The 60,948-nt window shown below is 43.2% G+C and overlaps 2 protein-coding genes across 2 annotated transcripts; one reads left to right on the top strand and one right to left on the bottom strand.

Annotated features, from left to right (window-relative positions):
- Window positions 1–421: 421 nt before the first annotated feature.
- On the bottom strand, window positions 422–28,710 carry kifap3a (kinesin-associated protein 3a; the record flags this gene model as incomplete). The annotated part of the gene is made up of 20 exons (XM_079221275.1): window positions 422–836; window positions 7,191–7,281; window positions 7,389–7,575; window positions 9,607–9,692; window positions 10,324–10,422; window positions 11,011–11,136; window positions 12,542–12,713; window positions 13,253–13,365; window positions 13,471–13,579; window positions 16,011–16,111; window positions 20,127–20,289; window positions 23,049–23,227; window positions 24,026–24,118; window positions 24,223–24,365; window positions 25,209–25,308; window positions 27,126–27,264; window positions 27,433–27,503; window positions 27,615–27,760; window positions 27,932–28,063; window positions 28,670–28,710. 20 exons carry the CDS (start codon window positions 28,708–28,710, stop codon window positions 737–739), a joined length of 2,391 nt encoding a protein of 796 aa, XP_079077401.1. The 3' UTR covers window positions 422–736.
- A 4,381-nt stretch (window positions 28,711–33,091) lies between these two features.
- ntmt2 (N-terminal Xaa-Pro-Lys N-methyltransferase) lies at window positions 33,092–43,913 on the top strand (the record flags this gene model as incomplete). Its single annotated transcript, XM_079221317.1, has 4 exons — window positions 33,092–33,290; window positions 36,744–36,916; window positions 39,342–39,594; window positions 41,663–43,913. 4 exons carry the CDS (start codon window positions 33,092–33,094, stop codon window positions 41,917–41,919), a joined length of 882 nt encoding a protein of 293 aa, XP_079077443.1. The 3' UTR covers window positions 41,920–43,913.
- Window positions 43,914–60,948: the final 17,035 nt, after the last annotated feature.

The raw sequence follows: 60,948 nt of genomic DNA, 5'->3' as shown, positions 1-60,948 counted from the left end.
CGCCGCTGAATATAGTCCCCAACAAATGCACTATTTCCTCCTGTTTGATAAAAATTACAGTGACCAGCTGTTACAGATTACTGAGCTTTTTTAAAACAGTTTTTTTAAAGGTGCAAGTCAGAACGTATTGCGACGACCAACACATTGTTAGTTTGAGTCTGCGCATTAGAGATGAGAAAGAAATATAGAATAACACCAGATTTATCTTTCAAAACACACTTATTTCTTTTTTATGTTTTTTTTGTTCATGAGCGATCACATTCGGCAGGCGGTGGCTACAAATGAAACATTCGGCGTTGTCCAGTGTTAAGTCAACAGCTGCCTAGTTTATCACGAGTCACAGCACGTGTTCTTGAATCACAGAAGCAATATTAAAATTCATCAGAATAAAAGTCAAATGAAATTCAAGACCGACCTTAATACATAGGTTTGTTAGTTTTTAAGTGTGTCACATTCATATAATATTAATAAATCTCATGCTTTCATATGGAGTCTTGAGGATTTTATGGGTGGGGTAATTCAGCTTATTTCCTGTGCAGTTGCTTGTTTCAGCAGTTTTCCCTGAATGAGTGTCGGTGTATTAAAATATTCAAATTGGTGCTCCAACATGTGCCTCATTAACAGAACTGATCGTTGTTAACACAGAGCGCCGAATCAAGAAAAGAAGCGCGTCGATGCTGTTCCTCCACAATCAAGATGCAGCTCGTGCGGTGTCTTTGTGCGAGAGCTTCCAGGTTTACCGGGAGGCGGTGTTGCAGTTGGAGAAAAACTGCTCGTCGGAGTGGAAGCCGTAGGCGCTGACTGGTCGACCTGCGGGGACAAACTGCTCCGGCAAACTGAAGGGACGAACAAAAGAAGGCAGATATGGGATAAATTAATACAATCTGATGCAACATTACAAATTATTATCTTTTACAGGGTTATGACAGAGATGAACACAATTCTTAAACCTGTGACTTGACTATGAAACGTACTCGCAAAGTTGGACACAAGCATGAAATTGTGTGTTTAAAGCTTACATGTCTCAATTAGTGAGGCAATTCAGAGGTCAGAGGCTGTGGTGTCATCAGAGAGCAGAGAAGGGAGGGACAGAAACATGCTGCGTGGTGCTTTGGAGAACCGGGAGTGAGCGTCAAAGGCCCAGATATGACCCAAAATAAGCAGAGATAAGAGCGCAGAATTTACCCTTTTGAAAGAAACTAAGTAGATAAACAACTGGGGATTTTGTAACAAAGACAAAAACAAACAAAAATAAAAAAAAAACTAAAATGCATAATTGTAATGGGGCTGATGCAAAGCTTTGCATTTTTTTTTTGCAGAGATCCTGATACTTTCTTATCCACAGCCACATTTTATGAGCGAGTTTAAAATCCAAGTTTGTAGCAACCCCAAGTGTCAGATGATGTAGTGGAGTAAATAAGAATACCACAATAAAGTGATGGTGCATAACTGTATTTCACTGATTTACAGGTGTTTTTTAGCGTGAACACCACTGTCCACATCTCCTATAATAGTGAGTCTAGTTTGTCTCCTTCCTGTTTCAACATGACAAAGCCCCGAGGACAACGCAGCTGCATCAAGAAACAGTTTCCCCAGTTCGATGTGGAAGAACTTGAGTGGTCTGCACCAGAGTCCTGGACTCAACCCCGTCCAGCACCTTTGGGATGAACTGGAACATCAACTGAGAGTGCGACCTGATCCCCCGACATCCGTGTTGGACCTCACTACCGCTCTGGTGTCTGAATGGGAGCGAAGCTTCCAAACATCTGGAGGAAAGACTGAAACCAGAATGTAGCACCACCACCAGGTGGCACTCTGACACCAGACATCTCTATGGAACCCCCCAACCCACTCCCACCACCAGGGCCGGACCAATCCCTCAAGGTAAAGAAAAAGGAGGAAAAAAAAAACACTCATAAAAAGTTAATGTAATATTCATCTGTCCTGATGCAGGTGTTGGACATCCACAATGAGTGTGTGAGTTACAGACTGCTAATGGCTGGAGGGGTAAACAGCAGAGCAGCCAAGCCGTAAAAAAAAAAAAAATTACGGAGTGATGTCGAAACACAGCGCCGTGACGAGGGCGGAGGCCGGCGGCCAAACCTGGAGGACCTGGCTGCCCTCCGCTTGGCAACAGAGGCCTGTTGAGGGGGATGATAAAAGGCCTGTATCTGCACCGTATAAATCAGTTACCACGGGGATGTGGATAAGGAGGGTGGGGGCCGATTTCACGCTCCATCTTCTGACCAGCTGCTGGGAGTTTGTGTCTGGTGGTGGTGGTGGTGGTTGGTGGGGGTCACCTCCAACAGGTCCCGGCCGCCTCGTCAGGATGCAGCGGTCGATGGATAAACTGGGCTCTGATGGATGACACCACATCTCACACGTATCCCCGTCTTTCTCCTCGCCGGCCGGCCGGCCGGGCTGCCGCCGCCTTCCTCAGCCTCCTAAAATACGAGCTGTTTGCTTTGCCCCTGCAAGCGCCTATAATGACGTGTTGTTTTTAGCCAAATCACTTCCAGCGATCAGTTACACAGCTTGCAGCATATCCTCACTCTCCCTCCTCCTCCACCTCCTCTTCCTCCTCCTCCTCTCCGTTTTGCCTTCACCCCCTGCCGCCCCCCCACCCCTCCACATCCCACACAACCACCATCTCCTCTCCCTCCTCTCTGGGCAGAAATATGTCTTTTTCCTCTCCGCACGCTACGGCTGTCAGGGGGGATTTGAGAGCCCGGCTAAAGGAGGCTGGAGGAACACTGGAGCTCTGAGTCACACCATCCGCCCGCCTGCCTGCCTGCGTGTCTGCCTGTGTCTCTGGCTGCCGGACCGGTCACGCCCCGGCCCGGACTTCTAGGATCTGTTCACGACCCGCACGAGTCCTGAAGTTCAGACAGGACAGTTTTGATGGTGACAAAAAAAACATTATACGAGATGTTGATCGGAGGCTGATCGAAATACGTATTAACCTCCACTGCGACTGCTAATCAGGATTTCATTTCATGAAATTGAATTTGAAGATGTGACCTCAGGCCCTGGGAGCTTATGGCCAGGCTTCTGATCTCTTGTCACAGGTTGTGTAAGTCGACCAGTTGAAGCACATCGTGGCGCTTCCTCCTCAGATGGTTTTAGTTGAATATTTTAAGAATTATCCAAATACTCACATGCAAAAGGAGAGAATACACTGGAAAAAATATGATGTGCAATTTAAGTGTGTTTTCTTTACAATCTGTCAGATTTATCTTGCAACCCTTAACGAACAGATGACAAATGTCTGATTGACTAATAATTTATACAACTTAAACTGCAAACATTGACTCAAGACCGGAAGATACACTGACTTTGTTTCATTGTAGAAATGTAGTTAAAGTAAAAAAATAAAAGTAACAGATGTTTTTATTGGACCAAGATTTATAGACATAAACTTCAGCTGCCAATAAATTACAGGAATGACATGTTTTAGATAGCGTACACGTGAGTGCTGAGTCTCCTCAAAACTACATTAATAATACGTTGTTAACAGAGTCAGGCAGAGTTTTTCCTTTGATAGAAAAAAAATATTTTAACATTTCTATTATTCTATGTATTTTGAATATTCTTCAGTTGAAGCTTGCGGTTCCAAAGCGCTAATGATTTATTACAGATTACACAAGTAATGAAACTTAACAAATATAATAAAACCCTGCATTTCATTTTTTGAAAAGGAAGGCTCAAGAACTGAGTGGCACTGAGAAGGGGAAGTGCTTGTGGAATGATTTAAACCGTTCTATAGAAACACGGGCTCTCATCTAGAGCTGCATATCAAACCGAAAAGCTCCCGTCACAGCCAGAAGTTAAACGCTGTCGCTGAGGAAATCTAATTCATCCAGCCAGGTGAGTGATGCTTTTTTATCCCGCTTTGAATACGGGTTTTCTGAAGCCCGGCAGGTCTGGACGCCAGAAGCGACGGCCGACACCGCTGCTGATATGTCTCATTATGAAACATGCAAATCAACCTGTCTGCCCCCTCATTCCCGTCATGTGTGTTGTGACACGCCGGCAAAATGAGGCGAGGGTGGTTGGGGGTCGTCGAGACAAGGGGCCCGGTGTTCCCACAAATGCCAGTTTGGCCCCAGAGGAGCGGCTGCAGGAGGCGGCGGGGACACGTCCCATCCCGCAGAGAGCATTCCTTGGTAGTGAACAGGAAAGGGAATCAGGCCTTTTTCCTCCTTTGGCGTGACCCTTTGCCCCCCCCTTACGTCTGTCTCTTCCAGGGCCCCCGCTTTGATCTCACCCCGCTGTCACTGCTCAGGTTACAGCTAACCAACGCGCCGGTGGAGAAGCAGGTCTCGCCCCCCCGCCACCTCCATCCTCCCCGCGTATCTCCATGTCTCACCTGATCGCGGCGTTCGGCCTCTCCGTTTCCCTTCATGTATTTCGTACCTCGCTTCTCTTCCCGGCGCCCCGCCACATCCTGACGGCCTCTCAAAGTGCTCAATGAGCCTCCTGTTGGCGTGTGCACAGTCGCACACTGTCTGTCTTCCACGACTCTCCCTCTCTATTGGACACCGCTCTTTACCCGACTGAAGACAATTAACACTTGTGGGAAATCTGTCCGTCTGTCCGTACAGTGAAAACAATGTACATTTAATCAGAGCGGATGGATAACATTCAACCAAAACGTCCCTGTGTTCATGTCATCCCGTCTGTCTCCCGTCATTTCCTGTGTTGTCTCTATATTATCAACCGTCCAATAAAAAGGCAAAACAGATCTTTGAAAATAAAACAAAAAAATCTGCAATTATAACAAATCTTTAAAAGTAAACTGCACTGCGTCAATAAAAATAACACAAATATAAGACTGAATATATATATATATATATATATATATATATATATATATATATATATATATATATATATATATATATATATATAGTATGAGTCTTATATATACGAGTATGAGTCTTATAAATATTAAATGAAATAGTGTGCAGATAATCATGGACATTAAATACATTTTTGATAGTTAAAAGCTTGTCACCAATATATCCAGACTGATATTTGAGCGTTAGAAAAAATCGGATTACAATGTATTGAAAAATATAGATTTTAAATAAAACATGTGAACATTTCATTAAGTTTCTTGGACAGGAAGAGCAGAGCGAACTGCTCTGACTACTGAGCGGCAGCTTCCCCCTTTCTATACGGACGACGTATTGCAGCGATGGATCCCTCTGGTCACAAATTAATAATCAGTCTTGAGGTATTCATGTAAAACCCATTTTACGATTTGCTTTGGAAAACTGCAGTTACTTCACATATCAGCACACATACTGATAATCCTCATTGCATATCGATGGTATAAAAGCTCATTCTGATATTCATACAAATAACATTTATAAAAAAGGCCCCATTCACACCATGTTTCACACATAGTTTAAAATAAGCGGCGGAGCTGGCTTTGATTATTATGTTAACCTGGATCACTCAAGAGTACAGCGGCCAAATTAAAACAGTCTCACAGACGCCGATTCCCCCGCCGCGTTCAGTATATTTAAAAGGTATCGGTTACAAAGCTGAGAGAGAGAGAGAGTGACAGAAGGAGAGAAGAAACAGACAATAAAGAAACGAGTGAAGGGAAGTCAGGTTGGGATTTCTCGGACTGACTGACTGTCGTGGATTGCGCCGCTCACAGTCGGCCTCTCAACAACAGCCAAATTAAACATTCCTGCCGGCGAGGGGGGGGGAGAAAATACACAAGCTCTATCGCACGCGAGGAGAAGTTTGATAATAAATAAGACAACTTACTCACAATAAACTCTCTATTTCCTCAACTATTCATCATCTCGGTGGCGTATCGAATTAGCTGCCGCTCGATATTGGGACCAAAAACGGACTCGCAGTCCATCTAAGGGATAAGGGCTGATTTTTAATTCCCAGGCTTCAGAGTTATGTTTCGCTGTGGAATGTCAGCGGCGTATTGGGACTAAAGTAGCTGATATATTGGAGCCACAGAGGAATGAGAGAGAGAGAGAGAGAGACGGCCGGAGAGTGTTTGTTCTCAAAGCTGGAGCACTGCTGTTCAGGGTGGAGCGATGCCTTCTGGGATTGGAGAGGCCTGTTGACTCAGGCCCGGCCTGGTTCAATAACACAGATCAGCGAATAGTGATTCAGAAAAACAATACGAGAGGGCAGAGCGCTGGCTGGCGGACGAGCCGCCTGAAGGTAAACACTCGCAGTTTAGTGTTTCCTCTCTGACACAGCCGGCGTTACTGGACAAAGACAACCTGCCCTGCTGACACACTTTTTTTTTGTTGCAGGGCTGGGGTCCGATAGCTGGGCTCAGTACTGCGTCCAGTGCTAGGTTCGCTAAATATCCATATTTCCATATTCTGAGGCTCACAAATGTCTTTTTTCTTTTTCATGAGCAAAGAGCAACAAAACATTCAGGGAGCCGGATTCTCCTCTTTTTATTTTGTTGGCCGTTGCATTCACCAATTAATGAAACTCATCTGTGTTCTGGTTAAGGTGCTCCATGTAAAAGCTGGTGTGCTGACTCAGCCACAGATTATGTATTAGAAAAAGAAGAAAGCAGCACTCACACACAACTTGTTTTTGGCATTGCATATGTTTTGAATTGGCCTTTTATTGTTATTTTGATTTTTATATTCAAACTCTTTCCTACTTTGTTTCGCAACTGATGCACAGCGATTTCCTTCCGGATAATTGAAGTTGTGATTTGTGATAATTGGGCAATACAAATGAATTGAATCGTGACCACACACCAGTTTAAACTCCTGTTCTCTTTCTGATTGGTCGGGAGAAATCTCTGTACTGGCATGCTGCCGTGTTTACACGTCAACATGGTTACTCTACTGAACCATCTTGCCCCATCAATCTGGATATTGCTTTCTTGACAGGCTCCATGACCAGCAGATGGATTTAATAATAGTTTAAGGGATAGAATTCATGCTAAAACCACAAGTCTACTAATCACACAGTACTGGTCCTTTTTTCAGACTAACAGACAAAGACTGCTTGACATGACGGGTGCTGTTTGGCCCAGAACCAAACTGGTACACACAGTTAATGTAAACTAAACTTAACGGGTGTAAAAGCAGAATTTGTTATATTTCAATTTATTCACTTAAAAATGTTGACGCTAGACGATTTGAAATGATCACGATTCACTAACTCGAGTCAGAGCTCCATACCTGCTCATGTATCCAGTCTCTCCCAGCTCTCCGTCCTGGAAGTCGCTGTAGAAGTCGGGACTGATGGCACTGTCTGCTGACATGATCCCATCTGGATGAAACAACACAAACAACAACTCGTTATTAACGGAGCTCAGCGTCGACATCGGTCCTCTCATCCCACCCTCCAGATGCGAAAAGGCCGATGGCCGTCCGTACCGGCGCTGTAGAACAGATCGGCTCTCTCCAGGATGTCTCCGTCCCCGATGAAGGGTTCTCCGTCCCCGTACAGGAAGGACTCTCCCGCCTCATCCATTGGACGGTTCTCCACCATATCCAGCCACTGACAATTGTACACGCGGAACTTCTCATTCTGGATCTTCTTTCCCCACTCCTCGTCATATTCCTGAAGCCATGTTGGAGAGAGACAAAACAAAAAAAAGACAGAGAAATATGTCCATTAATCTTTGTTAGAAATGTTGCCAATTCATTTGTATTTTGAGCACTCAACACTATTTTAGAATTGTTGTTCAATGACGCACGACTGCTGACTGAAGGATTGTTCTGTTCTGGAAATAAACTTCACATATTTATGCCTTTTTCTTTTGCAGTCGTTACTGATTTACTGGAACGAGAGCCTCCGTCTTGAATCAAACTAACTTTCTCGCTCTTTCGACTCATTATTTCTGGTAACGGGGAGTGGCAGCAGGGCGTGAACGCATTGCCTACGCATAGAGCGAGTTATTGCCATGCCAAGGCGTGTTTGGAAAATACGTTTCCATCAGTCTTTAATTGCATTTTGTCATATTCAACGCCACAACTTTTACACCTCAGCCAAGCATAACAACGTTTGTTACAACCCCCATTTCTTGCATTTCCACAAAGGTTTTTTAATGCACAATTTAGAAAATTATTGGAATGTCAGAGACAGACGACTTATCAGCGTTGATCTCGGTGGAGAGGGTTCACTTTATTGGCACACATTTTAAATGCTACACTGACTGATACTCGCCACATGACTCTTATTCACAACAGACCAGACAAGTGGGATCAACAGCTCCATGTCATGTCTTCTCCTCCCGCCGTCCTTATGAAAACCTCTGTTTGCGTGCGCAGCTCGGGCGGATGACGACCTCAGAGCTCTGTTTTCTTTTTCTCTGCGGGGGCTGAAGGGGCAGCGATAAAGGCGGCCTTTGAGACCGCGGCGCCGCGGCCCGAAAGATTAATCACTCAGACGCAAAGCAGAGGGCCGAGAGCACTGACAGCCGGGCCCGAGACCCCGGACTCAAACGGGCCTATTGACCGTCATCCAAAACCCCCACCCGGAGGTGACAGTGACACATTTTGTCGGCGTGCCGATACACCACAGGCTGAACTAGCACTTTGACTCAGGTTTTCAGACCAAATATGCTCTTTTATTTGCTTAATATGACATATATAATCCGTTATTGGCATGAGCTCATCACAGCAGGGGTGAGGAAATGCATCAAAGTTTTGCGAGCTTTTCAACTTATTCCTCTGGAAACGTGGCCGGGCTCTGAATATATCACTGTGAATTAAGCCTCTCTCCCACTTCCCGCATCTACAAAGTTCCTTGTGAAGCTCCGCGTGTGTGTGTGTGTGTGTGTGTGTGTGTGTGTGTGTGTGTGTGTGTGTGTGTGTGTGTGTGCGCTTGTACATGAGCAGGGCCACAATGATCAAAGGCGATTATCTCAGGACTGCACAGTTATGGCGTGTGCTGCCAAAAGGAACCCGCACAGCCGAGCAGTAATGATTGTGTGTGTGTGTGTGTGTGTGTGTGTGTGTGTGTGTGTGCGTGCGTGTTTGTGTCCACAGCTCTGCTTTCTCTCTCACCTCTGCTGTCCAGCGAGCTGACACACTCCAGAGCCCACCGGCTGCCTTTCATGTGGTTCCCAACTTAATAGGTCTCACTGATAATTTCAATGAAACACTTCCTCTGCCCCGCTACACTGGCTGGCTGTAATCTACAGCTAATTACGCTGATCTGAGGTCTGGCAGCGATCACGCACTGACTGGGAGCTGACCACACCTGTCAGTCACGAGGTGATTCGGGAGTTCATCGGTTTGTTAATCGCTGATGTCAAATGTGGCACATCAGGAGAAGGTGAGAGAGTTTGACTGTTTGACTGGAAAAGGTCGAAACGTTTCATGTTGGTATGGAAAAGAGCTGTAGAAGATAACATACTGGAGGACCTGTTTTAATCTCAATAAAATGGAAAATCGTGATTTGTATCTTACATTTCAGTCCATGCCTCCCATCTTGTCTTCTTTTCCCTCTGTATATATTCTACATCTATTAAAAGAACTTTGCGGAACATTCTAATGTATTTAAAAAAAAAAAAAAAAAAAAAAAAAACTTGCAACCTTATACTGACTTTGTTGACTTTGCATTCATGAGACATCGTCAGTTACTCACAGTGATGATATCCAGCGTGTTGTTGCAGACTTTGCGGATCTCGCCGTTGTTGTCGTGCATCAAGTCCATGAGGTACGCGGGCGCTTCTGAGATCAGGACTCAAGGAAAAAATATTTCATCCTCTTTGGGACGTTTCGACGCTGAATCAATTACTTTGTCTGTCCCTAATCAATCGCAGGGGGAACGATGGGGATGCGGTGGACTGTGGGAAGGAACAACCGCTACCACTCAGTCATTTGAAGACAAAAGAGACCGGAGACAGGTGCCCTGCGGCTGAAGGAACCACTGTCTACATTGCCTGTGATGAAGTGAATGCTTTCCTCCCACAGCAGTGCCTAAATCAGATATTCCCGTTATAATCTTCGCACAGAAAAAAGAAAGAAAACATCAATCAGACCGTGCTGACAGAGAGCATATTTGTAATTTGACACAAGCCGCCACCGACCACAACTGTGTACAATTACAGGCAGCTTAAAATACCCAGAGGGTTAAAAAAAAGAAGAGAGGTTAAAAGAGGTGGCTATGGAGATACAGATGGGACCCAACAGTTTAGATACAGGGCAGTACAAGGAGTATTTCTGGAGAGCACCAGAGAATAACATACAGCCAGTGTACATGATGTGCTGGAAGCTACTGATAACAGTCTTGTAGATAGGTCGGGTCTCTAAACATGTATTTCATCTAACGGGATAAAAATGTCTCCGATACAAAGGATACGAGTGTCTTTGACGATGACGTCTCTGGTGGCTTCGTGAAAGACCATCTGGTAGAAGACGTAGACAATCTGACACACAAACTCATCATCCTCCTGTTGGGCTGAGATGGAAACGAGGATAAAGAGCAACTTAACACCCGTATGACATGACATGTCAATAGAAGTGTCTATGTGCCTTGTACACTGTGGCACAGCCCAGGTTAGAGTCACTGTGACGAAAACTTTCATTTCAGGGTCGTGGAAAATGAAGCAATGTCACAGATTATATTCGCAAAATTACAAAAATGGCTACTGCTGTAATTAACATGATTTAATCAATATACATATTGTAAACCTATTTTGGAGATGTGGAGTTCAACGAGGCAGCAATATGATCACGTGATTGTTCACATTTCTTCTTAATATTCAAAACTGGTTTAATTAGGACCAGTTATGGTGGTTTACTTAAGTAAGGTATGCTTTTTTAGGCGGAGAGAAGACCACAGCTTTTAAAAGAGCACGCCAGCAATTTAGTATTGTACTTCCTGACTTGGAAGACAAAGATTAAAAAAAGAAGCTGAATATCTGTGTTGAAGGAGGCAAAATATTCAGACTTTTAGTCCCTAGAATAAAAAAATATGGAAATAAAAGAATACGACACGGCACATTTCATAATGCTTTGGAAGGCTGTAGTAGGATTTGGTTCTCACCGTTAAGCAAATCAATAAGAGCAGGAATGATCCCGGACTTTGCCAACATGGCTGCACACGAGTCGTCCATGGACACGGTGCCGAGCATGATCACCACCTCCAGAATGAGGTCATCCTCAGCAGAACCTGACATCAGGGAAAAGTGCAAGTTAAATGTGGATGACCGGCCAAGGAACCTCATTGATCCTCTGAAACATCTGGCCTCCGATGTGCAGAACAGAGTGCTGAGCCCGGGGAAACACAGAGGACCTCTGCGTCTTAATACCAACGCAGTCTAGAAAACTTTGCCTGGGGAATAAAAGGTTATAAATAAAATGTCTGTTTTCCATTTGTGTCTGAGGACATGTATTTACTTTTAAAGGATCCCAAGAGGCTCATTTTCAGATCAATAAATAACTCATGGGCTCAGTGGTGGATGTTAGCGAGCTGGAAGTTTCTGACGATCACTCAGATCTTTGTGAAATCATTCAATTCTCAGACTGTTGGAAATATGACATGTGGCCATAACATCCAATTATCAAAACCAATTCATGAAAGCCAGTAAATAAAAAATAAATAAATAATTGAATTAGATTAAAACTAATGTTATCATAAAACAATGAAATACATTTGTTTTTGTTTGGCTTCTTTTGTTAAATGTGTCAGGTATTCTTCTTAAAGTCAGGGATCAAAAAACTTGTTCTGGTATCGGAGGTGAAACTCTGGTACTCTGGTATCAAAAACATAAAATGACACCAAAAGAAGCGGCACTGGGTCTAAAATAAATCAGGACAAACATCAAACTTCTAAATAAGCCAGGGTTGTTGTTATAGATTTGTTAGATAGGTCTTCTCTGGTCCAACATTTGAACTTCATGTGAAAGGAAACCCATAGAACCTCTCCAAATCTAGTGTGTATCAATTAAACTTAAAAAAGAGTCCCAGTTAAAGAAGGGCCCAACAATAATGCAATTTAAATAATGACAAAGCCCGGAGACGTGCAGCAACATCTCTCGACCCAACCCGTGTCCCAGATCAAGTCTTCATCATGATGTTCATGGTTAGATAATAATAATATTTTATACATTAATGTTACGTTCCAACCTTCCTGTCGTTCTTTATTATTTTCTATCCTACAATGCAACTAATATAAACTTCAACATCTAGCACTAGACTGAGGTGAGGAGGTCACTGGTCATCAAAGGTAAAGATTAGGCCCAGACCCTAACGAGGGTCCTCTGTCCTCATATCATCCATGACCAGTGACACTTCCCTGATAGTGTGATGCAGGAGGAGTCGGCAGAGGTTAAGAGGGCATGGGAGAGACCTGGCTTCTGGCTTTAAAGGGAGATAGATGAGAGAACTGGGGCAGCCATTACTGCACGTCCTGCAAGAGTGGGTTTAAAAGATATCACAAAAACCCTCTCAGGCAGTGCAGCTGATGCAGACCACAGAGGCCCAAGTAGTCTTCACACACGCACGCACACACACGTACACATGCACACGTACACATGCACACACACACACACACACACACACACACACACACACACCTGGTTTGAGTCTGTCTTTCAGGTAGGGCACCAGGTTGTACTCCTCGAGGACCAGCGCCCAGTCCAGGTCGGCGATGGTCAGATTGGCCAGCGTGCCCAGACATTCGATCACAAACTCCTCCGCCTCCGCCTCCTTCTCACTGATCTGAGCTGCCAGGTCGCCGACGTAGTCCTACCAGCAGACAGACAAACCCAGATCGGAGAGAGTTTTTAAACGAGGGCTGATATGGACTTGACTTGTGTGCTCTGTTCCTTCATCGAGAGGCGTTGTCGCTACATGGTGTCTTTATATGAATGGATAGAGGAGAGTGTCAGTGAGATGGAAGAACCAGGGTGATTGGACACCCCCAGCTTTGGTACAATACATACAAAGTACTGGAAAAGTCAAACCAAAAGTATGGCAGATTGTCATGGATCTTGTTACTCTATTATTTTTCTTCTCAAATTAAAAACATTTATAGATTTTGTGAGTTAGCCATGGGGGCGCCTGCATGTCGTTATACTTACTACGTTATATATATATATATGCATTGTGGCCCTATACTATATAAAGTAATTCACTAAGATGTGATGCTTTTGATCAAAACATTCATTGCTTTGAGGTCATGATTTAACTTATGAATACCTTCGCTCCACCTTCAGCCTTCAAGACTTAACTGATTTGATTTTCCTTTTAGAACACAGGATGAGTTCAAAGGACAAAGTACTGACCAGGAAGAGGCTCTTGGAGGGTCCGCTGTGCTGAGAAAGGTTCCTGATCATCTTCATCACCAGAACATCCTTCACCTTCACAGCACGCTTCATCAGCATCTTCAGACCGTTGCCTAGGACAACGAGGAAGAAAAGATCCTTTTAGAACGTAACGGCATAACGTGGGATGAAATGCCCTTTTCCATCTGTTACGTTTATCCATTCTTTGGAGCTCCGACCTTCACAGATGACCTTGGCGTTACTCTTGTTGGCAGCCAGGTTGATGCAGAGCGAGATGAGCTCAACGTCCATCTCTTCCTCCCCACAGTCAAACACCATCTTCATCAGCTGTCAATCACAGGTTCCAAATGTCGGTTAAACTCTTAAGTGATTCATCACTGACATTCAAGACAAACTAACACACAAAAGGAGTCGCGTGTTCGCGGCTATATATCATTGTTTCAGTGCGTTTATGAAATTAGCTGAAAGTATTTCTTTTCTGATGTGAGCTAAAATAAAAAGGAGCAGAGGGTAGACGATGGGTGACATGACTTCATGTTGTGTGTGCGTTTTGTGTCATTTTGTTAATTTAATGTCGGGTTTGAGCCATGGAGAAGGAAGGAGGGCGAAGAAACTAAATCAGATCACACATTTTGTTTTGTTTGTCTATACGTTTTTGAGTTCGAGAGAGAAAGACAGTGATTCGAGATAAAGGTAAGCGACATTCATAACTTCTCAAACACCCACCACCTCCTTCCCTCTGTCTGTCTGTCTGTCTGTCTGTCTGTCTGTCTGTCTCTCCTGCACTGATTTAACATTAAACAGGAAAAGCTTTGAGCAGAGGAGGGGTGGGGAATGGGGGCAGAGGTGCACTGCTTCCCTGTGAGGAGTCAGGAGTCAAAGAAAGGCTGGGTTAGGTATCACATACCAGGGGCCCCGGACCCCAAATCAGCCCCGTCTAGACTCTCTGGCACCTGCCTCTGCTTATTTACCACAGACAGCCACCGGAGGCCCAGTCAGGGCCCAACGCCACGCTGCAGTCCTACCAACGCAGCCACCTCCCCCCTCCAACCTCCACCTCCATTCCTCTCCTCCCTCACCCCTGGCATCCCTGCTCTGGAAACCCCACATCCAGCACCAAACGGTGACCCCATTAAAAGCTGGAGAAGGGGAAAGGGGCAGGTCAGCTACTAGCCTGGGAAAGTGATAAAAGAGAGGGGTCTTAGAAGTACAAACTAGGTAGAGAGGATACAAATGTGGGAAATGGGGAGAGGCAGTTTGTTAAGGATGGAAAGTAAATGTAAACATTATATGGGACAAAAAAAAATAATGTAAATGAACCACTGAAACTATGTCGACACGCTGGCTAAATTGGAAGAATGACGTTTGCAATGTGCGAATGTGGCGCTCAATGATGCCGTTTGTGCAAAGATCTGCATGCACACATCAACACCTAAACAAAAGGAAAACTATTAAATCTTGTCTTCTTAGTCCAAAACAACTGTTCATCACAGCAAACATTTGGTGATCAGGGGGACAGACAGGCTTGTGCTCCATCATCACCTAACTTTAGTACAGACAATTGTCCTGTTGTCATCACATAGAACAACAAAATGGTCCAACCTCTGCTTGATGAATAGATGCTACCTGTTCACCAATTAAACCCCTGTTGATGTGTGATCAGCGAGATTGGCAATGGAAAGACGTGATGGCAGGCAGAGCTGCTACTAGGATTTTAGAAACACCAAGCCAGTAAGAAATCACAACGAAAAAGAAATGTAAATTTTTCAATTATATCGTCTTTCTTTCAAGCTCTACATTTTTATGGGGGCAGGTACTTTATGCAATTCTGGTGGATGAAATTGACTCCTTTTAACCCTTATTTTTAATTCATGTATGCTTAAAACTGTCCAATGTAGTCAGAATCAGCCTTAAAACACATGTGTAATATGTGTGCAACTCAGTGGCGGGCCGTGCATTTTGTACCTAGGCCTGCTGTCTGATATCGTATACATAAATATGTGCATGACGGGATGCTGTTCGGCGTCCTGTTGTACGTTTTCAAGACTATGGATTTTGATATTTATCCACGCCCGATTAGTGGGACCAAAGGTAGAAGAGGGTAGCGTGGGGAGAGTGAGCGGGCCTCGGGCGGGGTCGGAGGTCACATCCTGGTCATGCTGCTCGCCGGCCTCCTTTCTACCGCGCAGCGGAGCCCGGGGTTCAGATCTGCTGCCGACGTGACCTTCTGAACAAACAGCCGACTGCCCCGGCCACATCTGGCCGGCATTTACACCCAATCTCAACAAACAAACACAACGCACATTTAGCTAATCGCCGATGATGAGAAGAGCGACTGACCGGGTCAACTCAATCAGGAGGGAGTGGATTTCTGATCGAAAGTTGAAAGAAACAACCCTGAGGAGGAGGGTTTGAAATTAGGCGGCAAACTTCATTTTCATAATCACAAATCCTGTCTCTACCGCTGGCGTCCCAGTTTAGTCATGCTAATTAAGAGTTGAATATGTGGAGAAGATACAGAAAAGGATGAGATGCCGAGAGGATGTCTTCAGGAAAGAGAAGGAAAAGAAGGAAAAACAGAGACGTCATCGCAGCGAGAGCAAAGACTGAGCAGTCCTCTGGCGGTTTATGGTTCCAGATGTGGCGTGTGTCCCTCCCTCTCGCTCCGTTTCTCATGCATTAACTCCCGGGTGCCGTTGGCTGCTGATGCCAATGTGTCTGTCTTGGTCTGCTGGCGTTGTACATTAGCCAGTCTTACCTGCGGTATGCAGCCTGTGTCGGCAAACATGGACTTGAATCTGTCGTCCATGCTGATGTGGTACAGAATGCACATGCAGAGCTGTCTCTGGGCCTCGTCAGCTGCAACATAAACAGGAGGAGGAGGGAAGTCAATGGATGAATGACTGGTTGTGCCGTAACGCTTCGCGGGATGCCAATGACCACATCTAGGAGAGTGGTGTGTTTTTTGAAAGTATTAATGAGCTGAATGGCCTTCTTAACAGCGATTCCTGTTGAAGGTCAAATGGCATTCGGTGCAGAATCAGCATCAGGCGACTGCACTTTCTCAGTTTTTCGCGTTCCTCTTTTGAGGAAAAACAACATCTAAATGATGAATGTGGAACTGCAGCTGGCTGCAAACTGAATAAGGCGAGCTTTCCATGCTACAATAAATACAAAATATTTGCTTATGCACTTTATTTGTGCAGCTTTTGATACATCCAGATTTCTGTCCCAACAATATGGAAGTGAATGGAATTGTTGTGCTATTCACAGCTTTTGGGGATAAGTCTGACAATATCATATGTTCTTATTGTCAACAAATTCCATGTGCAGACCAACAGTGAATGTGTCTACTAACAAAGTGTATATCTTCTTCCTCTGTGCATTGTTGTCCAGAACTATTGAAAACATATTAATGGGTCACAATGGGTTCTTACTTTACCACGAGCACTGTAGTTCATTTTGACTTCATTTTGATCCGCCAGTGAAAATAGTCCCCAAATGTACCCCTTTCCTCCTATTTGAGTAAGTCTTTTTTTTTAATGAAATTATATAATTGTGAAATGTTTCTAAAGATTAAATCTTCAGTAGGAACCAATGGGCTTGGAGCTGAGGGCCACAGACAGGAAGCCAGACAGTATGGAGAGACGGACTAACATGCTGTTGGTTCGGCTCTACACGTATAAAATGAGGCCAGCCTTGAAATAAAGAACACAAAAAATCCAGAAACAGTGACCCAGTTACTATTCGAGATACTCCACAGACCTCACGGCGAACAGTTTACATAGGGACCATTTCTTTAGTAGGAAGCAGTTCCAATGAAAACTGTGGACAGATGGGTCTGTGGATTATCCGGGTAAGCGGGACACTGTTTGTGGAAAGACACGTTCATGCTGAATTATTTTTAAAGCTACATTAATAATTCGTCTGCTACTTGGAGGCAGTAGAACAGGCTGAAAAGCTCAAAAAGCGATTCACTTCCATTGCATTGTGGTCTATCCAGAGATCCAAGAGACAGATCTCTCAAAACCTGGACATGTAAAACCTGGACATCTGCATGGATAGATACTGCCAGAGGTTAAGAAACAAAATATGTGTCTTTTTTTATTTATTTGGGTGAACTGACCCTTTAGTATTTGTCCCAATAAAATGAGTACATTGCCAGTCACAACACTTTTGTGAGCTTATCAAGCTTCGGGAGCAGCATGGAGGAGATAAAGACAGAATGGATTGAGTGTTAGTCTGTCAGTGAGCCCCGGACCTTTATGAGTTTGACCTCTGGCCTGAGCTGGGGGCTGGAGGCCTGGAGGAGGAGCCAGCCAGGGGGGATTAATAGAGTTCAGACCAGAGTTTGACCCGGGAACTTTTCATTAAGAGAAGTGTTAAGAGAGAGGCTCCTCACTGGACCAGAACCACCGACAGACCTCCTGTAATGCCCACCAGCCTCCAAATCCCCAACCAGGTCCAGTTAAAACTGGTCCCAGCCGTGTTCGGTCACTGGCCGTACGGGGAGCCTAAACGCTCGAGTATTGGATCCAGATGTGCTCAGTGAAGCCCTGAAATCACAGGAGGGAGAGACGGCTTCTAACTTTAATTGGCAAAACAGGAGGAAGCATCAATTTTACTGCCTTTAATAAGTTAAAGCTACGCCGCTCGCTGCTCTGGACCTTCCAGCGCAGCCAGCGATTGGCCAGAACATGTGCTTCTCATTAGCGATCCTTTACCTCAACCAATACCTTGAAATGCACATGAAAACAACCAAGCATGCACATGCACACACACACACACACACACACACACACACACACACACACACACACACACACACACACACACACACACACACACACACACACACACACACACACAGGCAATAAGCTCCTGCAGACCTTGCAGACTCCCTCACTTTACTGGTAGGAACATGGAGGATCCTTTATGGGGGACAAGAGAGATCCCATTAAATGTTCAAAACACTGGTGGGGTTGGGGCAAGAAAGAGGAGAAAAAAAATAAAAGGTGAGGGGGAGCTGTTAAGAATTAACTAGACTGTTCAGGGGCAGTTAGTGGGCAGGCTAAACTCCAATTACACCCCAGCCTGATTTAAAACCGCCTAACCTTCGTAAAATTACACCCGCACACATTAAGAGGCGTCTGGGTTTGCTTTGCCGACAGCACCGCATCGCTGTTATTGTATTTTCTGGATAAATAAGCAAGCTGGGTTGGGTCTTCGGAGACATCACGCACCACTTAACAGGGTAAAATGCTCTTAAAGGTCCACACCCCCACACAAGAATCCTAATTTGTTTTTGCAATGTAATGCCAGTCAACATGCTGTTGGAGGGACAGGCAGTGCTGGAAATGAGGCTGCGACGAATTAATGTGTTTTTTTATTATTACATGGATGGGTTCAAATTTTTGGAGGAACAGATCATTTTTATTTTTATCTATAAAATGTTCACATTTTCCAATTATTTGTATTATGCGTCAAGCGGTCCAAACCCAAAGACTCAGTTCACGACAAGATTAAGCAGACAATAAGGCAACATGTTTTAAGAGCTGAAACCAGAGAATGTTTGGTGGTATTTCTGAGGAATAAACTTAACTTTTATTCTGATGAGGGATTTTATGGAGGAGAAAGAAATATTTCTGTTTTGTTATTTTGGACACACAGGTGCAGACAGTGCTTTGGGTCCATTCCCACAGTCCACGGTGTCATGACGGTTGCGGAAAGTCTAAGTCGACTTGGCTGAATTTACATCACGCTGACCCTCTCAATGGGTTAAAGAGGTTACCGTCATAGTTTCTTAAAATGTCTTGTTTTGCCCGAACAACCGCAAAACCAAAATATATTCAATTTACTGTGAGACGCAGCAAATGCTCACATTGAAAGTAGACAATGTTTGGCATTTTTGCTAACAGTTTTTCAACATTATCGATTAACTTCTGATCGACTTGCTGTATAACGCAAACGAAAAGAAAGAATGTGGAGCTGACAAAGAGGGATCTTCTACTTCCTGTTGAGTTCAGGTGGTGGTGGGATGGATCGAGTGGGAGATGATGATGACAAGTGGAGTCCCCCCTGCCCGCACCCCACTTTCATCTTATCATCAGGAGCCGTGACCTCGGGTCAGGTCTGGATGGAGAGAGTGGAGGCTGACAGACCCCGCCCCCTCGCTGTCTTCTCTCTTTAGAGATAAGACCCCGAGAGTCCTCACGCAGAGTGCGTCAATTGAAAAGATGAGAGTCGGCAGTGAAAGCAGATGATTAATGACACGTCGGCTCACATGCAGAGCGCATTAAACCCATGCACAAACACACAAATACAGGCAAACTCAACAGTGTCAAGACTGTGAGCAGGCGTAATATTTCAGTGTTAACTTATATTATGTGTGCGCCTCACTTCCTGTATGAGCAACCCCCCACTTCCCAAAAAAACAGCCCTCTCTAAATCTCTGAAGACCTCTCCGGCCTGCTCCTGCAAAAACAACATTAGTGCAGAGGCGCTGGCATGTTATTCTAACAAATATATTATATTAATTATGCGCTGTTACCCGAGCCTCCCCCTGAGAGGCTTCAAAAGGCCCGTCAGAGATGCCTCGGACCGTGTCACACGACCTCGCGGAGGAGACGGCGCAGCGATCGCACGCTCTGGAGCTTTCAGGAAGTCACCAGAGGCTTTCTCGAGGCCTGGGTGCCGCGTAAAAGCTGCACCTGCACATACGCCTCAGTTATAACCAATTTAAAGGCTCCATCGGGGGCGCGGGATGGATGACACGTGTCTGAATACAACCTCGGTCATAAACATACAATGAGCCGGTATAAACACATCCACAGTGCACAAACGCAAAACAGTCGGGAGCACACAGTCTGATTACCGAGCAGTGAGGAGACTTTGGGAAGGAGTCCTGCGTGGATCATCTGGCTGCGCAGCGCCGTGTCGAAGGAGAGATTGAGCAGGAGGCGCAGGTTGGTGGTCAGGAGATCCTCGTGATCGCAGGGAACCAGTCGAGAAAGCTTCTCCACGGCAAACGTTTCAGCCTGCAGACGACAGACAAAACAACAAACTTCCAGGTTCGGCTCCAGAAGCACACAGACATCTGTAATATTTATAATAATCATAATAATCATAATATATAACAACAAAAACAATCCAGCTCTACAACATAACGTCACTTAAAACTGTGCCACGTGGTACACATGATGGAAGTATTCTGCATGACGGCGACTTTTGCTTTTGACAAGTCAGTACATTTAGCTGATTATACTTCTGTACTTTTAGCTAAACTTTGAATGTAGCATGAGCATTTTTGAATGGTGTTAAAGTACTTCTACCAACACTTGATGTATATACAACACAGGCGTCACGTGATTTGCAATATATTTCATGGCAACAATTTTTTTTTTTCTCCATTTTTAGATGAAATGATTATCAAGATAATGTAAAGGAATGGGATACTTCTGTCAGAAGTTAATAGATCATAATGTATACTTCATGTTCTACTGGAACGTGGAAATTCATGAAATTATCACACAAAATGTAATGATTACTTTCTTTACTGGATTACATTATCAGTCAGTTTACACTGCACCATGCTACTACTCTGGGTGCAAATACAGAGATCTTTCATGATTATAATAGATGATAACTCTGAATTGTCTCTGATATTTGAGTTACTTAACATCTTCATACATGACCTACAGGCAGGTGGAGGTGTTGAGCTGATGACGCTGAGCACAAACCCACGACTGCCGACTCCTCAGGGGGTCGCCGATGTGCGAGCGCGTCCCCAGCGCGGCAGCGTTTTGGACACAGAGTGTCAGTGTGACTGAGCGGCGCTCGTCAGTCCGGTGCTGCCTGTTAACGTGTCGGCCTCCCCTCTCCTGTGGTCTCCCCCGCAGCCAGATATCACGGTGACGCAACCTGCTCCCAGTTAAAGAACGCACTGCTACTGTGTGCAAAACCAGCTCCAGTCGCACCATCACAAACCAGACCACGAGCACCATAATCAACTGCAGCCCGTGTCAATTACTACTGACATTCCCCTTTCATTAGTGACGGGGGAAAATATATCAGACTGCGTTGAAATCTTATCTTTTTTTAGTTTTTTTGCTGAGTAAATAAAACCTGACGACACACAGCATCATTAAGTGATTATGTCTTCTTCTTCTTTTTTTTAAAATCAATTAAACACCCATGTCCTTAAATGGAATCCCTTTTCCCTTGTGTAAACTGATATCCTCAACCAAGTCAAAGTGTTGAAACCACTATTTTCCTGCTGGACACACACTTGAGTGGGTCTAAACTCCCTGAAGGCTTCCTTAATCTGAATCAAAGATACACTGAAGGGGAAACAAGGAGATAAAACCAGTTCCTAACAGGGTCTGGCTTTGATAAAGAACCACAAACTGAGTGAGATTGGAACCAGGTGGGGCTGGATTAGGGGAAAGTCGGCGCCTGTACGAGCGCTGTGGGACACGTGGCCAAAAGCGGACCTTCTAAGCATTTATTAAATTGAAATTTGATAAGCGTGGTTTCAACTAGCATTTCTACAGCAGAGGAGCCATTTGTCAACATGACTCGGGAGTGTTTTACAGAACAAATGAAGAAGGATTGCTTCCTAGAGATTTCACTAATGGAGTTTAAATATCTCAAAACAACCTCGTTAAAGAGCACATTCATTAGAGATGTAATTTAGGAGATTGACTATACTAGTCGGGAAAAACTTAAAACAACACACATGGATTTCAAACAATGAATAGTTTGGCGGAGCTTCTCCAACAAACACTTAATTAAATCCAAAAGGTGTTCACGCAAGAGTGGTTTTACATACAGATTAATTGCAGGATTATTTTCCTTCACAAATCCATCTGATCAGAGAAAAAAACTTGAGATACATTATTTATTTTTTACTTTGTAAAGCTTTCCACCTTAAGAGCTTAAGTGTTAATTTGTGATATTGGGCTGTATAAATAAAATTGACTAGTCAAGTGAATTGTTTAGACGTGGAGGAAATGCAGAAGTAGAGCTCTGAGGGAACACAGGTACACGGGGAAGCCATCATGCACATGCGAGCACAGCTTGAAGCTGGTACAGTGTCTCTCAAAAGTATCCAACCACCTTTGCTGTTTTTCCTATTTTGTTGCATTAAAACCTTGAATTTAAGTGGATTGTTACTTGGATTTTATGTAGTGGACATACAATTAAATGTGGTGAAATAAAAAAATTCAATAAAAAGAAAAGTGGTCCATGCAAATGCATTCACTCCTTTGCTATGAATCATCTAAATAAGATCTGGTGCAACCAGTTACCTTCAGAAGTCACATAGTTAGATTGCACACAGGTGGACCGAGTTAAACCGAATGCCACATGATGTCAGTATTTATACACGGGTTCTAAAAAGGCCCCAGAGTCCGTAAACCAACAAGAAACCGGCTCCATGAAAACCAAGGAGAAGTTAAGATCAGAGTTGGGTTATAAAAAAATATTCTCGCCATTTTGTAATAATGAATTTAGAGTAGCTATGTGACATGATCAAATATTTTATTTATAGCCCAAACCTGATCTGTACTTTTTTTAAAACAAGTGTTTCACCCCACCAATATTGATGACTTTGTGTCGGTCCAGTACATGAAATCCAAAATATGAATCTATTTAAATTCCAGGTTATCATGCAACAAACTAGAAACTAAGGAGGGTTCAAACTTTTGCCAGGCCCTGTGAATATCAGCGCTTCAGTTTAAGATGCAAGAAAACAGAGGAGAGTGTTTTAACTTGGACTCCTCCTACTCTGTCTCACCATGTCATTCTTGTTCTCCAGGAAGATGGAGAGCTTCTTGAGGAAGGAGACCGCCACCAGCAGCAGCTCCTCGTCGTCCCGGTCCAGGATCTTCACCAGGGTGTGGACGATGTTTTTGTTCCTCATCTTCAGCTCTGTGCGGGGGTCTTCAGCCAGGTTCAGCAGCAGACCCAGAGAAACTACGGGGTCAAAGACGTCAGAGACATAAGAAAGTTGTCCTTTAGCTGTAACGTACTCCGTTACTGTTGTTTTGGCTTTTGGAAGTCATTTCTGATTCAATGGAGCTTTTCTTGTGCCTCTCGGGTATAACAAATATGTAAATTATCTTAATGAATCATCACTTAATTGTTTAGGGTATAAAAACAACAGAGTAGAGTCAAAATGCAGATGTCTTGTTTTGTCTGAACAAGGACCAGAACCTCAAAGACATTTAGATTAAAATGATTCATTATATCAACTTCAGTCAGTATTTCTGATACAATCCTGCCGGTTTTATATGTTGTGCCTAGCTGTTTTAATCTGGAAGTACTTAGAACGTTTTGGTTTAAAAAGTGCTATAACTGCGTCACATATACTGTATATATTGCAGCTATAAGATGCTAACTTACGCTTTGGTACCAGTGACACCAACACGTGTCTGTGTAATTACATTCAACACACAGTATTCTAGATTTCAGACACACAACTTTGTTCAAACGTTCCCAAACATTTTTGCTAAACATATCTGATATCTCTGGAAACTTTGTTGATTGGCCAACTGGCAGCGCTGAGTGCCTGCAGAGGTTAAACAAAAAGGACTTAGAGACGCAGTGAGCAGACTGGCGTTTGCAGTCTGGGAGCACGGCAAAGTCAAACAACTGGGCTGAGAGGAGGACTCCGCTGACCCGCACGCCTCCAGCATCTGCTGCTAACAGCCCGGTGGACACGGCAGGCCACATAGGCCCGACGTCACCGCTGGGTAAAAGGTTTCCAGTTACCTCTGAGGAGCTGCTCCTGCTTGGTCAGAAGGCTCTGGTACTTTCTGAAAGACTTCTCATGTTCCTTCTTCAGATTTGGATTCTCAGAGAATTCTTCATGTGAGATCAGTTAAGGAAATCAAATTTACACAGAAAGCATTCAAACTAGACCACGATAACCAAGCTGGTGTAAGTATTAGATTCTCCAGTTGCATGACTCTCAGAAAAAAGGATATAGGCCTTCCTCTTCTTCTGCAGCTCGTCCTGCCAGAGGTCGTACCTCTTCAGCTCATGCTCAATGATATTCATACAGAGGGCCCCAATCTTGAAATGTGTGACATGGCCATGGAACTGGGAGAAACTAGATGAGAAAATTAAGAGGCAAGGAGAGAGAGAGAGAGAGAAAGAAAAAGACTTCCATTTATCCAAAAGTGTCAGGGATTCCAGCTGGGAGCTGTCATTAAAATGACCCAATCCGTCACCCCTAAAGTAGTTTACAAAGTAAACTGTCAAAGTCAAAACACATTCAGTCAAACAGTATGTCCTGGTCCGACTTATAATCAGTCCAACTTGAACCGTTTCACAATCCAAACAGCATAACATGGAGATGGACGCGAGCCAAGAGCGACGATCGGTTTTCAGACATACACGTCCTCTCGCTGCCTAAATCAGCTCTGACAGACGTTTATGTATTATTCTAGCGAGGGCTAATTTTAGGGTTTCCTAACCCCCAGTTGAAGAGTGAAACTTCAGTACTAGGTACGCTGCCAAAGGTGGATGACTACTGTAAGTAAGAGGGAGAGCAGTGAAAGGAGAAGAGAGCAGAGTCAGTGGGGGTCAATTCTGTTACAACAGAAATGTTGAAATACTGAGCACAAGGAGGCAACAATACGGTTACAATGTTATGACTGCCACAATCTGGTAAACTGGGTTTGTGCCTCAAATGCAAAAGGCCGAATTACCTAAATGCAAGGTCAGTACAAAGGCATACATTTTGTAATAAAGTTTGCAGCCATAAAGAAGTGAATACTATAAATAAAGTTTAAAACTCCCCAAGAACCGTCACACTAAACCCGAAACCTGAACGACAAACCTGAAAAAGCAATAGCAAAAAAGATTCAAGACCAAATGTCACTAAAATGTTGGACCGAAGGGACAGTCGGACACTTGTGGGCCTCTGCCTATGTTTAAAGTGCCGGTTTACCTGGAGAAGCAGAAGAAGACATAGATGATGGTCGTTGCCAGGTCCACACTCTGCTTCCAGTCCTCCCTCAAAACTCTGGCCAGGGCTCCAAGGACCGTCTCTGCAGACACACAAACACATGTCAATGAAGACGCACATGCAAACACACACACAGAGGCGCTCATTACATTTAAAAAAGTCATGAATGAAGGACCACAGATGTCAAAACAACAACAAAAACTAAATGCAAAGCGTCTGTGTGTGGAATTCAATCAGAGTCGGACTGAGCAGTGCAGCCGGAGGTGAGTTTGGAGAAGCGTGGGGGAATGCGATGAGGTCGGAGGCTCCTGAGGATTTTGTGCTACGGGGGCTTCTGGGCTCAAAAAGGACGCACGTCCCAGGGCTCATCTCCTCTTTCCACGTCGACCCCAGGCCTCTCGGTTCACACGAACACTCGGCTCTTATCGACAGCGGACCGGCGGATGCGGTGCGGCAGACGGAGTGAGCGGAAGACGCATCGTGACAGATACAAATGGAGCCGTGCCGTCTCGCCGAGGCTGCGGAGGATGATGGGTCCGTGCTGTTGCGGAAGAAACAGCGCGGTTGTCACGGAAGGGAGCAGAACTGTAGCCGAGCTTTGTTTTTCTTTGAGAAGAGGAGCCGAGAGGACGGGGCTGATGAAAGTCAAAAGGGTTCGACACTAGAGCGATATTCCTACTATCAAAACTCCCCGTTCATCCAAATCTGGCTTTTTGCTTGAGAGTTTGGAATACGAGAGAGGTTTGCACTTTTGAACTTTAGCGACTGGCTCCACTTAGCCGGGGAAAAGATTATTTACAGAAAATTAATACAGTCTGAATAATTGAGCATGAAAAGTTCATCGTTGACCTTGATCCTGGTCTTCCAACGAAGATGGAGTTTGCTCGGTTACCACGGAGATGTTGTCATACCGCCATATCCTGACGGGGTAACCATCTCCCCTCGACCACCGGCGCAAACTCCATCCGCCGAGGACGACCACGAGATGCTGCTGAAGGCTCAACAAAGATCATAAGTAGACGATGGTTTTAGAGGTCAAATTCTACAAAACCATCAGGTAACATGACAGGGTGGATAGGGGCAAAATATATCTACAGCTCCAGTGTGGGAAGAGGCGAACATGGTAAAAAAAACGGACATCTATTTGTTTTACATTGGGTGTCTACATCAGCAAACCTGTGGATGAAATACATATCCCGTGGACCCTTGTGGACCTTCCTGGTCACCTGGATGTGCAAACTATAAACTGTGCTGCGCTAATACTTCACTCATTAGTAACTGAAACATGATTTAAACTATTGATTTAGTCTTTAGTCACGTTATCATGTGTAATTTATTTAGCGCACTCTTGATACCGGTGCCAACACGATACCTTTGGTACCGACACTGAAATATACTTGCTTGCTGCCTTAATGTTCCGCCAACTAAACAAATTGTCCACAATTGGCTATATTTTGATTTAAGTCTTGAATTATGTTTTCAAAGAAAGGAAATAGAACTATGAAGCTGACCAGACTTGTGATGACAAGATGTTTGTTACTTGACAATCTTTGACTGATACCCAGCCCGTGGTATTTTTTTATGAAAAAATAATGAGCAGCTGAGTTACAGTATCATGGTCTTTAAAAAAAATTAGAATTAAAAGCGCTTCATTATTGGAAAAAGGCGATAGCTTGAAACATCTTTTGAACCAGAATGACTTGAGAAAAGGCAAATATGCTATTATAGAAAAAATAAGTATGGAAAATCAACACGTTGGTGCTGGATGTCAGTATGTTGTTAAATTTCTACTGTGGCTGAGTATGTCTGCATGAATAGAAAAAGAATAGTGATAAACAAAGAATCTTGTTTTCTTCCCCTGAAGCAGAACAAAGTCCTTCCTTATTATGATCAGGGTACCGTTCTGCATGAGCTCCTCCAGGTTGTCCGAGTTGCGAGCCAGCTGGAAGATGAGCGTGGCTCCTTTGATCTTCTCCTGGATGTCCTCGTACAGCAGCTCCACATACTCATCGATGCTGTTGATGCTCGCCACCTCGCCCTGAAGGGAAATTAAGTTCAGCCTCAGGACTGCGAGATGTCCTCAGAACTACATATACGTACACGCACACACAGGCACGCACACACGCACGCGCACACACACACACACACACACACACACACACACACACACACACACACACACACACACACACACACACACACACACACCAGTTCCTACCTCCACTTCTGCGTAAGGTGTGAAGTCTCGAGGTGAGATGCGTTTCTTCTCTTGGTTGTCTGTGAAAGGCAAAATTCAGCATCACGAAAAGGCCTCTTGTGACTTCCACTCTGAGGAACACCAACCATCACTATGAACACATCAGTAGTCATGAAGAAACTCCTCAATACCATTGGATTGTTTGCGGTTTTGCAAATAGAAGAGCAGCTGCTCCACCTCGCAGAGTTTGGACGAGTGAATCAGCCGGCATTCCTCCACAACCTTCCGGGCCAAAGAGGACGTGTCTGTCTGGGCGTTTAGGCTTTTCAGCCGAATGCTGAAGGACAAACATATAGACATGTGAAAATTACAGCTTTTGAGGGAAACATTGAGCACCTGGTTCTCATATGTCAGGTATAAAATACAATCAGGATACAGAAACAGACTGATATTGAAAGAAACTCAGTAAGAGTGAATCCTGAATGTGCTGACAGTGCTTTTTCCTCACATTTTCTGGCACTCTTTGCGTTCTCCAACCATAGGGTTCCCCATCTCTCCCAAGACAGTTGCCTCCACCTCATACTGAACCACGAGGGCTCTGTCAGTGGGGTGGACCTCAAGAGTGCATCCCTTCACTCTCCTGCGGGTCATCCAGAGACACAGTCAGCATTGGCTCAAGATCACACATGTACTAGTATAGTAAGATGTACTAAATACTCATCCTGGTTTGATTCACTTAAATGAGATGCAGCACTTTCAAAATCAGCCACATCTCTTATGTATACAACTCTGTATATATAGATTATGAGGAGTACAGGAGTATATGGGCAGGTGATGGAGAAATGGTGAAATACTATTTACGATTTGTTTTAAAGTTTTATGGAAGGAAATTTCATGATGTGTGAATGAATTGAACATTTTAATATGTTTGTGTAATGTGTAAAACCTAAGAATCAATGTTTTGTTTTTTTCATTGATTAAAGTTACATGAGTTACGTCACGACCCATCGATTTTTCTCGACGTACATTCCCGTGACACACCCAAGACGGACATGTGGTTAATATTATGGAAACGGCACTGCTTTTGGCGTCTTTAAGCTGCTCGTACACACACAACATACCCATTCATTAATATGTGTAACGGAGGAGTCCCCCTTTTAAACAGCCGGTCACGCTTTCAATGACCGGCGGAGCGACCTGCTCGCTAACGTCACACATCAACTTAGCTACCGGTGGCAGCCGTTACCTTTTCAGAAAGCGCGGATCTTCTGCTTGCAAACTGTCCATTTTAGGTGATAAAAAAAGAACACATTAAAATTGTCTGCGTCCCAAACGGGGCCAGCTGATGCTGATGAAGACACGGCGGATGTTTTGTTTTTTTGTTTTTTTTACTCTGCAGCTTGTTGCTAGGGCGGCGACTCCCTGCATGCAATGTTGTTTTTACTAAGCAACGTAGCGCTGCTGCCACCTGTCGGCACGGAGGACGAATTTAATTGGAAACCAGCAGGACGACAGGGAGTTGACCAAGCTTTGCATAATGTGTATTAACGTCAGGTACATTTACTCAAGTACCGTACTAAAGTACAAAATTAAAGAACTAGTTTTTATGCGAGTCCTTTCTTTTCATACTTCTCCTGCTAAAGTTAGGCTTCTCACCTGGAATTACTCTCTACTGCCTTTATCTGACAGCTTTAACATTAGTCAGTTCACTCATTAGGTTTAGTAACACCATACAAAAAAATACAAGATGTAAAATATGTTTTCGTTGCAAATTAAACTAAGCAAGCATTACCCAACAGTTTAAGTAAAGACTCAGGTAAAAAAGGTTTATCCTAACATTTATCAGGCCCTTTCTCCCCAGCAGCCATGCCATGGCAGGGTTAACACAGGTGTCATTTATAACATTAATTTAGCCCTCATTTCCTTTAGATGGCGCGTGGCCCTGGTATTGTGTATGCTAGCTCACTGAAACGGCTGTGACGTTCAATATAATGGGGCCCTAATTAACTTCATCAATTAGCTACACCTGTGTTCAACTTTACCCTGCTGTGGCAACTCATGATCACTGCTAGGAAAAGGCTCCATTAGTCGATAGAAAGTCGACAGAAACATAATTAAAACACATTTCATAGCTCCAGCTTATTAAATGTGAAGACATGCTGATTTCCTTTTGTTAGTTGTACGATTTTGTTTATGTATTTGTAATATTATGGAGGTTTGGACTGTTGGTTGTACAAAAAGAAAATCTAGAATAAAAATAATCCTTAGTTAATAGTTCAAACTGAGCTCCACTTCAACCAAATACAAACGTAAAATCCTGCTTTTAATTCATGAGTAGCCTAATGATTAGGAACAGTCACAAGGGGAAGTAACGTTTTCTGATTCTACTTGCATACTTTTAGTGAAGTAACATGTTTAATGCAGGACTTTTACTTGTAACAGTGCATTTTTACAGTGTGCTATTATAGTTTTACTTAAGCTAAAGGATCCTGCTCTGAAGCTGAACAGTATAGCAGCAGCGTTGTAACTTGAAACCTGTTGTGGTATTTGACTCAAAACCACGCATTTGTTCTGCACTTGCAAATTTGTTTACTTGTTTTAATGAAATTATACTTTTGAGATATAAGCCCCGTATGGACCTATATAGGTCCTTTTTTTAAATTTTAGTTAAACTGTGTAAAACATTACAATATGATTGAACAAATATATTGATGCTACACATCAAATTAAACAAGAAAACCTGGGCTACAATAAGTAGTCAGCCATTTCAACACAACTCAACCAACGAAAATAATTATTAAAATAAAATAGTTATAATTTTGTCACGAGTCAGCCCACTCTGCATGTTTCCGGAACTAGCAACCCGTAGCTTAGTGCTATCAGAAAAAGACAAATAGCAAAAAGCAAGACAATTCCACACAGATTCCAAATCTATTCACTGAATCCCTCTGCTGCAAAGCATCACCGAGATACGAACCAAAGAACACAGCAATATAAATCGCTGAGTCAGCACATTTTTAAGCTTTATTTTTTGTTGTTGAAAAAATGCATTTCCCCCAGTAAATCCACACTGATGCAAGTTTATTGAACATCATAAGTCATATACAAGTGAAATATAAGGTTTGCTACTTAAAAAAATTAAAATGTCACAGATGCGCGAAAATATGCGCAAATGTGCCGAAATGCAAATTTTGGAAACCTCGCCTGAGTTCTCTCTGTACTTTACCTCTCTAACTTTGTTCTGCTTCACTTTTTCAAGTGAAAACATTGCAGAGAGACTGTTCACATATTGTGCTATGATTTGGGAGAGCCTCAGGGCTTAGTGAAGCATCATTTCAAGGAGATAATCATCCTGAAAGTGCTTTTTTCTATAGGCGGACCTGAAACTTCTATTTTTTCTGTGTTTCAATCTTTATTTACTCTTAGCCAGCAACATATACACTAATATTCACACATCTTACCAAAAGCTCACATGGGTTTCCTTTATTATAACACCAAAATTATTCAAATAGCCCTTGTGGTTGCAGAGATACACCCTTTTTAGTTTGTTTATGCTATTTCGAGCAGAAAACCTAAAAACTGCCATGGGGCTTAAAATTAATAAGATACAATGGTTTTCATGGCATGTATCTAGTTTATTAAAATTATAAGTGAGATTATAAACAAATGGCCAGTCGGTGTAATCAATACTGTAACCTGGTAAATCTGCTCTCCTGAATGTATTCGCATGTCTCAGCACCAGCGACAGCTGATGTCACTGCACTAAATTTAGTCTGTGGCTCATGATGGATATATTGGAATATTATTTGTGTTAGGGGTAAAAAATATACAGTTTTGTACTTCCTGCTGACTGACTGATTTATGGTGCTACAAGGACACATAGTCCTTGTAGTCCCTGTCAAACAATGACAAACAGGTTGTTTGTCATTGTTTGACAGTGTAAGATTTGCATGCAGTTTTTTGAGTTGCCTTATCCCACTTAACAAAACAGACCACTGCAGCCATCGTGGTTTAAACATGCTGTCTGCAAAGCTCTCCATTTTATATGATAAGTCAAGAATGGGAACTACAAACAGCTACGTAAACCCCTGAACTACTGTAACTCATCCTGAGGTCAGACTTCAAGGCGTCAACCCATGAGGTCAGTAAGAGTGGCGCATATAGTGGGTGAGACTCAGAAGGGTATGACCGCATAACTGAGGCATTCAGGGGAAGCTGGTTGTTGAGAACAGGTTGTTGAGAGCATGATAAGAAAAACAAATAGAAGTCTGCAGAAAATAGACTCTTCATTTACCTGACAGTCTGGATCTGTCCAACATCACATTGTACAAGCGATTGGGAAGGGTGTGTTGGATTTACGTCAGATTATCACATAAATCAAACTGTACAGCAACATGCAAATCATTCAGCTCACAAATTATGAATGATTGTAATTGCGTAAAAGGAACAACTGCACAATTCATTTTAAATTTCAAATGTTCTCAATCACTCGTTACTTTTTACTATACCAACTGTTAACCCTGTTTAAAAACATGTAATTGGTGTTACATTTGGCTACGGGTGCAAATGTGCGCAAATGTGCCCCAATGCAAATTCTGGAGACCTTGCCTGAATTTTCTCTGTACTAAACTCTCTCTAACTTTATTCTGCTTCACTTTATCAAAGTCAACCTTGCAGAGAGAATGTTCACATATTGTGTTATGGTTTGGGTTAGAGTTGGACCTTACAGCATCATTTCAAAGAAAGAATCATCCTGAAAGTGATTTCTTTCTAGGCGAACCTGAAACATTTTCATTTTTGCTGTGTGTCATCTTCATTTACTTTTAACGAGAAACATATAGGTATACTGATATTTACACATCCGAACAAAATAACACATGTGTAGCCTTTTATTATAACACCAAAAATATTCAAATAACCATAGTGGTTGCAGAGATACACCCTTTTTAGTTTGGGTATGCAATTTCCAAGCCTGTGTGTGTGTGTGTGTGTGTGTGTGTGTGTGTGTGTGTGTGTGTGTGTGTGTGTGTGTGTGTGTGACTAAGCGGCACAGAGCTTTTTAATTTTTTTTATTTCGCTCTCTCTTTTTTTGAGAACCCAGATGTCTTCATCCTCCATTATTACAAGGGGGTGACATCACATGTTCAGTTTGGTCTGTGTACAAAGAGAATACGATGATTCGGGGCCTATATTGTATACTCTATGTTCTCTGGTGTCAGTGGAGCCGTGCCAGAACTAAACAGGAGTCGTGTTTACAAACATGAGAGGCCTTGCTAATTTTAGGACCACGTTATATAGCAGCCAGGCCTTGAGGTCAGACGTATGGACTCGTGTGCTGCTGAATGTGTAGGCTGAAATGCAGTCACCTCTGTGTCTTCCAGAGACAGGCGTCTCGCCCATCCACCCCCTCTTACTCCTCCAAAGTCAGTGTCCCTAGCAGGTGATCTGTAAATCTGGCAGGGGTCCTGAGGACTGCCCCCTGAAAAGGATCTCTGCCGATCACTTGAACGCTGGGTGAGACATGTAGAAAACTCAGCTTGACAGATATAGCAGCAGCTGGAGTAACAGCAGCGTGACACACACCAGAGTGTTACTCTCCCTCTATCATCGCTCAGTCAAACACCCTCTGGACATTGCCGTCGCCCTGTGAGGTGCACAGACAGACAAAATGGAGATTTCACTGCAAGACACGACTGGCAGCTCATCGGCCAACTTGGCGTACAAGGTCGCTCATCAGGCGTTCAGGGATCGCTGGAAAGAGACGGACGAGAGCATGTGTCGCCACAGCATGTCCTTCCACCTGCACCACTCGCTGAGGAGTGAGTTCTTCGCCAGCTACCTGTACCTGCTGGAGAAAACTCCTGTGGGTAAGAAGAAGGGCCACACAAAGATCCAACCACACACAGTGGAGAGGTCAAGATTTACAACCTTCACTTGACCCTCGACTCCTTTAAGGATGGGCAAAGCTGAAGAAGCATGCCGGAGGTTTTGCATGTTTTGGTTGAGTACAAATCCCTTTTTTTCTACTAATTGTTTTACTATTTTATTCCCAAAGTATACCATATGCAGTAAAAATGTTTCATTTCCAATGGATTTTTCATTCGTTTCCATTCATGAAAAATAACTACACAAATTAAGCTTCGTTAAAGTCACATATTCATCACAAGGTAATGCATTAGAAATTGCCCATTGATTGGAAGACCAGTCCTGATATTCACTATGATTGATCACCTGTCTAAAGTTGATTTACATATTGTAGTGAAATGAACAGAAACAATGGCAATGTGGAAGAAAAGAAGTGAAGTGTTCAGCAGTGAAGTTGTACCAAACAGGATAAAACACACAAATACACAGGGAATTATTAGGAGCTTTGGGGGTTGTCTTTGGCATAGCCAACAAGTAATAGCCTCACTAAGTAACAAGTAAATATCATCTTACATCATTATACATTTAAAGGTTTACCACATACTGGTTTTGCAGACACACATCAAAAGATGTGTGGAGATGTACGATGCCGCCTCCACCTCTTGTAGGGTTTATCTGCTTTTGTAATGGAATAATGTCTAAAAAGAGTATTTTCGGGGATACATACTTATCTTTAAAATGCTAATATGTAAGTGTATGTGAATGCACTTGTAATCCGTCCCAAGGGGAAACGGCTCATTTGACTTTAAGTGGCTACCTTTGTTAAATTGTTCACAAACAATATTAAAACCAAAGATTGTAGTTTTGGGGGGAGTTCACATGCTGGAACTATTTCTTGATAAACAACAATGTATACATCCACCCACTTCTGTGTTTATTTTACAGTACTTTCTATGAGATACGGTCAGGGAACACAGGCTTTGGTTTCTGCATCGACACAAATGGGACCGGCTATTTGTAAAAAAAAATTGTTCCATTACTTTCCATTATAGATGGAAAAAAGAAAAGCATCAATACAACAGGTGATCCCAAACCTTTTAAAGGTGTAAATTAGAACAACCTCTTCATCAAGACTAGAGCTGCCCCACTCTTAGTCAATTAGTCAACTTATTGTCATATTGGTCGTCGTCGACAAATATCTCTTTTCGGCGATTATTAGGTTTTTTACAAATTGAAATACTTATTTCCTTACCTCAAGATTTAAAGTGTTTTTTTTCTGATTCTTTGTGGAGAAACTCAGTCATACAGATTTGTCAATTAAATCAATGAATTGACTCGTCGAGTGTTAGTTGACTTAGAATGGACAGCCTGTATGGCAACAGCAAGCTGCTGTTGTTAGGTGGTCTAATCTAATCCTCTGCAGGGTGTGCACTGCAATCTGCAGACAGAGAAGATCCTGACCTGCTGGACATTCTGGCTGAAAGACACCTTATTTCCTTACCACTAACTTGATACAAAGACCATTAATGGCATGGCATGTCAGGCATGAAAGCATTATCTCATGTCAGCCAGTGCTATACATGACAGCCAAAGGGCTGCAGTCAGATTATTTACCAACCGCTGTGAACATTTAACAGTAAAGAGACTGAATTAAATATTTATCTAGTCCCTTTATTTATGTCCTACTATATAAAATGTCAAGCAAAAGGAGTTCACTTAAAATAAGTATACTGGATGGAAAGGCATCACTAAATTTAGGCTGAAAATATTGGAAATAAATATGAATCTTCAGATTATGTATTGCTTATCAGATGTCTCATTCTGTTTTATTGAAGGTTAACTTCTAATGAGCTGGTCCACTTTAAAGTTGTGAGATAGAAGAACATGTAGCACCGGATTGATACTTCCTTGGCAGAAGTGCATGTCATCGCGCTGTCGTCCCCCCTTCTTGGTCTTGCTCGATGTTTCTATAATTAGCCTTCTTCTGAAAGTCTTTCTGAGGGTTCACATGACATGTAACTGACAGCTTTAGATGCTCCGATCCGGACAAAATCTAAAAAACATCTCAAAGCCAAGTGTGCAGTTGACAGAAAAGTCCCGGCGTTGTCTGTTTACAACTTGTTTTTAGCGTGACCTCCATCAGTTCGGTCCCTTTCTTGGCTTCTTGTTACTGGCATGGAGGAGGGAGTCCAGCTGGAAACAAATCCCCCCTCTTAATGTTTCACTTTGGTGTCATGAATTCTGCCACTGGAGATCCTTGACAAGCAGACTGACATTCTCCCATCACATCCCACCCCCCTCTACGCCGGGAACGTGTCATCTAAGCCTTCGGAAATGTTGCGTTCATTCTGCGGGATTTATTTCAGCTCAGCAGAATGAAGAGTGAATGGTGGGGATTGTCTCAGAAGCCAGTTAATGTCACAGTATGCCATGTTATACAAGTGTGGTAGTAACACACATAATTGAACACAAAAACAGTATGTACCATGATCTGTTGTGCTACTGGATACAGAAGGGTCACAGTTTCACAGAAATATTAAGGTTTTGCTCATTGTTAACCCACAAAGTGTGTGAATGCACAACATTGGAAATAAATGAGTCAGCTTGTTTTTTTATATCCTGTAACAGCTGAGCAGAGTGTAAGCAGCATGTCCTTATTTATAGTCGTCTGGTAATCAAATCATTCTACATTTCCTTTGAGATTGGGAACAGCGTTCCTCTCCACACGGAGCAGTCTAATGTCATGACGTGTTAAAAATAATTCCTTACGACGTGCCTTCAACTATCGTCAAATCTAATCTCTAATGCATTTTTTAGATTTGGTAATCATCCACCATTCCATGCAGTTGATGTAAATTTGTCCCAAACCGCTAATGACTATCTGGCTTCAAAAACAGTAACCACAATTTGTTTCTTTCTTTTTCTTCCAGACCAACCTTTACCCTTTTATTTTGAATTTTCCATATTCAAAATATTGAATAATGAATCCTGGAGATAAGTTGATTCAGGCTCGGATGCAACTTTGCCTCTTTTTTTGCAACCTTTTTCAGTCCAGGGTGAATTTCACAATTACACCACCTTTCGCCATCTTGGTTTTTGACTGTCGCCATATTGTTTTTTGACTGTCGCCATCTTGCTTTTTGCAACCAGAAGTGGTATGAGTGGATGGAGCTAAGTTCAACCGAAGGCTGAATAACACATTTTTTTAGGCATTGTTGGTAATGTAGGTGAAAGATATCATATTCTTGATGACCTCCAGTATTGACTTCTATTACTCCAGTGATGTGCAGGTGTACTCTCGGACACCGTGACATCACTGCTAGGTGTGGTTAGCATTACAAGCTTGAAACTTAAAACCTCTTTGAAGGGTAACACCACATCATCCAACAAGAAATAAACAGTATGATGAATCTGTCTGTAAAGCTGTTCTCTTATGTCTCCATTTGCCCCAACAGTGAAGCTGTTTCCAGTCACCTGTGAGTACATTAAAGGAGAGAAACAGTTTTACTACAGAGCTCAGCAGTTCTATGAGGACGTCCCGGCCTCGGAGGAAGGCATGCTGGGAGATTTTGTGGAGATATGCCACGTTGATCTGGAGGGTTCCCGGCAGTTTCTGAAGAGGTTTGTGGTGAGTCACGCGATACCAACTGACATTCAGGTTCAAATCAAAGGCTCAGGTCTGGAAACTTGATACGGTTCCATTTGAGAAGCTGTTGGTCCATTATTTGCACACTTTACTGTGGCTTCGGAGTACAGTCAACCAGTATATAGACTTTCACTGGTATAGCTATCCCTTGATATACATGTCACAATCTATTTTGGCTGAGGAATTCATCTTCCTGACTGCATAAAAAGAAGTCCACCTTGTTTCAGTGCAGTTTCTAATAGTAGCGCAGACTTGATTTCAGCCTCATAAACACCCGTACAGTACAAGCTGAGCCAACAGCTGCTAATCAGTCTTGAGAATAATCTATAATTTTCTAAGATTTGAATTGACCTAAGGGGATACATTTTTAGGAATTAGTTTGACATTTTGAGAAATAGGCCTATTCGCTCTCTTGCCGAATGTTAGATGGGGAGATTGATAAGCATAAAGCAACCTTTAATTCTTTAAACTATTTATGTGGTCTTTGGGTAAATTAAACAAAAAAGATATAACACGTTAAAAGTAGTGACCTTTAGAGGTGCTTGAAGGCAGTATTTGTTACTTTTGGACAGAGCTAGGCGAGCTGAGAATACGCTTGTATCCCAAAATGTAAAAACGTTCCTTTAAATTATGTCATCATTTTACCAGTCTTATTGTCATATGTGTCAAAATGTTTGTATGCGTGTACACATGCATCTTAGCATGTTCATTTGAATGCATGCCAGAGTGGACTAAAGGTTTGTTTTTAGATGTTGGAAGAGCCCAAGTACTAATTCAGGGGAATGGGTTTGGCCCAGAGACGGGGTTATTTAGAGGATCAGTATTACAGGAGCTCTAATTATAAAGTGCTAAGATAGGACGCGTTGAAAGGATATGCAGACAGCTATATGGCTACTTTTCCACAAGTGCTAATTTCAGCACAACAAGCTCTCCACTACTGGTTAATAAAATACAATACAATATAATAATGAATACATGTAATGAGCTAAACTCCAACAGGATAAAATGTAATAATTACAAATCAAAGTTCTTCTGAAAGGGAACTGAAATCAGTAAAAGGCTAAAAGATTTGTAGTTTACCTCTATTTCTTATGATTCCGTGTCCAATATTGGACTTTTTATTGAAAAATTGTCTTCACATTGACGAAACAATTTTTTATTTGTTGAAGGAAATAATCAAATTTACTGCTATAGCATTAAGTACAGGATTGTATGATGCGAATAAAGCCAAAACAACAAATTTACATCCAGATGTTCATCCTTTCTAAAATCAAATGTATTTATGTTCTCTTCTCCACTGGACTGGTTAGAACCAGCGAGAAGCAGCGCTGCGAGATGCTGGAAACCAAATAATCATAGAAGGAGAACAGGTCGCACCATATTTCAGGACAAACTATTTTATATTGAAATCCATACTGCATCAAGAACTGAGTGTGCATTATTATGCATGAATCTGCACAGCAGTTCACAATACACACATGAGCTCACCAACTACAGGCTAGTGTTTATTATAAAATAATTCATACAAATGTCATAATTATCTTACACCTGGCAACATCGCTGCTGTCAGAGCATATCTTCCCAGTGATCCTTTGTAATGTTGCACAGCATTACATAATTGAGTTCAAAAGGTGTTCAAAGCATCTTGTACTCTCTTTAGAGATAAACTGCATTTAGTTTAGTTGAGTTAAAGTATGAATATTAGGATTCTCTCTCTCTTCCACCATCTCTTCTACAAACGTGTGCTCAGTTACACATCCTGCTCCCCTGGCTGTGAACAGCTCTTTTTTAAACCGGACATCTCCATTAAAAACAAGTCGGGGAAGGAAAAGATTTAGAACACATCTAGATTAAACTGAGCTACATACACAGGCAGCAATATGGCAGTAATTCACCAAAACCAGGAAGCCTCCTGTAACAAGCACACAGCTCCTCGGGGCCCCATCTTTCATACAATCACACACTGGGGCCCCTGATGCGGAGGGGTTGGAGTGAGGTCAGAATACCAAATGAAAAGAAAGAAAAACCAGCATGATTCAAGTGAGGCAACGTTTTGGTCCCTCGTGGTAAAGTTCATAGTTCCGTTGCCCTGAGGAACTGAGGTCGACTTGTTTTGGCTGTCGGGGCTTTTGAGGTACAGAGGCCTGACATCTGGCAACGCAGAGTGTATAAGTATAGATCCTTGACTTATAGATATTGTAATAACATGCTGCAGGGAAACTGACATTTAAATGTAGATTTTCTTTTCTCTGAAACATAAATCCCGCTCCATTGGTTTTATGGTTGCTTTACAAACGATCTTCAGTTGAGGAATTTCCCAGACTTCATCCTCTCTAGATACACCTCTAAATAAGGTTGACTTTTGCTACAAATATGAATGTTCTATCCACTTTTTCTCCACCCACAGGGTCCTGGAAAGGCCGACACGCACTGTGCCTTGGACTGTGGCTCCGGGATCGGCCGTGTGTCCAAAGGAGTCCTCCTTCCTGTGTTTGAGAAAATGGAGTTGGCGGACATGATGGAGCACTTCCTGCTCCACGCACACGAGGAGTACCTTGGCGACGACGCCGACCGCATCGAGACCTACTACTGCTTCAACCTGCAGGAGTTCACGCCTCCAAAAAACAAGTATGACGTCATCTGGATGCAGTGGGTGGCGTGTAAGTATAAGAGGAATCTCCGTCTATAGTCTCTTCATTACTTGCTGCTGCCATTGGTCGTGTATTGCTGCAATATCGTCAAATGTGAACTTAATTTCACGAGATATTGGGCTTCTTTCTTTTTTAGGTGAGACTAGCATTATTTTCTAATTTCCTTTCAGGAGATTTAAGGTACACTGAAAAAAATTTGGACTGCCATTTACTTAAAAAAAGCTTGGTAGCAATTTCCACACAGAAATTGTAAGTAATTTTTACTCAGACAATTTTTAAGTTAAGTTTACTTACTAATAACAATGTTTTTTCATCCAAAATTTTCAAGTAAATTTTACTTGAAAATTACTTCCTGAGACATAACATTTACTCAGCCTTTGATAGTAATCTTTATATATAAAGATTTCATATACCGTCATATAGCCGTAACAACAGTTTTTTAATTGTTATTTTTAGACGTTAATTAAGTCCCGTACATGGTAAAAACAGTTGTCGCTCTTCGGCAGGCAGCAACCACTTTGTCGCCCACTTTCACATCGTAGGAAGAGACAGACTCTTCCGGTCTGTCTCTTCCTACGGCGGAGCTTCCCTGGGTCCTAAGTCCCTCCATGTTTAGCTTCCTAACACCAAATGTACCAACGTAAAAACAGCTGTTCACCACTCGCAACAGCTTTTCAGTTGGCCGGTGGTCCTTTTCGGCATCAATGAATGAATGTTTTTATTCGAAATACGCGAAACCGCCAGAATCTTACAAAATACCGTGATATGAATGTTTGGCCATACCGCCCAGCCCTAGTTGGCAGGTTTACTTGTATCCCCCAAGTCAATTTTACTTCGTTGTGTCAGGTTGTACAGTCACTCCAGTATTTGAGTTAATATTACTTGGTGTGAATGATCACATTTACTTATCAAAATAAGGATTCATAATTACTAACAAACACAATGTAACACATTAAATAAAAGGTGACCTTTTAAGGTAAAAGGACTGAAATAATAATTTATTGTAGAATTTACACATATAATCAAGGTAATAATTACATGGCCAAAAAGTTTTTTCAGTGTACTGCCTTGATTGACACTGTCAATTTATCAAAGTCCAGGTTTGGAAATGAGTTGCCGCCCCGAATTAAATTGGTGTTCAAGTCTGTCAGGATTAGCCAGTGAGGGTAAAATGGAGCTTGAGATCAACAGTGAGACTGCTGCAGAGTCAGCAGTGATGTACGATAAGATAAAATAAGATAATCCTTTATTAGTCCCGCAGTGGGGAAATTGCAGGATTACAGCAGCCTTGCATACAATAGAGACAAATAGTAAAACAATCAAGTAATATAAATAAAATAACAATAACCAGTAGTAAAGCAGTAGTAAAAAACAGTGGTAAAAACAGTAAAGAGAAGAATACAGTAGCAATTTTAAATTAAATATACAGACGGAATAAAAGTATATACAAGTACTTAAATGTATTTATATTGCACCAGGTGAGTGCAATTAAAGTGGGCGTCATACTAGTCGTGAGGAAGAAGGAGCTGACTCTGAAGCCGAAGCTCAAAATATACCAGTTGATATACGTTTCAACCCTCACCTCTGTTATTTTATACATTAGTTTTTCTGACATTATCTGAAGCTCTAGGACAATGTATAAAAACAGGCAAAATAGGTTTCATTGGTAAGGTGTCTGAATCAGCTTTTGGGGCAAGATTAGGATGAACCACCACTGTGGCTGCAGCAGGGAACCACCTGGACGCCTCCCTGTGGAAGGACAGAACATCAGGCCTGGAAACTCGTCAGGATCCTCAAGGAGGAGCTAGGGACGACGATTACTGACCTTGTTTGGAGAACAAATGGAGAGATAATGTTTCTGCTTTTATGTCAGTGCCTGTCTTAACCACCAGACTGCAGTGGGACAATTGATGCATGAGGCAGTGTACCTTTCCATTGACTCCATCTACCTGGGCAGGTTTTGGTGTCCACCTGTAGGGAAACTTATGGAAACAAAGACCCAAGCAGGGACAGGTATCTGTGTTGTGATTGGTTGTTGTTGTTTTTTGCTTCACTCCTTACCCATCTTTCTCTTCAGGCCACCTAACAGACAAGGACCTGATGAACTTCCTGATGCGCTGCAAGAAGAGCCTGCGTCCAAACGGCGTCATCATAATAAAGGACAATATGGCGCGGCAGGGCTGCAAGCTGGATCCCATTGACAGCAGCATCAGTCGCCACCTGGACATCATGAAGTGCATCATCGGCAAGTCCGGCCTGGAGATCCTGGCTGTGCAGAGGCAGGAAGGCTTACCTGAGATCATGATGCCTGTCTGGATGATTGCGATGAAATAGAAGTGACGTTGCTCCATCTGACAAAAACTGAAGCGCAAATTCCAACCTTAAGCTGAATTCAAGTGTTATTCCTCTTTTGTCAAGGTCTCTAAATTAGTGGTCAACACAGCGAGCAATCCTCACGATGTCACCAGGAGATAAATTTTGGAACGTCAGAGTGGACTCCGGCCTGATTGGCACCCGGGGTGATTTTATGGAGACGGGAGTTATTTTTACCCGCTCAGCCCAGAAATGAATTAAAGCTTTTACGTGGACATTAACCTTCTTCCGAAGCACTCTATACGTCTACAAAGCCAGTCTGTAATTTATTGTCAGCCGACCACCTCCAGCGTTTGTACCTCGATGACATCAAAGATCGACCCGGAGCTCTCTGGAGTGTAACTGTATGGAGAGTCATTGGAATAACATGTGGATTCAGACGGTTTCCCCCCTGACTGAATGATTTGTCTCCGTTTTAAACTAAATGTTACAGCACAAGTACAACCTACTTTATCACCAGCAATAATATCTCATTTCTTAAATTGCTTTATTTTTTAGAACACAATGAACATGCGATCTGTATCTGGATGAGGACATCTGATCGCAGGCTTTTGAATTTACACTTGCTATTGTTGAGCGTTCTTGACTTCGCTCACATTGTGATCGGATCCCAGTCTGCAAGTTAGGCCGGAGCAGCTGGACCTGTTGCCAAATATGCAACATGCATCCCACGGGCAAAGGTGCAAGATGGGACACTCGAGCGAGAGCCACAACCTGCAAACCAAGGATCCCATGACAGACGGGGACAAGACATCCGTAAGATACAGTTAACACCAGGAGCCTTGATAACCGACTGAATCGTCTCAGACCGCAGAATGCAGAGCAGCACATAATCTTACAAAGCAGCCAACTGTGGATGCTGCATCCAAATGTTAATCACAATAGAAAATGTCTACTTCAAGTGGAAAAAAAAGCTACCATTCAAAGTTCAGTCGGGGTAAACGTCTGATGCAAAGTTAATGGGGAGCGTGCAATGATATGGTTTGTGCGGCTGCCTGAGAGAGAGCGCAATGTTGAACTTCCACTTTTGGTGTGAAAGCCATTAACCTGTAATAATCGGGGCCAGTGGAGAAGCTTACTAGCATTAGTGTTGCCTCAGCTACCCCCCTCCGCCAGGTGACCCTTGTCTTGCAGGTCATTGCAGACCCTTGAGAGTCTCCTAAAGTAATGCGTCTTTATGGAGGGTTCGTTTCCACATTGTGCAGCTCCCACGCTGTGCTCTTAGGTAGACTCTGGGAATTTCGTACAAATATAAAACCTTCACGGATTATAAATTCAATATTCAAAGAGTAATCATTTACATCGCTTGCAGTTTGAGTCAGGCTCCTGTCAACAGTTATGTAATGGTGGTCTATGGAATTAATGCGTTTTGGACCGCAGGCAGGGCCGTATCCAGCTCTCCTAATACATCCATGGTGTATGGGCTCATGAAGAGCTTGTCTATAGCCTCTTGAACCGCAGCTGGAGTATGAGGAGGGGTGTTGCAACATGTTGGCCACATTTAATTTCTTAAGAATAAAGCCATAGTTTGCATTTACACTAGACTAGACCTCCCAATAGGGTCTAATACAATATTCCAATTGTGATGCATGCATCTGCATTAACCTGGTCTTTTTTTCCTGATCCAGACACGGATCACATGTTGATACCAGGCGGAGAAGAGGTCGACATTATTAGGCCACTTCGTCACTTCATATTGCATAAAAATAATGTCTAGTGCACGTAGTACAGGTTGATCAGGTTGTAAATATTACTTTTGGTTTTATGTAAGTATGTGTTTTATACTTTTGCTTGTAATATTGCAGATTCATAGTACTTTTTTTAATTTAAATTGTGTTGCTTCCCTTGAATTCCACTCTCCAGGACAGCAGCAACACATTTTAGTGCATTTTACTGTTTGTGTGCTTGAATTCAGCTGAAGACATTTAGCTGCACTGTTTTTTGAAAAATAAATGTTCCAAACTCGGAAAGCATATGGATGTAGTTTTATGATTTTTGAATGCTCTTTTCATATAGAATGTTTTTCATGCTCCAAACAAAAGCTAATAGGATTAGCAATGGGTAATCGCTGCTGGCTATTATAATCAAGGCTGGCACATGAATGCTGACAGATTTTCCCTCGACATTCCTGCAGTGGCCCGTCCGCACCCCTGACAGTGACCACGATGCAAAACTGGGCTGAAAACACACCAGATAATTGAGATCCTCTCAGGTTGTTATGGTAATTCTCCTAAGTGTTATTACTATTATTTTTTTTCAGAGTAACAGTAGAAGCAGCACATTGTTTTGAGCTAATGACTTTCAGCTGGGCCCCTTGAGGCGGATTGGGGGGCCTTGATTATTTCCTGGTTTTGACAGACAGTGCCGGCTTTCATATCTGCCCTGGCTTCATTTCAAGCCTGTCAGATGTTGTCTGCATAAAACACACCCAGGAGTCGCCTCAAATATTCAGCATTTGCGTGCGTACGGGCTCAACGGGAGTGGTGAGGAGTCGTTCCTCCCGGAGCTTTTTATGAAAGGATAGTTTGTCAATGAGTCGACTGGCACTGAGAGAGCACAAAATCATCAAAGTGTTGAAGGCGCGATGGCGTGAGATTATCTCCATGGCATGTTCCTCTCGTCAGAATAACTCTTTTGAGAGGTGAACGGACCAAACACATTTTCCACATCCCGCATGAATTAAAGATCAAAATGCCCCTAAGTTAAACTTTTACGGTGTTTTTTCTTCTCTCCCCCGCAGCAAATGGCAGCCAAATGTGCTGTCACCTTTTCAGGAGTGGTTAGCGTCGCTGACAGTCAAGGCTATCATTTCTAATACTTCTCAATGTCCTCTGCAGCCGCTCGGCAGCAGTTTGAATATATTAGCTGGAGTAACACTAATTTGTCCAGTCATGTCAGCAGAGCAGAGCTTTTGGGCCTGATTCCAGACAGAGCATTTGTCAGACGGCTCTCAGAGACAGGAGGAAGACCACAGAGGGACGGACTGACCAACACTAAGTGGGATCGCCTCAACTTGCAAAACATGGCTTGGAACCGTTCGACCCAAAGCCACAGCTCCAACTATAAGAAAATTATCACTTTACTTTTATCACTGTGGTTTGCTTGGAATCCTTGCACCCATTTTACATGTGCTCTGCACATCAACATCCTCAATGACTCATCGCTTTAAACGTTTCTTTTTAAAGGAACACAGACGATTGATAACAAACATAACTCTTCTGATGGTAGCTTAAAAAGACAAGTGGTTCCCAATTATCATAGCTGTCTCGGGGGAGGGTCCCTTCCATTCATACATCATTTCTGAAGTTGCAGTGCATTGAGCTCTCAGGGCCGTAATCGTGACGCTGAGGATACTGAAGACATTTCAGCATTCGGCACCACAACAAATCTGCTGTTGAGTTGTTTTTTCCTCGTATCTTTTATTGCGAAAGTCCCCTGAAAGAAGTGACAATTAAGTCTCAGTTCATATTGAGGTATTATATTTTTAAGCCAGCTCACTCTGCTTATTTCTAACTTGGCAGAGAGGTGCTTATTTGTATGCTGGGATCTCAAAGAGAAAGAGCGACGTGAAGCCTGAACCAAACCAAAAACCATAATAAAACCATAATAGGCAAGTGAACCCACAAAGATACTGCATCATTTGTTTTGCTTACTAAACAGGGAACAGTGTCCTACAGCCTTAATCAGCCCATTTGCAAATTCTGGCTTCTCAAAACAAGTTTTGTTTTTAAATAAATAAAAAAAAGTAATAAAAATGTGCTCTTATTGCCACCCTCTGGACCGACTTTGTCAAGCTCCATTACTGGTATATCAACATAATGATCACAAAAATGATTCAGTACTTTCTAGTTATGGCATGTAATGAACACTGCCGCCTGTAGGGGGTGCTAACAGTGCTTTTCAGCCTTTCAGTCTTGTTGTGGAGATGGGACGCTCAGAGGGACGGTAACACTGCAGCTTCCACCCTCATGCAAGGATAGGAAACACCCCCAGGAAGCAGCAGAGGGGTCATTTTCCAGAGCGAGAGCCATCGGCCCGGACAGCCTGAAGCTTTCATCCCGAACACACTGAGTCTTTGTGGAATCCGCAGTGGAGAGAAACCTCAGTCAGTCTCTGGAGCCGGGACGGTTTCATGGAGACGGAGGCCGAGACAGAGAGAGGAGTAAGCCCATAACCTCCGTTCCCTGGATGAATCCACACCAGAGGAATGTGCTTTCTCTTCATCTCCAGGTCTCATAGTAAATCATGTCACTAAAAAGAGAAAAAGACCTGATGATTTTCGGGCTTTTTTTTTCTTTGGCTGGGCCGCACACTCTCCCAGCATGTCGTCAAGGGTCTTAGAGTGTTGTGTTTTTTTTTTTTCTGCTCTTTTTTGCCTCACTCAGCTCCTCTCAGCTCAGAGGGCAGGGATTAGTTACACAGACATTTTACTGGCCCGGCCCCCCGAAACATGTAATATTTCATGCAGCAATGTGGGTTTGGAGCCTGAATCCGGTTGCTGCTGACCGTAAGGGTTTAATCTGTGAGCCAAGCAAAGGGGGGCAAATGACGACAGACATAGAGCATAGGTCGCACCCTCAGCTTGGTATACACAAAGATTTCTAAAAAAACTGTGGCCATTGGAAAGATTAAAAACTGTGCAATACCAAGAGGAGGAATCATTTCTCTTCGCCAAAAATGACCTTCCTGCTGAGCAGCGTGTGACGGAAAGCATTGCTCACAACAACAAGAAAAAGAAAGAAGAAAAAAAGGAGGAATGTATCCCCATCTGGAGCCGGAGTGTGCGTGCGTGTGTGTGTGATTCACCAGGACTATGATGGAGCAGTGTAGGCCAGTACGGTCTTGGCTCCATGTGCAGAGCCAGACCCTGAGGCCTGTACACAATGTTAAAGGCTGGTGTTACATTTCTGCCCTGGATGTGTGAATTTCTGTCTGTCTTCCAAATATATTACACAACACTCATAAATCTCTTCCGTGTGAATGTATATATTTTTGGGGTTTCAAATACTGGATGTAATATTAACCCGAAACTACATGAAATTAAAGTGAAAGTTGTCTGTTTTTTATTTTGAAGATATATCTTAAGATAAACATAAAGAACAGGGTCCTTCCTCAACTTTGTTCATGTTGTTCTTACTTTTTACTTTTTACTCAAGTTCCTTACTTCTTTTTCCCCCCCTGAATATTCTTATTTCGTTCTTCGTCTCATTCTCATGCAAAACTGGAGATCTAGGGGAACTTTTCACTGTACTGGGAAAGTCAACTTCACAAGGTACACACAAAGACCAAACGTCTATATATATATATATATATATATATATATATATATATATATATATATATATATATATATATATATATTATATATATATATATATATATATAAAGGTGGGAAAAGATGGAAGGAAAAGCTGACTGTCCTGCACAGACCCTGACCTCAACCTCATTCAACAGACTAAACCTATAGATGCCACTTTTCTTTTTTTCCCCAGCAGGACCACAATCAAACATAAACCACGTGGTTATTACTGTAACCATGATGACTTCACTTTGCATAATACTTATTTGAACACAAAACCATGGTTTTTCCCTTCCCTAAGCCTTAACTAAGCCTTAACCATTGAACTGTCAAATCCTAAAACAGATGTATTTTTTGGCAGGGGATTTGTAACGGCATATGACATACGTCATCTTGCTGTTGTTGATCCTCAAGGATGTGGACAAACAATGTAGTCGTTTAGTTTTTTGGAGGCTTTATTGTTCTAAGATCTGGTGGAAAGCGTGAAACCAGAGGGGTGGATGCCGTAGCAACACTTTAATGGCTATGATGCTACAATCACATGATGTCTCGGGTGTCCACATACTTTTGGCCACGTGTTCTCCTGTAAACAAACACACAGCGTATCCCAGCTGGAAACAAACACCACAGATGATGGCATCCGTGTGTGTGTGTGTGTGTGTGTGTGTGTGCGTGTGTGTGTGTGTGTGTGTGTATGTGTGTGTGGTAAGTGAAAGTGTGTACATCAATTCAGCGTAATTTGGAACAACAAACACCTCATTTCATTCCTCTGACTGAGGTTTTGAGAACAGAGCCACCCAATTAGATTTACCCACAATTCATGCCGCCGCCCCCCTCAGCGTTGCCGTGGTAGCATGTTGTCTGACAACATGTGGAGCCGCTCTCGGGGCCCCGGCGCTCTCGGTGCCCTTGGAAGCCTCGTCCCTCATGCTGGTTTCAATTCCATAACCTTTCAGATCACGGCGTAATGAGTCGAAATGGCCTCCACATGCACATTATGCCCAGACGAATCATTTTTCCGACCGAGCCAATTTACTCCCATGATTAAATCTTTTTTTCCTACTTGAGTCAGTGCAGAGAGCCAGAGAGGCAGAGGTTTGGAGCGTGTTGTGTGTCTACAGGGAGTCAAATGTGTGTGGGGAGTCAAGTGTGTGTGTGTGTGTGTGTGTGTGTGTGTGTGTGTGTGTGTGTGTGTGTGTGTGTGTGTGTGTTTTGAATGAGCATCTGAGGAGGAAAGTATCTTAGTACATTTACTCATGCTCGTTACAGTTCTACAAAGTTCTGGTACTTGACATTCTACCTTTCTTTTTTTAAATTTGAGAAACAAATATTGCACTATTTTAAATATGTATTTAATGACAAAAAACAACAACACAACTAACCTTGTTTCTTTTTTGTCTTGACTCCCTTTCTGTCCTTTACTTTTCATAGCTTCTTCTCTTTCCTTTCCTTCTTTTGTTTCTTTTCTGTTTCTTTTCTGTTTCCCTCCCTCAACTGATTTGAGAGCACAGAAATCCCCTAAACTAGTAATAGGGCTCTAATCTGACATTGCACTAAACAATCCTTTTTTTTTGTTTGATCTTGAAATATGTCACAATGAAACGTGGCAAAAGCGAACTTGCGAGAAAAAAAAATGCTGCCAGTCAAATCCATGCAAGTGCACATTTTTGGTAGATTACTCCGTAACGTGATCGGCTTATTTCTCCACTTCATAACGACCGTGATAATAGATAAAACGATTGCCACCATGATAAATCTCCAGAGGATTATGAAACCGCCTAGCAGTGTTTTGGCATAAACCTTTCAAACGCACAGATCCCAGCTACTCAAACTGGACTTCCTGGATTGAGTTTCATTGTTTTATTGGTACCTGGTACAACACGCCCCCGCCTATGCAGCCGCTTGTGTATTTCTCACGCAGTGCTTCTTGGTCTAATCGCCTGTTAACACTTTGTTTGCTTTTATGTATAAGTCCATTTTGCAATTAATTCAGCCTAAAATACCTGTGTATACTGTATGCCTGTGTATATCTGCCCGTGTGTGTGTGTGTGTGTGTGTGTGTGTGTGTGTGTGTGTGTGAGTGTGATGTGACGTATTCACGAGGAGCAGGGCAGAGAAACAGGCCCCGCTGCTGGAGCCATTAGCTGCTCCAGTAAATCTGCTGGGACCTGAGAGAGTCGGCCCTTCAGCGGCAGGTATTTCCTGTCTCTTGATCTTGGGAGGCAGAGCTCATTTCTGCCGGTGGGGGTTCGGCCTTCATAATAAGTTGCGGTTTGATGCCAAACAGTTTATTATTCAATTTCATTCTGTGTGTGTGTGTGAATACCATTTACCGGGAGGGCATGCAGCACACTCGCCAACTGTTGTAATTGGACAATTCTGTAAAACTCCACGTTGGCAACAGCTTTTTGGAATGTTTACTGCCAATTCTTTCAAATTAATGATTCCCCACAATATTCCTTCAAGGTGTGGGTTATTATAAAGCAAAACACTTTATTAAACCTCCACTAATCAAATATTTTATGTTAGCAATGCGCTAAATGTGTAATGTGAAAAGGGGGTCGCTCGCAGTGACGAACCACAGAGAAAAAAACGTTGGGGTTTTCCTCAAACGAGCCTGATGCTCACTGCTTTTAGACAGATTGTTGCGCTGGCTGGAAAGTGAAACGTCAGAGTTTGTTCTTGAGGCTGGTTTGAGGAAACGAGGAGTTGGCCTCTATTTGTGGACATCTGAGGAAAACAGCTGGACTCGGTTGTGGAAGCTGCAGGTTCATGACCAGGCTCAAGTGGCCACAACAAAAGAAGAAGTGATTCATGTCACAGTTTTCTGAACTTCCACCTTCATGGTTGACATTTGGTTAGTTGTTGTGACACTATGCTGTTAAATTCATGGTGATAATAACTACTTAGTTAAATATGTGGAAAGACTGTGTGGTCAAAAAAGCAGACAACTAAAAAGCAGACAACAAGTGCATTGAAGTCTTAGAGTGTCTCTCAAAGCCAAGGATGCTTGCTAGACTCCTTACAGCATCTCTCCATCATTCCTAGTGTCTTTCTGTGTTACCCTCCTTTCCTCGTGTTTCTTGTTTGGTCCCCTCTCTCTGTTGTGTGTGTGTGTGTGTGTGTGTGTGTGTGTGTGTGTGTGTGTGTGTGTGTGTGTGTGTGTGTGTGTGTGTGTGTGTGTGTGTGTGTGTGTGTGTGTCTGGGCGTGGCGCTTAATCTATTTGGTTGAATATCCTCCGGTCCGGTCTAAAATCCGTTAGCCTCGTTTTTTACAAGTGTTCCAGGTTTTTTGGGATCGGCTCCAGCGCCCCGCGACCCTCAATAGGATAAGCGGTTCGGATTATGGAATATATAATTCATAGACAAACTGAACATACAAGTGTTATGCTCTCCTCAAAGCCACCAGAAAAATATTAATTTTCACTCGCCAATTGTAAAACATACTAATTGTAAAACAACCCATTTGGGTTAGAATAGTCTTTCCACCTCCAGGTGAAGATTTAGTGGCTTTTTCAGAAACAGATTTTCGTCGACTGATTAGATGAAGTAACTGATCAATTCACCAGCATGTCCCTTGTTTCCAAAGTGGGGGGAAACAGGAAATGTGTTGTGCAAATAGGATTGTGGGTGCTTTTAGGAGTGTGGAGAATACACACATGCATCCTTGTAAATCCAACAAAGGACTTAGTCGTTGGTAAAATTTAATTTTATTAGATGACGTAGCATCCTTGAAATTTACCCCTGTTTCCTACCAAAGCGATCTCCAATGTTATTAATAAGGTGTCAAACGTCCAGCTACTTTCTCCTTTCCTTATGGATCACAAAAGTCATAATTGCGATCACGAGAGGTCGCCTGCCGGATAACCAAAAATATACTGCAGATCGTTTTCGGAATTTGAACAAATAACCGATGCTGGCGCTTTTTTGTTTTTTTTGGTGGTGAGTGCTGTCTCAATGTTCCTAATGCATTAATTACACAAGCGGTGAGACGGAGGAAGAAACAGTGAACGCCTCTTTTCGTCTGAAATGACTCTTTATTCTCTTCCCACACAGGAAAGAGCAGCAGCATCTTTTAGTTTAAGTAAGTGTTTCAAACCCCCCTCAACCTCAAGCAGGGTGTTTGCATTTGGAGGAAAACAGGATGTGAACTTTTAAAACCACACTAAAGGAGTTTATGACGGAGGGAGACATTGTTCTGTCGTGTTCCTGGGCTTGTATACAAGGGGAACATTGAAACACGCCGGTGGTTAAGATGTGAAGAGGGTGGGGGGGGATTTATTGGAGTCACATGGGTGCCATTTTTAGTCAAACATTAGCAGTTATTTGCCTCTCATATGGGCCGACTGTTCCAGGGAAGGAGGATAGTTGCAAGTAATTTGGGTAGAACTGGGCGACGATAAGTGACGCTCATTTAACGATCGAGTAAAGGCATGCGTCAATGTGTTTCAAATATCAAATATTCACATTGATGTGGAAAGCAAATACTTTTCTTTGGGATTTTATCACTGTTTACTTCTCGAAACAGTCACTAGAGGTTTATTTGTTTGTTTGCTTTTGAGACGATTAAAGGGAAAACCCATTGCCGTTAAAAAAAAGGGGGGAATGTGTGGGAGAATCATAAAAAACAGTGGGTTTAGAAAGGAAGTGAAAGTTAATTTATTAACTCTGAAGAGCAGCAATAAGTCATGTGCGTAAAATGTAGTAAAACTATGATACATAATATAAAGAAATGTGCAGACATGATAGAAAATATGAAAGAACTAAGCTCAGGAAAGTTTAAAATCATCACAGGACTCAGCAACAGCATCGACTTGTTCCTCTCTTTCTGCAGCTGCACACAATTAATGATGACGAGCGTTATTACCTTAGAGCCCCATTCATGATTCTTTTTTTTTTGTAGCCACTTGGGGGCAGCGTAACAAGCTACCGATACAACATGGACATAAAGTTGATACGAGAACTTGTTTTACGTGGTGTTTATGTTCCCCCGATGAGTGTAAGACCAATAGTCACTCTCTCACAGCTCTGTTTTGGTCTCCACCAACTCCCCGGGGAAATATCTGGTCTCTTTAGCTGCTCGATGTTCTACTTTCTTCCTCATCCGGGCTCTAACAGTCCGTCTGCTGTTTGGTCAGGACATGTTGCATCTGCTGGAAAAATAGAAACAAAAACTGCTGACAGACGCTAAAAAGTTAAATGCTAATCTTGGAAAAAGGCTCCATGTTTGGGGGTCAGGTAACTGAACAAGGTGCACTTCTTAACAGCCTAACCTGTCGATAATGACTGCATGAATATATGTATATAAAGTCTTCTGCAGGAAAACCCTCCAAATACTTAGTACAGGCAGAGAGAGAAACTCTATCGCACTTATACAGTCTCAGTCGTCGCAGTATTTATGGTGGGAGGAAATTTGCTGCCATGTGTTCAGGAGCCTAGACTCGAACCTGAACCCGATGTGAGTCGAGAGATTTCGGCCTAAGACGGCATTTCAAAGCTTGATGGCGAAATCCGCCGTTAGCCCAGCGCTCTCTCGCTCCCTTGGAGGAGCCAAGAGGGGAACGGAGGAGGGGAGTGAGAGGGCGGAGGGTGAGCGGCCTTCTTAATTTTGAAGCAAGTCGAGTGATTTTTATGAACTAAGCTGTGAAATATGACTTTAATAATGGCTACAAATGGCAGCTCCGGAGTCTGAGAGCACGGGAGGGAGAGGGAATATTGCGGAATATAGGGTGTGGAAAATAGAGAAGTCAGAATTCCAACGCTGGGATCAACACCAGCTCCTCCGCCGCCACCCAAACGCCAGCCAGCTAATGAAATGTGAAAATACTTGTGGGCGCGGCGGCTACGGGCTCAGCGAAATCCAGCTCCATAAACTGATGATTAAATCGATGTCCCTGCGGCGGGGCCTTAATTCTGTGTAGACGCTCTGCTTTGCCTTGGCGGCTTGCAGGGTGAACTTTTGGGCCCCTGAAGAAGAGGAGCAGAGGGAGACAAACCAACGTCTGACGAGGGGGTTTCACGGGCACCGCGGTGTACGGTTTAATGGAGGCACCGGCGGCACCACCCTGGCTTCACCCCTGCCCTGTGGTTGGACTTTTTTAAACCATGATGAAGTCTTTTTTCTTTCTTTTTTTACAGCTTTTTCTCTCTCTTTATTTAGAAAGTGTGAAACAAACTGAAAATAATGATTCGGCAAAGTTGTACTAACAAGCACATAATCCACTCAGCCAGTGCTCTCGTTCTGGGGCAGAAGTAATGTGAGTCATTTATCAACATTATAGCAGAGACACCTCCCTGACAACATAAAAAGCACATGTTGGGTAAGTCCCTCGTTCAGCGCCGCCTCGCGATCCTCCTCTTCCTGTGGACATGGATCCCCTTTTTTCCTGTGTATGTGTGTGTGTTTGTGTGTGCAACCAAACACACGATGCTTGGCACATTCGGTTCTCGGTCAGAAAAAAAAACATGCTCGCGACACACAATTTCAAATGATATGATAAATGAGGATTCAGCGGGCTGGGCCGGACGATCCTTGGAAAGAGTTAAGGGATGTTGTTCATTGTCACATGACATTAGCAGCGCCGACAGAAAACTCTCCACCTCCTCCTTTAAACCCGCCTCCTCACTCCACCCCCCACCCTAAACCCCCAGCCCCGTGCGCACATCTTGCCTGCAGATGTGGCGAAACCACAAACACTTCAAAGTGCCTCTCCTCAGACCAACAGCGTACCCTGACGCCAACTGTAAATGTCCTGGACACAGTGCACGGAAAATATGAAACCCCCCAAACTGGCAATGAACAGCCGGGCTGGACCGGGCAGGCAGGAGAGAGAGGGAGGGGGGGCGGCAGACATCTGAAAAGGCCTCCTAAAAACACTTAATGACTCATCATTCTGCCGCGCAAAAACACGGGAGACTCACCCTCTGCTGTCTGTCTGCGGGCCTGAAACACGGGAACCCTGCGGCTTCTGCCGCCGCCGATGGACACATCTGCAGCCCACTCATCGCATGTGTCAGACGCTCACCTGGCATCACGTGGAGTCGTGTCATCGAAAATATCTATAGTGTGAGTCGTGTGTTAAAAAAAAAATGGGCAAGGGAGAATGGGAAAAGAAAAAGGCCTTTGTGATAAATGTTCGTCTGATTGTGTTTGGAGAAAGAAAGAAAAAAGGTCTCAAGGCCTCTCCTCAGTCAGCTTGGTTAAGATAATGATGTAATTGGCTCGGGCCCCTAAAGAGCTCCATCACGTCCACCCAGAGACTTCCATAAAAAGCTGGGGCCTTTTTTTGTGGTTTTTAGCCATTACTCTTATTGGTTATGATAACATTGTACACAGGAACACATCGACCGCTTTACAACATTGACAGAACATCGCCACATGATCAAAAGTCCAATTAAATATAATTATTTAAACAGCTGATATTAATAGTTCAAAGGAAGGTAGACTTTTAATTATTACTCAAACTGTCTGGTGTAAACGGCCATTGGATTTCACAGAAATGGTGCAACACTAACTACCGCAATTACCATTGTTTTGCACAAATATAATGAGTTACGTTCCTGACAGGAGTTTTGGATGACAGGTTTAAAAATTACATTTCATGGCTGTCTTTTTCTTTACTCTGAAACTAAGCTGTAAGAATATTCCATAACTGATAAGAATTCTGACTAAAACGACACATATCTCCCATGTAAAGAAGTAAATAGTGAGCATTGAGCAATATCTAAGTGCCTGGGTGTGTGTCTGTGTGTGAAACCATCTGCAGCAGCACATGTGCTCGCTCTCATGCTTGCATACACGCATCATACGTGGGATTGCGTGCCTGCACGGACCTCTGCACGGCGCGTGATCAGGCGGCTCCACGCTGCCGCCACCGCGCGCAACCCGCTGACGTTTCTCATGGAAGATGAAATGCGCTGCTCGCTATCCCAGAGGGACTGCTGGGAAGGGTTGAGAAAGCGAGGGGAAACATGGCAACGTCTTCTCTGATTCCACATCCCAGGGAACTCTGACCTCCAGCAGAGAAACCAAAATAAAAATCCCCTCCTCGCTGCCAAGCCAGCACAACAGGAAGATGAGGTCGTGGAGGAGAAGAGGAGGGAGGGAGAACAATGGAGCCTCTCTCTCTTTGGCTCCAGATGGGTGCTTTTTTTGACAGCAAGAAGCTTTTGTTCTGCTAAAATAAGGGGGCACATGCTTGGCCTTGCGAGGTTGCCAGACAATGTAGGGTTCTATTGACGACACACCGCACCAGGGTTTAATCTCACTGAGTGCAGGATCCTCCACCACAGAGGAGACGTGGTGAGCAATGGACTCCCACCGCCAGGATGGGATTGGGCGGCTGTGGGAGAATGGCGGTCCTCCTGCATGTCAAAGAGTCGTTGGGCGAGACGCTGAACCCCAAGTTGCTCCTGAATGGGCCGGCCAGCGCCTTGGCAGCTCCGCCAACATGAGTTTGTGAATGTGTGTCTGCATGTGTGAACGGTTGAATGAGAGAAAATTGCAAAGCGCTAAGGTAGAAAAGTGTTAATGCAGTCCATGTTTTTTTCCACACACAATGCATACACACAAAACAAGTGTACAATGTAGTGTGTAAACATATATACAGGTTTCAAGCCATCTAGGGCCCCAAAAACAATCAACAAAACAAACTGTCTTTCGGCTCATTTTCTGTTCCATTTTTGACAAATTGTGATTTTTGTAATCACATCTCGATGTGATAGGAAATTCCTGAAAAACATGTGTATCACAAAAAACAGATTTGAAGTGTGCTCTACCATATTTTGGGATCACAAACATGACATTTTAGATGAAATGATAGCAAATAACAAATTCAAGGCAGGTTATACCAAATGTGGAGATTTTGGGACCACTGAAAGAATTTTGTTCATTTTTGTTATGAAAGATATTCTACATTTTTGTATTTGGAGTTGCCAATACAGTTTGGGATTATTACAAATAACACGTTTGAGGTACAAAAACACATTGTAACAAATAACAAATGTGGCTTCACAAAATTGGAGCACTATTAAAACATTTGGAGATTATAACTTGACAAATTAGGGGTGTGCTCTCCAACATTTGGGTTAAAATAATTTTGGAATTTCAAATAATAATGCATTTGGGATTGCTCTATTTTTTTTTATATAAATATATACTTTTCTAATTAACTTTCCATAAAAATGACACTGTATCAGACATACTATGTTATTATTTGGGTTGTTTAGGGCCCCCAAAAGACCAGTGTGTATTTGTGTTTGTTGGAGGGGGGAGGGTTTCCAAATATGACTGTAATTGAAAACAAATCCATATAGTAGTTTTTCTTTTTGCTGTAATGAGGTTAAGTCACCGTTTGCCTCCTCCACTCCGTCAGTCAGAGTGAGGAATCATGTGAGACGGAGACATGGGAGTCGCTGCTCTGCTCCTTGGCTGCTGCTCTGTCATGGGAGAATAAAGCCAGCATCACACCTCATCCATCCAGCTGTTGGACAACTGCCACACACACACACACACACACACACACACACACACACACACACACACACAAATCTACAATTTTCTCATACTGGATACGAAACGTATGTGTGTGCAATCATAAATATTTTATAGCACAAGTGGGATTCAGATATGGGTTCAGAGAACTATTGTGTGTGTTGTGCATGTCACGACCTTGTACACTGTTAAGCCAACAGATCCTCCATTTAAAAAAATCAAAGTGGATCCATGTGTTTTGGTTTTCCCATGTCCTCATAAAGCGTATCACACATTTGACTCACGAAGGATGCTGTAATCTCCGTTGCAAGTCATTCTTCCTGTGATGGCTTAATGCGTGTGTGTCTGTTTTCATTAAGACACATTCTTGTAATAATCTGCCTTCTGCAGGCCAGTTAGTCAACTTGTTGTACAAAGCTCGGCGGTGGAGGCGTTAGTGGTGGGAAATTGTTTCTTTTCCCTATAATTCAGGCCATGCTCACGCACAGTAACAGACGTGAATGTTAACAGGTGTCGTAGTTTGGTGTATACATTACTTCAGGGAGGAGCTTCTGTGTGTGTTAGTGAGTGTTAAGGGGAGCAGGGATCAGAGCAAAGCTTGTTTCCCATAAAAGACATCATGGGAAAAGCTAAAGTGACTTTTGTTTGGTTTTGTGATATCTCTACTCCATAATGAGACATGCTCATTCTTTTCCCTAATTTCTCTCATTTCGCAAGTGGCACTTAAGAGGCCAAAAAGTCCCCTGCTGGACCTAGCAGCCCTTTGATTGGACAAAGTGACCTTCTATGGATCACTTATTGGCCAACCTATGATTGGCTCAAGTTCCCTTATGTTTCCCAAGTGCTCCTCTTGATGCCGTGTTCGTTGCTTGTCTCTGTGAGAGACAAGCGACGAAGCTTTCATTTCCGCTATCGACCATGGAATAAATAACCACTAGTTCTGCTTTATATTTGTTGTGGAAGTCCCAAACATGTCGTAACATGAAACGCCCTCGTATTTGGGTTCATAACATCATCCGTAGCCGCACACAGCTCGGTGAATTTCACCGACTCCTCCAGGAACAGCGTCTCGCGTATCTCCGTAAAACGACACCGATTATGCCATCCACCATGGAAATAACCACCAGTTCTGCTTTATACTTTTTGTGTAAATTCCACATATGTCAGAACATCAAACTCCATGGTGTCTGGGTTCATAATATTATCCGTAGTCTCACAACAGCGTCTCAATGAAGCCGCTGTCAGCGCTGGTTCTTTCGAAGCAACAGCAGTTTTATTCAGAAACGGGGAGACGGCGGTGGTGACGGGCGGAGCTTCTCAACGCTGATTCTCAACGCTGATTCTCAACGCTGATTGGCTGCCGCAACTTTGCGTCACGCGATTTCGCCGCCGGAGTTGGGAGAATTCAACTCACACGAATTCGCGCCGCGTCCTTCGCTTTGTTCGCCCCAGGTCAAACGTTCTGTTCGCGCCGCCTCAAACGCGTCTATCTCGCCGCGGCGCGAATAAATCGGCAATTCACGTCGCGGCGCGTCTGCGGATTGACTTAACATGTAAATTCGCGCCGCGTCCGGTGTGAACACGGCATAACCCTTCCGGGTTTTGAATTACGACGGCGTGATTGACAGTGTTTACATTTTTTAAATATTCATATCTCCACGATAATATGGGACAGCACTACGTTTAAACTTCTAGAGGAATCAGTAGGCTTTCCCCTTCCGCCCCAGTGGCCCCTTTAACAGTCCAAGTACCCCTCACAGGTGCCCCTCTGGTGTGAACTCAGGGTACAAATGAACCCTTACCCTGAGCCTGTGTATATAAGGGGTGTCCCTTCTCCAATTAGTCCCATGGCCTGTAGAGAGTCTGTACACAACTCTGCAGTTGAGACACACACACACACACACACACACACACACACACACACACACACACACACACACACACACAGACACACAGACACAGTGATTGTCAGCCATATCTATTACCAATTCCATGACCATGGATTTGATTTGCAGCAATAAGACAGTACGTGTAATGACAGCATTAAGGCTTGTTCTGCATATATAGAGTTTCAAGGAAAACGAAGACAGATGCTTCAGCCTCGCTGCTCTTACACGTCAACAGAAATAAGGCAAAAACACATTCCTGGTGGCTACGCTGGCTGTGTTTGCCCTGTCTGTGTGTGTTCTGCCCCGGCACTTGAAGGGCCCAAATAGCAGGCGATGCTGGATGTCTTGACTTGAAGCCGAGGCTCCTTGCCATCGTCAGCCGGTAACGTGAGTAATGAGCTCTGTCAGACGCTGGCGGCTGACTGATGTTTTCCACCGCAGACGAACCTCCCTGAGCTCAGAGACGGCCACATGCTAACGACAGATCCATTCCTGCAAATGGCGGCGCTTCTGACCGGCCCCTATAGTGAAAGGCGATGAGATGACTGACGTGATACGCCCACTAACTTCTCAGCTCAGAGTCACGACCCGGCGCAGTCCTGAGACTTGGTACTGTGTACTTTGGTGGAGATTACAACGCAAGGGACAGAGTACGCCTTCAGGACAAGCAGCGCTCAGCACAAGTTCACTGACATTTTTCTATCCGTAAGACTTTTGTGTGTGAACTTCTTTTCACTGTCAAATCCTGTTGTAATATCATTATGTGTTAATGCGAGTTGAGTGGCTAGGAATGGCAATTTTGGGGGAAACAAGGAACGAGTTAAAAGCTCTGAGGGAGTACAGTAGTGTTCCTGAACATTTTCAATCAAGAAAACAGGGCTTGCTCTTGTCAAATGACTTGACAAGAGCAGGGCTGAACTATATCAAACCTTATCGCCAATGTTTTCCATTTATCGTTGAGGTCCTGACGTTCACATGTAAGTTGTTGCCTTTCTGCATCTCGTGTTTTTATAGATTTGAGTGACTTAAACCGTTTTACACAGTCAAACTTTGCAGTCAGCAACTAAATAGGATCTCCTGAAGTAAAGTAAATGTCTGGAAGTAGCCATGGTTGCATTTGCAAACAGCTCCTCTGACTTGCCTGCTGTGACCCAAACTAACAACGCCTCATTTTTACTCTCGTCATGTGGGATGCCGTCTGACATAAACTAATGGCTCATTTCGCATGATCAGCAGTTTAAGAAATATTGACACAATCGAAGCGAAAAGCAGAATCTCATGATTCAGTGTGAAGGCCCTCATTGTCTCTGAAAAACATTATGTTTTGACAGACAGCTTGAGTTTAGAAAATGAAATAGAAAAAAAAAGCTTCCCTGTTTGTTTTACAGTGAGTGATTGTTTCCCTCGTCACGCTGGTGGAAACTTAAAGAGAAGAAACCAAACAAACAGCAAGGGCATTTAAAACCTCCGCTTTACAGGACACACCCTTTGTGTTTCCAACACATTAAGGAAACCTTGAGGGCCGCTCGTAAAATAAAACAACATCTTTCTCTCTCTGGCATAAAATAAAAACGAGATTGTCTGCGTCCGCAAAAAAACAAGCAGGCAGCACTTTTCTTCCCCGTTTTTCTCTGAGAAGAATGATTGTAAAAGTGTAATTAGATTAATAAAATAGTCCACTGCCCCCGAGGATGCCTGATTGCACAGCTGTGTGTTTGTAATTTTTTTTGCGTGCAAGCGAGATGTGTGCAGAGGTAGGTGCGTGCAGCAGCGTGTGGTTCAGGGTGAGCACATTAAAAACAAAATGGCAACACAGGCTTTAAATGTTCCCCCAATCCGGAGGGCAAGGCGCTCACACAGTATTGCCTCTGGCGGTGAGTCAGCGAGCTGAGGTGGGGGCGGCGTGGCATTGGGCCTCGGAGCATGGTGCCAGCTTCTGCCATAATAAAGGCATTAAAAAGCTGCTCATTAGGCTATTTTGGGCACAGAGGTTGCTGAGGGTTGGGAGGGGGCACAAACATTAAGGCAGAGGCACTGGCTGCCAGGGATTCTGTGCCAGGGCACCTCTATGTCACTGGTGGCTAAAGGGATGTAATTACAAACACATGCTTGTTAATGGGGCTCCAGGGGACCTGTGGGATGAGAGAAAAGAGGCTGAAAGAGAGAGTAATGTTCAAGGGTGTAAAAGAGGAAAGGGTGTAACAGTTTGCAAATAAGGCCATGTTCACACTTGTGCAGATGCATGTAGAAATGCACTTTTCTCTCTGGGCTCTTTGGCTTTGCGTCAATGTAAAGACACCGTCGCTCCT

Source organism: Taurulus bubalis (assembly GCF_910589615.1).
Source record: "Taurulus bubalis genome assembly, chromosome: 7".
NCBI lineage: Eukaryota > Metazoa > Chordata > Actinopteri > Perciformes > Cottidae > Taurulus > Taurulus bubalis.
The sequence above is the reverse complement of the archived record's forward strand: the minus strand, read 5'-3'. Positions and strand labels throughout refer to the sequence as shown.